Below are 72,089 nucleotides of genomic sequence, written 5' to 3'. Positions count from 1 at the left end.
GTTTCATTCTCTAATTTTGCCAATTGCATGAGAAATTATTAAATAGGGATCAATATGAGACATAGTGAAATATGATAGGCTAATTTTAAATGGCTTATTAGTGCATGTTAACACAAAGGTGGACTTTCATGTCAAGTTGCCCAATTTCTTTATAGTGGCGGCCAAGATGGAATGTTGATGGGCAATACATATGTTTAATTAGATATTATAATAAGAAATTGGGTTATTGGAAATAAAATAATGTTAGTAAAGAAGGAAAAGAAAAAAATGCTCATCTCTCTTCTCCATTGCCGTGACTTGAGAAGAAGAAGGAGTGTTCATGTTTTCTTTCTTTTGCAATTGCCGTAACTAGAGGAAGGGAAGAAGGAAGATTCACCAAGGTGGTCCTCTAGATTAAGGTATGTTCAAGGGTATCTTTGGAAGTATATACAACCTTTGGGTGATGAGTCTAAATTCTATCTATCTCATGGTTGGATTTGGGGTTGATGGAGAGTTAGAATTTGGCTAAGGAGCCTAAAATTTTGGTTGATACCTTGATGCTATTAGCATGCTAGTTATATGGATGTGTTAAGTTGCTTGGGATGTTAGCATGAAAGTTCGAATTGTTAAGCTAATTTGTTGGAAGTGCGAATTTAGGACTAAGAAGAGAATGAGTATTCGCTAACATAGTGAAAAGGTAGGTGTTGCCGATTGTTAGATTTAGAACATGGGAGTGGCTATAATGGGCATTAAGATGTAGAACTTAAGAAATGTAGTTATATGTGAATTTACATGATGTTACAAATAGATGTGAAAATATATGCTAGATTAGGAAAATTTGATTAAGTGTTCATGAGATGAAATTAGGTGTTTAAAAGATGTTATAGTTGACATTGTATATATATACATACATTCGGCCATCTAATTGAGTATGAAGGTGGTGTTAAATCTAATTGTGATGCCCATTTGGAAGTGTATATATATATATAATATACATAAGTATGCCCGTTCGTGATGTTACCTTTAATTATGTGTATAATTGACTAAATGGGTAATTAGTGAGGATGGTTGCCGAATATACAAACATACATATGCATGTGTAATTGAATTATGAATGTTTAGCAAGATGGTTAAACTAGTTGATTTATTGATTAAGCTTAAGGAGTTAAAGGAGGAGAATCAAGCAAGGGAAAGACGAAGGTCATCGAGTAGCCGACTTGGAACTATTTTACCCAACACAAGGTAAGTCACTAAGCATATATTTTGTATTGATTTAAATAGACATAATGTCTATGTAATTATGCCGAAAGGAATGATAAATTTATATACATGTATGTATGTGGTGATGAAAGTATTGAATGAAAAGAAAAGAGGTGAGATGTATTGAGTTGTTGATTTCGGCACTAAGTGTGTGGGTATAAACATTTATGATCATGAGATTGGCACTAAGTGTGCGGGTTTAAAATTTGTACACACTAAGTGTGCGAGTTTGATTATATAGCACTAAGTGTGCGAGTTGATTATATAGCACTAAGTATGCGGACTCACTATATGTTTTTGAATCACTATTGACACTGAGTGTACGACATTATTGAGTTGATCACGGACAGCGGATCGGGTAAGTACCTTGAGTTCATGGCTAATAGGCGCTATGTTTATATTTGGAGTTGAGCTTGGTAAGTTTTGAACCTATGTGACAATTTTAATTGAAGTCACGTACATAAGAATTATCGTGGAATAAGTGAAAGGTCATTTAGTTGTATGATTGTAACGAAAACAAAATGATGTATAAAAATGCCTCAAATATCCTATTGATTAGTATATGGAATGTGAATGTGTAACTTGGTATGAGATTGAACCGAAAGGTCTAAGGAACTATGGTATAGTTCGGTTTGGATGGAGTAATTAGCCTCGCTCCATTTTGTTTCCTCTTGTGATAATGTTATTAATGGATGGTAGTGCATTGCTTATGACTTCTTGAGTTATATACTCATTCGGTGTTTGCTTGCCACCTATTTTAGGTTCCTTGACTCGTCTTTTTGCGTGCTCGGACCGTCATCTAAGTCATCACACCGGATTGCAACTTTTGGGGTATCTTCTCCTTAGTTGGTCTAGGAGAACATTTCGCATGTATAGGCTATTATGTTTTGTTGAACTTTGGTATGTAAACTTTAGCCATGCGAAAATGGCATAAATATTAAGTTGAATTTTGGTCCTATGATACTTCGTCATAAGTCTTAGTAAAAATTGGTTTGATAATGTTGTCATGGCTGATTATTCTCGGTGTTAAATTCATGATATGTATGATGAATTATTAGTTAGATTAAGGAAAAATCACAAAATAGGCATGGTTTGCTTTAGTAACAGATGCTGGTAGTAGCAGTGATGTGAGATTGAAAATCACTAAAATAGTAGGAATGGAATTAAATAAGGAATAAATTATGTAATCGAAGCTTGATGAGTCTATTTTCATATGGAAGAAACGAAACGACCATATGAGTTGTATGTTAGGAGATAATTAAACTCTTGTGAAACAGGGCCAGAGCGAATTCTGGATCCCCTGTTCCGACTTTAGAAATTCACCATAAATTAATTAGAGACAATTAGAAGTCATGCCTTATATGTATAGATTCCCTTTTGAGTCTAGTTTCATTAGAAACAATCGGCATAAGCATTGAAGCTCTGTAAAGGGAAATATCTAAGTCGTAATGCATGAAGGTCAGAGTAGTCGAACCCTGAAACAGGGGTGACTTTAACTAATAAACTGTACCAATTGGCACAACCAAAAATTCTACAAAAATTCTACCATATAGATATAGGAGTCTAGTTCCGAGGAAAGTTTACGGAACTGGATTTTGAGTTTCAGAACTCAAGATATGATTTTTGAAACGACTAGTACGCAGATTGGCAGCTTGTCTGGGAAATTTTTAATAAGTGGTTTGAAGTCTGTTAACACCTCGTGTTCCATTCCGGCGACAGTCTCGGGTTCAGGGTGTTACAGATTCATCATATTCGTGAAGCTCAGAAAGTCGATGATGAATTGGTTGCCAAACGGGCTGAATGTGTTCCGAATATGGAATCAGAGTTTCAAATTGATGACGACGATTGTTTGAGGTTCAGAAGTCGTTTGTGTGTTCCAAGAAATTCAGAACTCATTTCGATGATTCTGAACGAAGCTCATTGTAGCCGAATGTCAATTCACCCGGGGAGTACGAAAATGTACAACGATCTGAGACGCCAGTTTTGGTGGCATGGTATGAAACGAGACATTTTCGATTTTGTTTCGAAGTGTTTAATATGTCAGCAAGTAAAGGCGGAACATCAAGTGCCTACGGGTTTACTTCAGCCGATCATGATACCTGAATGGAAATGGGAACGAGTCACGATGGATTTTGTATCTGGGTTGCCAGTGTCGGCAAGTAAGAAAGATGCGATTTGGGTCGTTGTTGATAGACTGACTAAGTCGGCTCACTTTATCCCCGTACGTACGGATTTTTCATTGGATAAACTAGCTGAATTGTATGTTTCTCAGATTGTGAGATTACACGGGGTACCTATTTCTATCGTGTCGGATAGAGATCCGAGATTCACCTCGCGATTTTGGAAGAAATTGTAAGAAGCTTTGGGTACCAAGTTGCATTTTAGCACCGCTTTTCATCCACAAACCGATGGTCAATCCGAGTGGATAATTCAAATACTCGAGGATATGCTGAGATGCTGCATCCTTGAGTTTAGTGGTTCTTGGGAACAGTATTTACCTTTGATTGAATTCGCTTACAACAATAGCTTTCAATCAAGTATTAAGATGGCACCTTACGAGGCTTTGTACGGGCGTAAATGTCGTACACCATTGTTTTGGACCGAGCTCGGTGAAAGTAAAATCTTCGGAGTTGATTTGATTAAAGATGCTGAACGGAAGGTGAAAGTAATCCGTGAAAGTTTGAAGGCAGCCACAGATCGCCAGAAATCATATGCGGATTTGAAACGAAAAGACATTGAATATCAGGTGGGAGATAAAGTGTTTCTTAAAGTTTCGCCTTGGAAAAAGATACTCAGATTTGGCCGTAAGGGCAAGTTGAGCCCAAGATTCATTGGGCCATACGAAATCTCCGAACGAGTTGGTCCAGTTGCGTATAGATTGATTTTGCCCCCTGAACTTGAAACGATTCACGACGTCTTTCATGTTTCGATGCTTCGACGCTATAGATCTGATCCATCGCACATAATTAGTCCATCAGAGGTCGAAATTCAAGCCGATATGAGTTATGAAGAAGAACCGATTCGTATCCTAGCTCGTGAAGTGAAGGAGTTGCGAAACAAAAGGGTTCCGTTAGTAAAAGTGTTATGGCTCAAACACGGGATGGAAGAAGCTACTTGGGAACCCGAGAACTCTATGAAAGAGCGATACCCAAACCTATTTACCGGTAAGATTTTCGGGACGAAAATTTCTTAAGTGGGGGAGAGTTGTGACAGCCCTAAAGTGACCCTAGCCGGAAAGCGGTTTCGGGACCGCTAAACCGAGTCACCAAATTATTTGAATATGATATCTATTGTCTAAAATATGTGATTATGAATGTGTGAAAGTTTTAAGCTTCGATTTAGTAAATTGCATGTGAAATTAGTCGATAGGACTTATGTGTGACACTTTTGAAATGTAATAGGTAAATCTATAAGGATCTATTAGTGCATGTAATCAAAGGGGTGGACTTGCATGTCAATTTCCCCCTTTTTATTTGCTAGTGGCCGGCCATGACAAAGGGTGATGGGGAAAACATGTCATAAAACATGTTGTGACAATGGTGTATGTTAGAAAAAAATAAAATAAGGAGTATGGGTAATAAAGAAATGGAAAAAAAAAAAAGAATGGTGTGAGTGTCCCCCCCCATTGCCGTGAGTGGAGGGAAAGAAGAAAAAAAAAAGGTGTCCATCATTTTTCACTTCTTTTGGCTGAAAATTCTAAGGAAGAAAGAAAACAAGTTGTGTTCTTTGGTTCTTCTTGGCCGATTTGAGAGGAGGAAGAAAGGAGTGAAGCAATCGGTCATCTTAGGTCGATATTAAGGTAAGGAAGTTGATACTAGTTCTTGAAATCCTAGTTGATTTTGAGTGAGATATCAAGTTATTGTTGGTAACCCATGTTGAAATTGTGATTTTGGAATAAGTAAGGTTTTCGGCTATGGAGATTAATAAGGGTGATGGTTGTGTTTCATGCTAAATCTAGATGAACAATGGTAGTTTGTTTACATCTTGATGATTATGAGTTCCTTTCTTGGGTCTACCCTAGATCCATGAAGTATATTTTATTTGGTGTTGTTGGAAGTATCGGCCATGGTATATCCATAAGCATGATTTATGCTTATTGCATGATAGGTAAGATTTGTGTTTTGGATATATGTTTATATTTGGTTATGATCAACTTGTGATTTGGCTCTTGCACACACATATATATATATATATATATATATATATATATATGTTTGCACATGATGTATTGGTATGACATATATACTATCTCAAGGTATATATTTACATATGATGATGTTTCGGTTATGAAGTAAATGATTGATGCGTATTGAGTTACAATATGTAATGCATTAGTTAGTAAAATGTATGCCATTTATGTGTGGTATTAAGTATATAATTGGCCTCAACATAGACATGCATATTCGGCCACATGAGGTGGATTGGTGTGCATGTATTCGGTTAGAGGCAAGCATATTGATGCCTTATCTTGGCTTAGATAATCGGCTAAAAGAGAGTGTGGACTATTGTGTTGAGTTAGATTCATGATTTCGTACTTATGTGACTTTAATGTCTAATGAATATATATGGGCTAAGCACCTTGAGTTCCTCTTTTTGATACTCAAATGATTAAATCAATTTATTTGTCAATTTAAGCTCAAGAGCAAAGAGGAACTAAATCCGATAAAGGGAAGGAAAAAGTGGTCGAATAGCCATCGAAATCGTTCGACAACATCCGAGGTAAGTTTTCGAGTAATGGAACTGAGGTTATGATTCGATTAGATTATGTCTTAAGTAAATCAAAATCATGCTCTTTGTATGTGGCTATTGAGCCGAAATTTGTAAATGTGATAGGTGTCTTGTGTTTGAGCTTTGGTAATGAAAATGAAATACGGATGTGTCATGATTTATTGATATATGTGCTTGGTTATTCGAATGATATCCGAGCTAAGTGCCGAAGGCTTTTGTGCTAAGTGACTATATCCGGACTAAGATCCGAAGGCCTTTGTGCGAGTTATTAATCCCGGGCTAAGCCCGAAGGCATGGGTGCGAGTTACTAAATCCGGGTTAGGTCCCGAAGGCATTTGTGCTAGTTGCTATAACCGGGCTATGTCCCGAAGGCATTTGAACGAGTAGCTATATCCGGTTAAACTCCAAAGGTACGTGATTCGGAAATGAATGATCTTGCTGTAAAAATTTCAGTTAATACGCTTGTGAAATCCCAACAATGAGGTATGTTTCATATGTGCTTTGAATTAGTTGAGCCCTTACAAATAAGTATTCGCCGGTTGATAAATGAGCTACTGGCCTTTAGCTAAGTTGATCTTTGTGTATGAATATAAGGGTTGGTAATGTGAAGTAAGTATGATATTGAGAATTTGTGCATATGAAATTATCTGTTTAGCTACATGAATGCTATACTTTGGTTGTGTCTAAATTCATAACTCAACTTACTAAGCATTAAATGCTTACTCCGTTTCTTTGATTCTCTGTTTTATAGATTTTGGTTCTTCAGCTATCGGACTCGGGATTTTGAAGTCGAAGTCGCCCACACTATCAAAGCTCCTTTCAGTATATTTTTGGTTGGACTTTGAAATGGCATGTATAGGACTACCATTTTATTGTAGGTCATGTACCTTTCGATTTTGTGTAAATTTGGATAGCCATGCAAAAATGGCTTAAGTATACTTTGGCCATGGTATTATAATCATTGTATGTTGTTCATTAAGAGGTATGGAAATGTTTGGAAACGATTAGCCATTGGGATGGTTAATCATGATCATATTTTGTGCTATTTATGTTAAAGGGCTAGTTGAATCATGGAAACTATGAAATAGGTAAAGCCTACCTTAAAGACAGATGCTGACAGCTGCAGTGATGTGGATGTGAAAAATCACTAAAAATAGTAGGAATAGAATTAAATAGTGAATAAATTATGTAAACGAACCTTGACAAGTCTATTTTCATAGTAAAGTAACGAAACGATCATATGAACAGTATGTTAAGAGATATTTAAGTTTTCGTGAGACAGGGCCAGAACGGCTTCTGGAGTCCCTGTTCCGACTTTGTAAATTCATTATAAATTTACCAGAGATAATTAGAAGTCATTCCATATATGTACAGATTTCTTTTTGAGTCTAGTTTCTGTAGAAACAAACAGCATCAGTATTGAAGACCTGTACAGGGAGGTATCCAAGTCGTAATGCGCAAAGGTCAGTGTAGTCGATCCCTGTAACATGGGGGACTTTAACTAATAAACTGTACTAATTGGCCAGACCAAAAATTCTAGAAAAAAATTTGTAGATTCATATATGAGTCTAGTTTCAGGGAAAAATCACGAAACTGATTTTCGAGTTGTGGAACTCAAGATATGATTTTTAAGGTGACAGTGACACAGTTAGCCGGCTGTCTGGAAATTTTTAAAATGAACTGTGCAAGTAAGTGGATTAAGCCCGTTAACCCCTCGTGTCCGACTCCGGCGACGGTCTTGGGTACGGGGTGTTACAAACCAAGTCCCTATACATGCCATAAACTCAAAGGGGTTTGCATTCACTTATACCCAACATGATAGTTTCATAATGTGATAGTATCTCCGGCGACCTCCAACTCGAGCTAGCATACACCCCTATAAAATATGGGAAAGGAAGGCGAGTAAGCTACAAAGCTTAGTAAGTTGGCATGTAAATAATAAGCAACGTTAATCATACAATATCATACACATAACATAATGTAAAATTTATCGTAATATCATCAAGTATAACAAAGATTTTGGAATAATTACTGATAATTGTGATATTTACTGTTCATAACAAAACAGTCCACTTGGGTCATGGTTACTAAATTATTTATATCTTGAGCTACAGATTTCTAAATTAAGATCTGCTTTATTTTTTCAAAACTAAACTCAAATATCTTTCTACCATAAAATTTCCAGATTTTTTGGATTAGCCAATAAGTACAGATAATTCTTGAAATTCATCCTTATTTTGATGTTTGACAGTTTCGACCTTTCTTCACTAAAAATTTATTATCTCTTAGTACGAGATTCGGATGATGTTCCCATTTGTGTCTCTTGAAAATAGACTCTTAAGGAATTTAAACATATAAATTTAAACTCTCAAGTATTTTTAAACAATTTGTAATGGTTTTCCAAAGTTAGAATAGGGGAACACGAAATCCTTCTGACCTTGTCTCACAAAATTTACTATATCTCATAATTTACAATTCCATTGTTTACATCATTTCTTCTATGAAAAACTAGACTCAATTAAATTTAATCAATTCAACCTCTAATTCGATTTCCATGTTTTTTGGTGATTTTTCAAAGTTATACTACTGCTGCTATCCAAAACTGTTTTAATGATAATTTTACTCTTTCATAATCATTTTTAAATAGGCATTTATGCCAATCCATTTCTCCTTTCATATTCATTAGGCCCCAAGGTGAAGGGATAAACATATCATGTCTCAATTTAATTTGGCCTAAACGCTTCACAGATGATCATCAATCAAATTTACCACATATTTATACATCATAAGTATAGACCTATAATCACAAGGTTGTCACAAAATCATTCTCATAGGTACGACTTACTCATTTACATTCTTACCAAATTTCGAATATACATCGAGTTCATTCCTCATGAATTTTTCATACATAATTGTACCCTTTCAACGTGATCATACATTTTCACATCTTTGACATAATATTTGAATTACCCGTTAAACCACTTGGAATACTAAAGGATACTCGGGGAAACTCGTACACATAGTAAGATGCCAATGCCATATCCCAGATATGGTCTTATATGGGATCACACATATCGATGCCAATAGCCCAGCTATGGTCTTACACGATATCTCATATCAATGCCATGTCCCAGACACGGTATTACATGAAATCACATATCGATGCCAATGCCATATCCCAGGTTTGGCCTTACATGGGATCTTATATCGATGCCAATGCCATGTCCCAGACATGGTCTTACATGGAATCTCATATCGATGCCAATGCCATGTCCCAGACATGGTCTTACATGGGATCTCATATAACCCTTATGTCATGACATTTGTATCCTAGCTATTCCTAAGGTTCAACTAGGATTTCAAAGTATCAATTCTTCGTCGAATCGTCATCGAGTCATCATTAGTCAAATCCATAGAAACAAATATACATTTCATACAATATTACAGCATTAGATACATAACAACATAATGTTGAATTATTTACACACGAACTTACCTCGATACCAAAAATGGTGAAAAAGACCTAACCATCTATTACTCGTTTTTCCCTTGTTCTAGGCCCGAATCTTGCTTTTCTTGATCTATAACAACACATTTAGCTCACTTATTAGTCATATTATTCTTTGTGACACAAAAATCATATTATGGGAAAATCACATTTTTGCCCTTAAACTTTGTCATATTTACACTTTTACCCCTAGGCTCGTAAAATGAAATGTGTTCAATTTATTCACTACCCATGCATAGTCAAACCTCTTTTATACTTATAGCATCTCCCATTTTCATTAAATCACACTTTTATGACATATTTTATAACTTTTACAAATTAGTCCTTTTAAGCATTTTTATCGAAAATCACTTAGTAAAAGTCGTTTCTCTAATGATAAACATGCATTTTCTACCGTTAAACACGAAAATACACACATATTCATCATGGTTCAAAACCCTAGACTTTAACCATATTCAAATTAGTGGTAGAAATAGATAGATCTTGTTACGAGGATTTCAAAAACATGAAAATCATTAAAAACGGGGTTAGAACAAACTTACAATCAAGCTTGGAAGCTTGAAAAACCCTAGACATGGTTTCCCTTTGTGAAATTCAGCCATGGGATTGATGATGGACAAAAATTGGCTTTTAATTTTGTTTTTAATTCATTTTAATTACTAAATGACCAAAATGCCCCTAACTTAAAAATATTTTATTTCACCTATTTCATGTTCATTTTTGTCCAAAAAATTATCCAATAGTCTAATTACCATTTAAGGACCTTCAATTTAAAAATTCAGAACAATTGGGAAGCTCTAGCATATAGAACTCAACTTTTGCACTTTTTATAATTTATCTTTTTAACTAAATTGAGTGCCCAAACGTCAAAATTTTCGAACAAAATTTTTAAAAAATAATTCCATAAAAATATAATAAAAACACATTTTTCTATGTCAGATTTATGGTCCTGAAATAACTATTCCGACTAGACCCAAAATCGGGCTGTTACAATTCTCCCCCTTCAGGGATTTTCGTCCACGAATATCTTACCATAAAAGAGGTTTGGCATCTTTTCTCAAAATTTCCTGAACCTCATTGAATAATCCTCTTCGAGGCGATTCTTTCAGAAACACCCTATCATCGATCGAAAATCCAATATCTTTAAGTTTCAAATCTGTATAACTCTTATGTAGATTTGAAACTATTTTCAACTTTCACGAATTGCTTTCACCTATTTATCAAAATCACAATCAACTTAGCCTTGTTTTTCGAGTTTTCTGTAGCTTTTTCCATAGCCATGATATAATCCTCAGACTTTTATCCGAAAATAATAGACACTGACACTTTATTGAAGCTAACTGCCCCGAAAACATATAACTTGGCCAACACTGATAGGTAAGAAATTCGTATGTACTGAAATAATTATGTGAATTCCGTCAAATGCTCGACAACAACCCAGCTAGCAGCTATCTTATTCTAGAGATGAGGGAATCCCAATACGAAATTCATAATAACCCTATCTCATTATCATTTCAATATCATCACTAATAGTATAAATCCTGAATACACTTAACATTCGACTTTACCCTGTTGACAAATCAACATCTGAATACAAAATCAGAAATATCGAGTTTCATATCTATGTACCAGAACATTTACTTCAAATCACTGTACTTTTTATTACTTTTTGGATGAACAGGCAAGATACTACTATAAGCTCTGTACAAAATTCTCTGCAAAAGTCATGAGTTCCCCGGTACGTAAATTCTATCTCAAAATAATAATAACAGTAATCAGATTTGACCTAAAATTCAGAATCAAAAGCCAACTCATACTGTACTCATTTAGTTTGTAATTTACTAACAAATTTCTGAGCTTCTCAAACTCACAAAGAAAACAACACTTTAGTTTTTAATTTAGCTAGAATCAGACCAACATCAGATAAGGTTAATCATGTAACCAACACTCACAAAATAAACAAGGATTTTCTGTTCAATAGTACATCACTGAAAAATCAGGAATTCTTTACTCAATTCAGACCGAACCCATAACTAGTGCTTCGATTAACAATACCTTCAACTATTTAGAACTTTAATAACACGAATCAGACCATTCAACTTTCACAATTGTGATAATCTTATCATTGAAAACAACTTTAACTCATATTAGCATCATTCGATTTAGAACAATCCAATAGGTATATCTCTGTATCATACTTTCTAGAACATGAATTCTCTATATCAGACTATCTGTCTATATACTCGTAAATATACAAAATTTTCTTCCATACATAAGGATAAACTTAAATGGATGCTACTCAAATTACTATCCAACTTACCAGCTCATTTAGATGCAAACAACTGGGTAACTATTCAATAATAACATTCCACAGTAATCACTTCTTCATGTCGTTAGGATAGCTCAAACATACAATTTGTAACACCCCAAACCCGGCCTGGACGTTATGACCGGATCTGATGCGCCACATCAAAGCGTTCAAAACATTCCGTATTACTTAGTTTGGAAAAACTTAGTTGGTGTTGTAAAAGACACTTTTAAAAGTAGGTTAAAGTGAATGGAAGCTGTGCACTAGGTAGGAAACCAGGAAGGAGAGGAGGTGATTCCATTGGACTGCTTAAGTACCAAGCTCCCTTCGGATCCAATCCTAGACATGCACACCGCCATTGCCACACTCTAACATCTCGTATAATTTGGAGAAAACAGTTTGGTTATGTCCATCTTAAGAAAATGATTAAAGTTGAAAAACGTTTGCTTAAAATATTAATTTTCTTGGAAAAACATTTACTTTGCGGAAACTTTGCGCGTCATCGCGATCTTTTAAAAACGAGTAGTTTTTATAAAACGAACCCTAATGCTAACCAGTTTAATAATCCCCAAAATAAAATTAATTAAAAAGAGCGGCCTTATTACAACTTTAAGCATAATAAAAATAATCCAAATTAAATGCTAAACTTATTTAAAATCGGCAATCCATCTTCATGGCCACTCGAATCCCGCCCACTCCAAGTCCACCAACTAGGGCTCACCGCAAGGATGGAAGGAAAAGGGGTGAGTTTGGGAAACTCGGTATATCTGAAACCCATCCAAAGCCCAAATCAGCTCAAGCCCATTGGGCCTAAGCCCTATTCAGATAACGATTACAAGTGGACCAAGCCCTTTTCGAATACAAGAGCAAGGCCTTAGCCCTTTTTACATAACAAGTGGCCCATAGGCCCAAAGACAAGAACATAAGTAACAATAGTAGTAATGCATGCAAACCCATCTAGGAGACTACTCAACCCACCAACCGCTACACCGCCTGCATGCCATTTCTACACTCCATGTGGGGAATATCTCAACCCACCCAAATTTCTACACTCCACAGTTTGACCCACACGCTCAAATATTAGTAAGTTGAGGCAAAGCCTCCAAGACGTGGATGAACCACTTTCAATACTTCCTCCATCAATTACCCCAATCCTATGCAACAGATATTAATAAAGCATATCATGTACAATACAGTATTAATCAATCATGCAGTTTAGCCAATTTAAACCCTAGGGGTATTTCGGTAATTATACTCTTTAGGGGTAATTTCGTACTTACGCAACTACACACGTTATTTCAGTAATTTTTTAGCCATTTTATGCAATTTTGGTCCCACCATCTAACTAACATGCTACTTTGCCCATCTCTTACCCATATTGGTTCGTAAGCCCATTGGGCCCAGTTTTGGCCCATTGAGGCCCTCTTTTTCTGAAGTACGTTAAAACGTCACACGAACTTACTTACCACTTTGCGGTGCTAAATCTAACAATTACTCTATGTCTTGAGAGCATTCGCATACTCACAAGCCTATGAAATGCCGGAATTTTGGCATTTCGGCTTTTGCCAAATTGAACTAAGGAAGGGTGTTCGGTACACACCTGATTCGCGACGACTGCTACTGAGATCTCTTCCGATGTCCTACAATTGATTAGCACAGTTCTTATTTACAAACCGTAATCACTAAACCCCAAAACTTACTTATCCATGATCGAACCATGTCCCTAAAAGCCTTTGAAACCTTACCTTTTTGCCAAAATCAATAGCTAGCTCCGAATCCGATTGTTCCAATGATTCACGCTTTTGATCCAACGCTTAAGAAGACTCTAATCATCGAAAGAAAACATCAGTTACAAACCCTTAAAGCCTTATGCTCAAATCGACAGCCTCCCTAATTTTTAGGGATTTCGGCTTTTCCTAACATCGTAAAATAAGAACAGATCTGAGATGATAAGTACTTACCCCTTTTTGATCTCCACGCAATCTGGTGTAGATTTATCTATCAAACGATGGTAGAACCCGACTCCCAAAGTCTTGAAGTTTCGGCTATAAGCCCCAAATCTATGGTTTTTCGACTTTTGGGTGATGAAGGAGATGACAATATGGAACTATAACCTTGAAGTAAAATTGCCGTCAGGTATCTAGGATTAAGAAAAGATAATCGTAGATTTAATAAAAACAAAAGAACATAGAAGAACCTAGCTTTGAAGAAATCGGCACAAACAGTGATCACAGGATTTCGGCTTTTGCGACTTTGGCAAAGGTGCTGATGAATAGCAGGTTTGATGAATGGTTTTGAAGAAGAAAAAATAGAAAAAAGAAGAATAGGGGAGGTGGTAGTTTCGGCTAGAGAGGAAAAAGAGAGAAAAGAAAACCTTGTGATGTCTGAGCAGAAGAGGACGGCACCACTCAATACCCTAGGTGCCGAAATACTAACCTAATCCCTCTGCCGAATTTTCCCTCTTGAATTCCCTAAATTCGGCCAACTCTCAGTCTCTCACCCAATCCCTTAAATCTCTCCCCTTATCACTCCTTAATTCAAGCATTTAGACTGATTCAAACTTTCCTTTAGCAGAATCCACTTGACTCCAACACTTACCCTCCAAAGACTTAAAAATAAATGCATCTATTTGTCAACACTGGGAATCGATCCCATGCCTCCCTCAAAGCTCCACACGCCACCTTTTTAGGAGCCTAGTGGCGTCACCCTGGCCACTTTACCAAGGCTCTTTTTGTGATGCAATTTACCCATCACTCCACTTAAGGCCACTTAGCCAGAACCCCTAACCTTTTAAGTCCAAAATTCAAAAAATTCAACCGAGTTTTGGCCAACACATGGGCCTTTCCATAAGCCCATTTACCTACTCAAAATATTAATTCCACATCCAAATACAAAATTTTAAAATCTTCACAAAATATTGAAAACCTCGAATAAATCCGAAAATTAGGATGTTACACAATTTTCCACAATTCTTTCAATATGCTAGTCACAAATATTTGCTACTGCATTAGCTCAAATGAAACATAACATCTTATTTGAATTCACTGGTAATAATCAAGATTACTTGCGGAAAGAAAACCAATATATAATTTGAGCTTGAGTTTTCACTATCCATACTTTTACCGATGTCAGATTCTTTCACGAAAACTAGAGAAATCCGAATATCCATATCATCACGTTCCTATGATCAAATCAGAAATATAACCATAATAGTCATAGTTATCACCGGCCAATAAATATACTTTAAAGATAAGCCATGTTTGATGAATTAAACAATAAGGATGATAAGAAAACTAAAATAATGAAATTTGAGATATAAGACCATACTGGAAGTCCGAGAACACAACCCATAAGAAACAATAGAATTCTTGATGATTCCTCCGAGAAAACTAGAAGAAAAGAAAACACTGCTTATACGCTCTAAAATCAGTTATAATCGAGAGAATATAATTTCCAATATATACGTAACGGAATAGAATACCAAAGAAAGATAAAGAAATGCCAATCATAAATCAATCAGACCAACGATGCTTTCATCAAACATTTTAGTTAACTAATATTCTCATACAATAAGAATTTCATCAGGAAACGAGCAATTTCATATGCCTCTAAGAATGTATGAACACATAGAATGTCCAGAAGAGATAGTCATAAATTACTCAACTGTAACTGTCTTACTCAAACATCTTTACAATTCAAACAATATTCCTCTAACTAATTTTGTCATCACTAATCCCATGATATTCCATTCATTAACAAAAATAAATTCAGAAGAATTCCCGATAAGTATAGTCTTTAGACATCATACCTGAATAAGTCAATTAGCCAAGATTAACTCATTCTTTAACTCTGACATTGCGTAGTCCAAATAATCTTTAGAACAATCTGATATCTCTCTCATAACCGTCTTTACTCGCTAAGCCATTTTCATCTCTAATCACATTAATAATTATTCCACCACTGAACTCTTTAGTTTCCTCACTTATGAGCTTATTCAATATAAATCTCGTGAACTTCGTCATATAACACTATATTGGTAAGGGGGTGAAGATTGTAAAGCCTTTAAATTTTTGACTCTCACACATACACGCATACCGCGTAGCATTTAATAACAACATAATGTCATGAACTTCTGTTCATACATCTCTAAGTTTCAATTCGTCATGAACACATTTTTAAATATCTTAGTAACACATTCAGCATTATCTCATATGAATATCAATCAATCATAATAAGCTCATCACAAAATAAATTTTCATTTTATTCATTTTAAAAAGTCACCCTGATCCATCGAAATACAAACGTTCAATCAGAACGATGACATTTTATCCATATTTCCCAACTTATGGTTAATTCATTATGTCCATTAACACATACATATCATTGCAAATCATAGGGATCGATTCAAGAAAATCAATATATTTACTTAAGTTATACAACTTAATTAACCCCTTTCAGCATTATCGAAGGTAGCTCGGCTGAAAGCGTATCTGCTTTAACATAACCAATTTCATCAAAGTCGGGAGATATCACACTATCACAGGTCATTTATGGCATGTATAGATAGACTCTCACATATGCTACGTTAGTTTGAGAATTGACTAAACCGTAGCTCTGATACCACTAAATGTAACACTCCTTACCTGTGTCTGACACTAGAATAGGGTACGAGGCATTATCGGACTTAAACATAAACATTCATACAAAACTGGGTCATAAAATTTCATCCAATTTAAAATCATTCACTCATATACATATTGTCCTTTATACAAGTATACGAGGCCCAAAACATACATTAGGGGTGGTTCGGGACTAAACCGAGAACTTTCAGAACTTTCACAACACTTAGAAAAATTTTCATACTTTGAAGAGTCACACGCCCGTGTGGGTAGGCCGTGTGATCACACACGCCCGTGTGGCTTGGGACATGCCCGTGCCCTCAGCCTATGTAACTCTCTGTTTATGACGTCATGTGCAAAATGAGGTCACACGGCCAAGGCACACGAACCATGTGTCACACACGGCCTAGACACAAGCTCGTGTGTCTACCCGTGTGGACATATACAAGGCTGTTTTCCTAGCCATTTTGCCACCCTCATTTGCACACTTTCACACAACATTACATGACACAATTCATGACATATAAATGCCTTCAAAACAACTACCATCAAGCAATAACATATCATTTTCACACCATCATCTAACATGCATTATAACATCATGCCTTACCAAATCACTTCATGCTAAATTCACATTCAAACGGCATTAACATATGAATAAATTCATGTCCATTATATATCAAGAAAATATAAACCACATCACAAAACATGGACATATGCACATGCATAATTATATGGGCTTACAACCAATTAGCCAATATAAGCCAATTTGCATGGCTACAAATTACATCCAACCTTTAGCCATCACAAGCTAATACATTTAGCCAAATCATAATGACTTATACACCAAATAACCAAGTCCCTATACATGCCGTAAACTCAAAAGGGTTTGCATTCACTTATACCCAACATGATAGTTTCATAATGTGAAAGTATCTCCGGCGATCTCCAACTCGAGCTAGCATACACCACTATAAAATATAGGAAAGGAAGAGGAGTAAGCTACAAAGCTTAGTAAGTTGGCATATAAATAATAAGTAATGTTAATCATACAATATCATACACATAACATAATGTAAAATTTATCACAATATCATCAAGTATCATATAGATTTCGGAACAATTATGGATAATTGTGATATTTACTGTTCATAACAAAACTATCCACTTGAGTCATGATCACTAAATTATTTATATCTTGATTTTTCTGAAACTAGACTCAAATATCTTTCTACCATAAAATTTTCATAATTTATGGATTATCCAATAAGTACAGTTAATTCTTCAAATTCATCCCTATTTTGCTGTTTGACAGTTTCGACCTTTCTTCACTAAAAATTAATTATCTTTTAGTAAGGGATTCAGATGATGTTTCTGTTTGTTTCTCTTGAAAATAGACTCACTAAGAATTTAAACATATAAATTTAAAACCCCCAAGTATTTTTATACAATTTTTAATGGTTTTCCAAAGTTAGAATAAGGGAACCCAAAATCCTTCAGACCTTGTCTCACAAAATTTACTATATCTCATAATTTACAATTCCATTGCTTATAGCATTTCTTCTGTGAAAAACTAGACTCAATTAAATTTAATTTCATATTTTATTCAACCTCTAATTCAATTTCCACAACTTTTGGTGATTTTTCAAAGTTATACTACTGCTGCTGTCCAAAACTGTTTTAATGCTAATTTTACTCTTTCATAATCATTTTTAAATAGGCATTTATGCCAATCCATTTGTCCTTTCATATTCATTAGGCCACAAGGTAAAGGGATAAACATTTCATGTCTCAATTTAATTTGGCCTAAACACTTCACACATGATCATCAATCAAATTTACCACATATTTATACATTATAAGTATAGACCTATAATCACAAGGTCGTCACAAAATCATTCTCATAGGTACGACTTACTCATTTACATTCTTACCAAATGTCGAATATACATCGAGTTCATTACTCATGAATTTTTCATACATACCTAATCGTTCAATAACCGTTTTTCCCTCGCTCTAAGCCGAATCTTGCTTTTCTTAATCTATAACACCACATTTAGGTCACTTATTAGTCAAATTATTCTTTGTGACTCAAAAATCATATTATGGAAAAATTATGTTTTTTCCCCTAAACTTTGTCATATTTACACTTTTGCCCCTAGGCTCGTAAAATGAAATGTGTTCAATTTCTTTACTACCCATGCATAGCCGAACTTCTTTTATACGTATAGAAGCCCACATTTTCATTAAATCACACTTTTATGACATATTTTATAACTTTTCCAAATCAGTCCTTTTAGGCATTTTTATCGAAAATCACTTAGTAAAAGTTGTTTCTCTAACCGTAAACATGTATTTTCTATCATTAAACACAAAAATACACACATATTCATCATGGGTAAAAACCCTAGACTTTAACCATATCTCAAATTAGTGGCAGAAATAGATAAATCTTATTACGAAGATTTCAAAAACATGAAAATTATTAAAAATAGGGCTAGAACGAACTTACAATCGAGCTTAGAAGCTTGAAAAACCCTAGCCATGGTTTCCCCTTGTGAAATTCGGCCATGGGGCTGAAGATGGACAAAAATTGGCTTTTAATTTTGTTTTTAATTCATTTTAATTACTAAATGATCAAAATGCCCCTAACTTAAAAATATCCTCTTTCACCTATTTCACTTATTTCATGTCCATTTTTGCCCAAAAAATTATCCAATGGTCTAATTACCATTTAAGGACCTTCAATTTAAAAATTCATAACAATTGGGCACCTCTAGCATATAGAACTCAACTTTTTCACTTTTTATAATTTAGTCGTTTTAACTAAATTGAGTGCCCAAACGTTAAAATTTTCGAACAAAATTTTTACAAAATAATTCCATAAAAATTCAGACATAAAAATATAATAAAAGCACATTTTTATATGTCGGGTTTGTGGTCCCGAAACCACTGTTCCGACTAGACCCAAAATTGGGTTTTTACAAGTTGATAGTTAAAAAGGACCTTGACCCACTATCTATAAGGAGATAGGAACCAAAGGTGTCGGGGTTGAACGCCACACTCAAAGAGTGATAAGTTCACAAAGAAAACAAGTTGGACTCCACTAGTAATGCTAGATAAGTCAGCTTGAGTCTTAGAAGAACAATGAGAATTGAGTTAAACTCACAAAGATGTAAAAATTCATAAAAGTATCAAAAGTTTTCTTAACCAAAATAATGTCTTTTTACAATATATTTATAGGCACTATTATGACTATTCGAATGCCTATTTGTGATCTTTCACCTTCAGCAATTAACTAAGGTTATTACGAGCTTTAATTTCGTTTTTAACTCATGTAGGAAATCCAATGGTTATGTCTCTTCACTTGATTCTAGTGTAGATGAAAAAGCATGTCTCTTCACTTTATTGATGACTTAATGAACCCTTAATGTGCTGTTTGGTGTCCCTCCATCTCTCTTAAACCAAATGTCAAAAAACTTGTGCATTCATCTCTCTTTAATTGACATCATAACTAGCTTTGAGTGCATGAAACCAATCAGCCTTGAAGAGTCACTCTTGGTCCATTTGAACAACCACCATAATGAGCTTTGAGTGCTTCAATATCAACGAAAAATGTTCCCTTTATGAACCAACAATTAAGTGACCAAATGCACACTCTTTTATGCCAAAACTGAACAGCCATTTAAATGTGACAATATTTGATTCTTCTTGGCAAACGAACAGCCTATTGTAGCTTTAAAATATGTGACTAGCCTTTTGGACTTTCCTACAACAAATTATTGAACACACAATTAGTTTATTTAAGAAAAATTAAACACACTATAACTTATGCATTAAAAAGTAACAGCCAAATTAAATAACATACTTATATAAACAAACCCAAACATAATTAACAACTAAGATGCTTAAATGCATGGTTTAAAATGTAAACTAAATGAACAAATGAGTTACTTAATGCATGACTTAATTTAATGGTGCAAACTTTAACTAACATGGGAGTTACATAAAGCATGTCATAATTTATGATGCAAACTTAACTAACATGAGAGTTACATAATGCATAACTTTATTAAATACAGAACACATAATGCATGTCACAATTAAAAGATGTAGATTAATAATGCAAGACATTAATTAAAAATGCATATAATAAATAAGACATAAGTAAAAACTGTAGAATTAATTAAACTAAAATAACTAAAATAGATTGAAATCCTTATTTTCATCAACAAAATATTGCTAAGTTAATAACGAGCTGGAGTTGAGCTCAATAGGCTATAAATGAACAAGATGGGCTTGTAGAAGGTTGCAAGGCTTGCTTAGGTGACTTGTCCGCATTCGTTGAATGAGCCCAGCAACATTCTCTCCCTATACTTGATCAGTTAGAGCCGAAACAGCCTCTTTAAATCTTTTGGCTCGAGCTCGAGTTACTAGTCCTAAGGGCAACTCCAAAGGTTCCTTGTCAGTCCTTGATGAGTCTCAGGGCTTGGTCTTATCACCGAATCTATTGTCACAACTTCAATGTTCAGAACCCAATCGCCTTATCCAGATATTTGAGATGAGCTATCAAAATTGATGGACTTAATGCAACATCTGCAGTGGCAGCAACAAGCTTATTGGGGATATTCAAAAATAAGGGATGACTCCATGAGAAGCGCTTTTACAAAAATATACAATGACCCGTTTATTTTTGTGCCTAAGTTTCTAGATTTCATATTTGAAAAATGGAGTCCACTACCGAAGAGGGAACAAAGCGATTCATGTAAAAACAAAGATGATGGAGCAAAAGACGATTCGAATTCGAAAGAATCTGCAAATAAATAAAAAGGGGGGATCTTGACTTTATTTTTTTTCCGTTTTTAAGTTATCTTAGGATTAAGTTTAATTAGGAATTATTATTTTTGCATCATAAAACAAGAGGTGGAAAATCATTAATGAACAAGTCGCAAAATATAAAGTGTGGCAATAGATATATACATGTTTAGGATTGGATTTAGAGAGAGCTTGGTACTTAAACAGTCAAATTTACTCACCTCCTCTTTTCTAGAATCCTACCCGGTGTATAGTATCTATTCACTTTTAACAATGAGGACATTATTCATCTTAAGTAGGGGGACCGAAAAATTGAAATTGTTTCCACTCAGAATAATTTTTTTTTCTTTTAATTATGATTAGGATATATTCTATTCAATAAATTTGAAATTTTGTTAAGTATGCTAAACTTCAGTATAAATAAAGTTTGATTATTTCAATAAATTGTTATGTTAGCTTAATAATGACATAAATGTATTAAAAAAAGCATGCAAATCATACCATAAAATTTTTAGTTCCTTACAAAAGTTAGGCATGCATGAAAGTTTAACTCTCTAGAATTGACTTAGCAGCTACTTGAGGTGAAATCCTAGGAAGTGTGGAATTTTGAAAATGATTTAGGCAACTTTTGTTTGGACCGTTTGAGCCTTTCAAGCTGACCTTAATGAAATTTTACGTTTTGAAACCCAAATTTGAGACTATATGACCTAATTTTATTTGAACCTTTGCAATATTTAGCCATCATGTTTCTCTTAATTATCTTTAAATTGTTCCAAACACTAGACTCAGTATTATGCAGAATATTCTTTGAAAACAAGTTTGGGGGGTTGAAAAGAAGTATCAAATGCTCAAAAAAAAAGAGAGCATATGTACTTGAAAGAAAATAGATGTACAAAAGAGCATGTGAAAGCAAAGTAAGTTAGTGTATTGAAGGTAAACATTCAGAAGGTCCGATTGAAGCTGAGTCTAGGGTTTTCAGCCTAAATTTATCTATCTTTTACCTACCCCTAGCCGAGCCACGTTACAGCCTTTTGTAAAGACCTATTGATTCAAGTTTATATGCTACCTACATTAGTGGAGAGAAATTGTTATGTTCAACATATGAAGGCATAAGTTAAACTTAATGATTGCAATTTAATCTTGAATAAGGGAATAAAATCAAATTGGTAGGGATTTACATGTTTTAATTAATAAAACATTTAGTCTATTTTTGCTATCATAGTAGTTATTGATATTAATTTGAATGATATGTATACATAAGTAGCATAAATATCAAAATTCTTGTTCTTGAGCATAAGTATACCTAATTCATAATTTTGGGAAGAATTTTGTTTTGAATGAATTTTTCAAAGGTGTTCCTGAGAAATTCTTTTCAATTTGTGCATTACTTGAAACGAGCAATGAATTAAGTTTTGGGGTGTGGAAACACAAAAATATACACACTTTTTCATGCCCTTTTTAACTCAAATTCATACAGTTTCAGTAAAATTATTATCGAAAAATATATAAATATTATAAAATAATTATTTTGTACTTAAACTATTAACATAATGAATTTTAATTAATTTTATAATAAATTTTGATTAATTTTGATCATTTTCGACAGATTTGCATAAAGGGTGAAAATTGGCTCGACAGACACTGTTAGAAGCGCAAAACTGAGAAGTGATTTTTGAAGCATTGAGACGAATCAATTTTTTCAGCTAAAGACAGTCCAAATTGTGTATTAATTAATGATATAATTAATTTTAATTTATATCCAATTTAATTTGGATTAAATAAATTATTATTAATTAATTATGAAAAAGTAGTCCAGTTGAGTCGAACCGAGTGAACCGAACCGACCAAGAAGTGGATAGCCCAAAACTGTCCATATGCTGACCCAAGTCAGCTTATTGGCTAATTATTTAGCTTGCAAAGAGGCCTTTGAAGACTTGTTCAAGTTGCAAACAAACCCCTCCACAATTGGTTGCTTTATAGATTTGCCCCAAGCCTAAATTAGCAAAGTTGAAACTATCAACCTTGCCACATGTGTGGCCAGCCAAGGGAGCAAACTAGTCAAGCCACGGAAAAACATCGGATTTGATTCTTGTTTCGTATCTCTTTAATTTTTGGTATTGTTAAGATGAACATATCTATGAATATTTATGTTGTCAAAATGGTTAATTTAATCAATTTAGCTTGAATTTAATTCGTGTTAGGTTGATTGCATTTCGTTTTCTAAAATTGTTAAAATTGTGTTTTTGTTGTTATAGGCCTCGGTAAGATGCTTGATTAAGTAAAATCATGACTAAGTTATTCTTGCATTACAATTGTGAGGTAGCTAATGAATTAATTATTTAAATGGATTGAAATTGTAATTAATGGACACAGTACTTAATCAATGCATCTTTAATCATCTAATGTAGCTGAGGGTTAAATTAGCTACGGTATCTGACAATACATTTGCCTTGCATAACTTGCAAGATTATTGTGATTAAACTGTTTCAAGGTAGGGATACTTTACTACCTCACGTAGTCTTTTATGTGCTTACTAGATTTAGTTAATCGTTTGAATTGACATAGGGATATGTACAAAAGATTATTTCGATTTAATAAGTATGTATGTGCAATAACATATTTGCCTATTAAAGATTCGCTTAATCAGTTGAATTGACATAGGGATATAGTCAAGAGATGAATGGATTTTGGAAGGTGAGTATGTTCATAAGTTAGCAAATTATTGAGTTTCCGTGAATTTATTCATAACAATATAAACATGAGTTTAATAATTCTAAGTTAAGAAATGTAATTGATCTAACACAATTATGTCATCTTGATTAAAATCGTATTTTGAAATCGTGCATTTGAGATTTATTTATTTAGTTTACTTAGTTTAAAATCTTAAGTTTTTAATCACCCTATTCAAATAAAATATTTTTCTTCACCAAAATGTTTTAAATTGCATTCATAAATAATTCTTTTCACAGTTCCTGTGGGTACAATAACTCAACATTTATTTGTCACTTTATTACTTGTTACGATTGTGTACACTTGTACATTTCTGTAGTTCCAATGCTTAGCCCGTGTGCCCTAAAAATGGCCATACACACCCGTGTACCTGGCCGTGGGCTAGGCCGTGCTAATCCTGTAGGGTATACTGACTTATGCCACATGGCCAAGTCACACGCCCGTGTGTGAGGCCATGTGGAGCATACTGACTTGGTTTCAAATTCAACACCAGGGAGCACACGGCCTTGTAAAATGACCGTGTGTCACACACAGCTGAGACATACGCCCGTGTCTTTGCTCGTATGGACAAAAATAGGCTATTTATCAAGCTAATTTGCCACCTAAATTTTCATGTACCTACATAAATCAAATGGTACCATTTCAAGACACAAATATGCAGCCAAAAGTCATCAACCAATATACAAATCATACTATATCTACATCAACCATTTCAATACTCAAATCAATGCCATTTACCTATTCAAATACCTATCAACTCAACTTGCTTTACTAGACATAACTCACCTAGATATATCATGTACCATAATTCATCTAATTTATCATCCAAAATCAATCCACAACAAACATATCTCAACCAAATAAATACCTCATACCATAATAAACTACCTTTAATGGACAAAATACATTTTCATCAAACATACCAAAATGACTCAAGCCTATACATGTCATATACCATATATATACAACTCCAAAAGTACCAAAATAGATGTCTGATAGTGCGATGAAGTCCTTGATGATCCCCGAATCCAAGCTAGCTTTGGAATACTGCAAAACATGGAAAAATAAACAAAGTAAGCTATAAAGCTTGGTAAGTTCGTAAAAATCTCATCATTCATTAACATTTCTAAATAGATGACATAAATTACGTTAAAGAATCAATCACTAAGTTAACTTTAAGTTCTCAACTTTCGTTAGCTCATTATTTGAATAGTTTCTCGTACATACCTGTACCGAGATGTATCTATTTCTTACCAATTCACTTATCAAATCACTCTGAGTTAATAAATGCTTACGGTACGAGTACATCGATTTTTCGATGCCATAGTCCAAATATGGTCTTACACATACATTGCCATGGCCCTCCACGGTCTTACATTCACGTGCCATAACCCTGTTATGGTCTTTTTATCCTATTGCCATAGCCCAGCTATGGTCTTATTAGGCAACTCGCCTTACTTGAATCGTACATTTAATTCAAAATCTTCAAAACTTTACCAATAAGATAAATACAATCACAATACATCCATTATTTAAATAAATGCACATTTAAGTTCAATTATACGAACTTACCTCGTGTACAAAAATGATGAAATAGACCGACTATTCAATTACTTTGCTTTTTTCCCCGATCTAAGTCAGAATTCCTCTTTTCTTGATCTATAAGTAATCAAAATCAGTTTATTTATTCTTCTAATTATTCAAGTCAATCCAAAATGTGCATTTGAGTTATTTTACACATTAGTCTCTAAACTTTCACATTTTTACAATTTAGTCCTTATTACACAAAATCACAAATTCATGAAATTCAAGACTAACCCATGCTAGCCGGATTACCATTATACCCCTAACAGCCCATATTTTTCATGTATTTCACAATTTATCCACAAAATTTCAACATTTCTCAATGTAATCCCTATTTTGCAATTTCACTAAAAATCACTTAACAAAACTTGTATATTTATCAACAAGCATGCATAATCTATCAAGAAACTTCAAAACACACATGTATTCATCAATGGCATCATTCAAAATCTTTAACATTTTTGCAAGATAGTGTTGGGCTAGCTAGTACTAGTTGCAACGATCACAAAAACATAGAAACCATTACAAACGGAACAAAAATTGGACTTACTTGTACCAAAGATAGTTAGCCGAATCTTCAAACTATTATCATGACTTTCTTTTCCCTAACATTTGACTATGAAGATGATGAATGCCTAAATTTCATGTTTTGTTTTAGTTAATTATTATGTATTTAACAATTACCAAATTAACCTTAACATTAAACAATAAAAAATCACTTAATGGTTGTACATAATTGTCCACTTATTATAATAATGTTATAATTACCACTTAAGGACTTTAACTATTTAATTCCATACTATTAAATACTTTTATCTAATAGAACAACACTTTTGCATTTATGCGATTTAGTCCTTTTTATCGAATTGACCAACCAAATGATAAAATTTCTTAACGAAACTTTCACACAATCATATATTCATGTTGTAAACATATAATACTCAAATTACCAATTCACAAACTACCTTTCATCACAAGCATTTATATAGCATTTACCATATGCATAACAAAGGCCATTTACACATATATATACAACTTTATCAAACAAACCAAAATAAGCCAATTCACATGGCTATACACATTACAAACCATTCATCCATTACAAGCCAACTCAAATGGCTAAAACCATTACTAACATATACCAAAATGACCATAACTACTATACATGCCATATATCCCAAAAGCATAGATTCAAAAGTACCAAAGTAGATGCTCGATAGTGTGATACGATCTCTGACGACTCCAAATTTGAGCTAGCTTTGATATTCACTATAAAACACAGGAAAATAAATAGAGTAAGCTATAAAGCTTAGTAAGTTCATATGCTAAGTAAGTAAAACTTACCAACCAACAATTCAATAACATAAACATCATATAATGCAATTCAAATTTGAATTATAACTTAACACATGAATTCAATCTAAAGATCAACACAATTTCCATCAACTTCTTCGATTCGATGATTGTATAGTTCACGTACATACCTGTACAAACTCGTATCAATCTCATACTCATTCATATCTTACGTATACCCATTGAACCATTTGGAATACTATTGGATACTTGGGAAACTCGCACCCTAAGTGCCACATATATAGTCGAAGCTATCTTAATCTCATATCACATATAATGCTCACTCTCGAGCTATCAACGGGGCTGCTCATACAAGCTGATGGTCATGAAGAAGCTACACGGTACTGCTCACACAAGCTGACGAGAATCCACAACATATGCCAGATAACTCAGCCACCGGTAGGACATACAGACCAGCACCCAATCACATAACCCCTAATGACATGTGATTCGTATCCTAATCTATTCCTAAGGTTCAACCAAGATTTCTCGTAGTCGAATCATCGTCGAACATATCCGCAAGGTCATATTCACAAATTATGCAATATCAAAGCATTTAAAACATAAATATAACAATGCTTATTAATATACGAACTTACCTCGATCGCTAAAACGACGGAACGGATCGACTAGTCCAAAACCTTATTTTTTCCTCGATCTAAATCCGAACTTCACTTTTCTTAATCTATATGTAATCCAAATTAACTTATTTAATTATCATTCTATTCAATTTAGCTCAAAATGCACGTTAAGGCATCTTTACACTTTTTCCCCTAATATTTTAACGTTTTTATAATTTAGTCCTTATCTCTTAAAAATACAAATTCATGCAATTCAACCTATACCCATGCTACCCAAATTTTAATTAAGTGCCTAGCAGCCCATATTTTTCATTTATTTCACAATTTAACCATAAAATTTCAATATTTTTCAATTAAAACCCTAAATGATAATTTGTCAAAAATCACTTTACAAAAGTTGTTTATCTAACAACAAGCATACATTTTCTATCATCAAACATCAAAATACACATAGATTCATCAATCGAAAAACCCTAAACCTTTAATAATTTTGCAAATTAGTCCCTGGGCCTAGCTAGATTAAGCTGCAACGATCTCAAAAACATAGAAATCATTAAAAACGGGACAAAAATCGTACCTAAATGGGCAATAGAAGCTTGACCAAACTTAGCATGCATCCATGGTGGTTTTTATTAGCTTAAAATCGGTTAGGTGAAGAAGATGGACTAAAAAAAAGGTTTTATTATACTTATTTAGTCTTTACTTATCAATTTACAATAAAAACCTTTAATTAAAACATTAAAATCACCTAATTAATGCCCATATTTTTCCACTCATATTAACAATGGGCTAATTACCATATAAGTACCTCTAATTTAAGACTACATAGTTATTAGATACCTTTAGCTAATAAAACTCCACTTTTACACTTTACGCGATTTAGTCCTTTTTATCAAATTAAGCATTCAAGCAATAAAATTTCTTAACGAAATTTTCACACATTCATAATATCATGCTATAGACCTTAAAGTAATAATAAAATAATTACTTCAACCTCAAATTTATGATCCCGAAACCACTGTTTCGATTTGACTAAAAACTGGTTATTACAGACCAAGTTTATTGTATCACAATCTTATGGCAAGAGAGGAGGTTTTGGCAAGGGAGTGAAACAAGGAGTGAAAAAGGGGATATGTCTCACAACATAAAGTAAGTTTGACTTGCTAAAGGAAGAAAGGAATCCTCTACATATGGCAATAAGGAGGTGGACGACAAGCACTTAAATTACATGGAAAATTTGTAAAAAAATTAAACAGAAAAGTATGAACATTATGACTTGAACCTTGAACCACTAGGATAGCTAAAGGGTTAATAAACCACTAAACTACTCACTTCCTTGTTCTCAAACTTGCGTAAATAAAAATGAAAATATGGGGATGACATTTGCTAAGGGTTTGAAACAAATTTGCACCAATTAGAAATTAATGAAAGCGAAGGGTTTCGAACTCAAATCATCAAAGACAACTCCACCATTACTCAATCACTATAATTTATATTTATTTATTATTAAATGAGCGAAAATTATCTAAATAAAAATTCGGTCGTGACCACTCTCGATTCACTAACCTAATTTCTACTAACCCAATTTTTGGGATGTGACACCATTAACCGTGGATTTCTTAATATCGTTTTTTAAGAATTACAAATATTCAACGCTATCAACTTTAGCATATCCTTCCTCTTGGCCTGGATTCCCTTTCCCCAACAGCATTTGTTTCCAGGAAACTTTTGGTTGCAGATCTAGATCCACGACCATATCAATAAGAACATCTCCATCATCACCTTTACCCTATTTAAACCAAACTTTTTTCATTTCCCGATCAACAGTCGATAAGGAATCAGAGATCTTATCATTTTCCAAAGAAACTCTATTTTTTTAGAATCTAAGTTAAATAAATCTATTTTTAATGTCAATGTAAAAAGTAATAGAAAAATCCTTAATAATGATTATGAAAATTAAAGTAAAAATTATGTGAAATAAAACCACAACAATTAAGACAAAAAATTAGTATTCAAAATCTAAATTCCTTCCTTCCATTTTATGCCTGTATGAAGGCTTATAAATAGGATTGTTACATAGATGATTAAATACAATAAAGAATTATAAATCAAATCACTTACAATTTAAGATTTTTAACATTATTTTCTTATTTTAATTTTTTTCTTATTTTTACTTTAATCTTTTAATTCTATCTTTCATCATTTGTTTTAAAATAATTTATTCTCTAATTTTTTACATTGAAATCATGGTAGGAAATAATCCACTAAGGATTAGAAAAAAAAATTCGATGAGAGAATGATCAAACAGTTGCAATGTGTGGATGAGATATACATGACACTACACAACAAGCAACTTAAATTTAATAAAAGAAAATGTTGAAGAGCTTAAAATGAACAAGAATATTATGAAGATTTATTAAAAAATTATTGATTCAACTAATCGATAAGTTGAACAATGTACAATATTTATACCATATTTAAACTATTATTTTATATTATTTGTGGAAATGTAGAATTTGAAAAATTAAAAAGATGTGCAAAAATTCTAGTGACTTTCGATTATTAAAATAGAAAGAAAAAGTTTTAAAGTAGAACGTGATTGCAATTTCATCATTTTCCAAGTTGCTTTGAAATCACTAAGTTTTTCCACATCTTACTTTGTGGACAAGTTGACCAATGGCAATTGATATATCATAAAATAAGATTTCTTTTTCTTTTCATAAAGATGTTTCATGTATCCCTGTCAAATTCGGTTAGATGTCAAATTCATAAAAGAGACTCAAGTCCTAAAGATTGCATACACGTTCATGAGTAACACACAATCAGAGATAAGCTACTGCCACCATTTATGCAATCCTGGATGAATCTCAATTACAACTTTCCTTAAGTCATATTCCCAAGCACACAGAAGACCGTCGATCACAGCCCGTAATTCAGCATGGATTACCGAACAATACTTTAAGCTTTAACTGTAACCCATCAGCCATGTGCCATTGTTATCCTTTAAAACTCCACCACCTGACGCTCTTCTCGATCACTCTTGGACTGCACCGTCAGTGTTGAGCTTGATCCATCCTCGTTGGGTTAGGCACCATGCCACTATTTTAGTCACTCTGGTTGGCCTATAACGATCCCTGATACAATAGTCCCTGCCAACATCAAACATTTAGATAAAATCTCAAGAACACTATAATTTGCATTTTTAAACAAGGCATTATTTCTTCGCGTCCATAAGCTCCAGCAAATAAGGCCAAAGGGTGTGTGCCACTCGACCCCACCAATATTACCATTTGCGAGATTTTCACACACCCAATCCTTGACTGAAGTTATGAAGAATGTCGCTTGGTCATCCAGTGGAACTATCCTTGCCCATACTGACCAAGCCGTGGGACAATCCTGGACAACATGCGAATTAGTCTCTAACCCCTTTTCTCATATTTCGCTATTAGAAAGTAACCTCTCGTTTAGTAAGATCCAGAGGAAGTGTCTTACTACCGCCGACCTACCATTATCCTTTGGCATCCATTTCGCTATTGGTAATGGTCTATGAGCAGCAGCTACTGAAAAGCGTCCATCAGTAAACCACCGCCAACCACATTTATCGTGGCCCTCCGGATACACCATCCCACGCCACATTTCGTCCTTTTTTATTGTCACTAAAACGTCTAACCTAACTAAAGTAATGAAATAGGCAACCAGTGTATAAAGTAAGCAATAATATTTAAGTGCAATTTTTAGATTCAACAAGTAATGTCAAAGGATTAACAAGTGTTATAGAGATATAATAAAATATTAACAAAATAAATATTTAAAAAAGATATTACAAATTTTAAGACTGTTTGTGAAATAAAAAATACACTTTCAGTATATCAAATGTTAACCCATAAAATAAATTATTACTTTTTTATTTGATACACACTCATTTAATTAATAAGTTGCGTTTCGAAAATAAATTTTTGTTTCATTAAAAAAATTAACATGAACAATTCATGTGATTTTACTTATTTTATTGATAACAATGTTAAAAATTTTATCACAATAATTAGAGTGGCTTAAAATAAATAAGAATTTTTAGATTTTAAAAATGAGACATATTGTGATGATCCAAAAGTGCACAAATCAAAGTAATATATGAGTATTGAACTCAAAAGGAATAAAAAGTCGTATAAATCAATCGAAATAATAGATGTTAGGGTAATAGAGTTTAGATACCAACTTAAACAACTAATTGAATGAGTGCTGATTTTAATAGATACTATAAAAAGCAGAAAAATAAATGCATAAAAGTGAATAACTTGAAGGGAACTTTTTGAATAAATACTGGATCTATAGCTCAAACCCAAACAATCAAACAAACCAAGTCCAAAACAATAAAACCCTTTCAGAAAATAAACAAAGAAACAGAAAAATAAACCGAAAGCAGAAAAACAATAAAACACAGCCCAAGAAAGCAGCCCACACAAATAAAGACCCAACAAAATCAAAGGCAGTGGAAAACTCTAGAGACCATTACGTCTCAGCTGGCATCAACAACACCCCTCTTGAAGATAACGCCATCGCCTGGGAAAAGCAAACTTCATTCATATCAATCGTTTCTTCCATCAGTCAACAGCAATTAATATTCACCGACTTCCTTCCCACTTTTCTTCTTGAGAAATCCAAAAAGTAAAGCTTACTGCAAAACTCCTCCCACTTCAAACGTCCGTCCCCTCAACTCCCTCTGGCGCTCCGTCCATCTCCTCTCCTCATCCGCCACAGCCTCAGCCCCAGGAGGAACTCGGTTCAACAGATAAGTAAAAACTCTATTTTTAAGACCTTCAGTAGCTATTAGATGGGCAACTCTGTTAACTTGAAGGGAACTTAAATGTGAAAAAGTTAGTGGTTAGGGAAATGCTTTGGTTAACAGGATGAGGCAACAAAAATATTTAAGCCGTTGTCTACTTATTATCACTGGTAATCCGAGTTAGCACCTAGTGCTCTCGAGTCTTGTTAGGCTCTAAATTTACGGATTTGAGCTAATCTATGGATTCATCTTCTAATTTTCACTTAGGAATAACACAACCTGGGCGTCAATCCGATCAATGGAGCTAAGCTCACTCCGGTAATTAACCCCCCAAAAAAAAAAATACACAAATCTACGTGAATGTTGTATATTGAGAACTGAACTCATTTAGGCAAATCCCATCGATAATAAGTTTTGGCCCATAATAGAATTGAAGAGTTGAATATAAAATACAAAAAGAATTAACATGAGATAACAAGAAATGGAAATGGAATTTGTAAGCTACATAATCAAATCACAAAGATTTTTTAAATCTTGAATGTCAGAATATAATTCCTTAATACTTCAGAATTTAATATATTTACATGTTATTTAAAAGGAAAAGAACAAAACCTAAACCATTTATAAGAGAAGGCAAAATAAAGAAAAAGAAAATAAAAGGGAATTTAAATCTAAATTCAACCCTTATGACTGGCATCCTCTTATCTTTTTCTAATGACTAAGGTTTCTATTTGTAGAAAAACAAATTGTCCTTGGGTAATATGACCAAAATGCTCTTGGAAGAATTTAGAATTGCTGTTTCACTACTTTTAAATAAAATTAGCATAATTTTTAAAAAATAAATAATTATAATAATTTCAAAATTAATTTATAATTATTTGTAACAAATAATTAAAAATTATAATGGTAGTTATAATTATCGCAACTTTTTATTATATTTTATCCGTAAATTTTATTTAATTAATAATTTTATTTTAAAATTAGTAATAACTTGTTTATAACAAAAAAATTTAAAATAATAATTTTAAATTGAATTATACTTATTTTTAATGTGTAATTATAGTATTTTATTAAATTAAAATTATTTTTAAATGTATAATTATCATAATTTTTATTTTAAATCAACTAATAATTTTAATTAAATATTATAATTATTTTAAATATTAATTCAATAATATGATAAAAATAAAGAATATTATTATCCGTTCAAAAATATCTTAAAACTCATATTTATATATATATATATATTATATATTATTTAACAATAAAATACAAATAATTAAATAAAAATTCTCTTTATATTAATTTTATAATAATAAATATGTAATATTAAAATAACTAACACAAAGATATCTTTTCCATCTTTTCTCTCGCAATTTTCATTTTTTTTCTCATTCAATGGCTTTCTTTCCCTCTTTCCTTTCCTCGGATAAATAAGAACTCATAAATAATAGGTGCAACATGTAAAGAATTAAAAGTAATTTTTCTTTTGTAATATACTAGAAATTCTATACCACGTATGTGTGTGTAGAAACTAATTATTTAAAACACAGTTGTATGTTCGAAAAAAATATAAAATAAATAATGAAATATAAGGTTGGAAGGTTTGTAACAACTCGTTTTTCAATAGTGTCGGAAGGTTTGTAACAACTTGTTTTTCAATAGTGTCGGAAATTGATTTTGGGGCAACAAATTCAACAAGTAAATTCGTAAATATTATTATTTAATATTTACGAGTCAAATATGGTATTAAATTAATTTTTAAATTGACAATTTATGCTATTTGAATTAATAATTAAGTTCAAGTGGTATAACTTTAAAGTCAAGTGGTTTTAGAAAATAATGTATTAAGATCTCGTTTCTATAAATCGAGTTTTATTAAAATTTTGTTAAGAAATTTTAATATTTAGATAGTTAATTAAATAAAAAGATTAAATTGTAAAATTTGTAAAATTTAGTCATTATTAAATTACAATAATTAAATGGTTTAATCATTAAAAGGAGGAGGACTCATAGAAGTTGGACCATATTAATTGTAAATGTACAGTTAAAGGTCTTTTAATTTGTTAAATTATTAGATATAAGGTTAATGTTGTAAATTAATAAAGATAAGTTAAAAATATTAATTAAAACATAGCATCATCTTCCAAATGGGATCATCATCGAATGACCATTGGAGAAGCTTGTAAGGTTCGGTCAATGTACCTTTTGTATGTAAGTTCAATTTGAGCTTATTTTTTTGTAATTTTTATTCGTTACAATTAGGTTCAGTTAACTCGTACTTTCGTTTTTGGAACTTATAAAAATTTTAAATGATACTGTAGAGGCTCAATTTAGCCCGGGATTATAAACCCAAAATAAAATAAATAAAAAGTAAAAATCTAAATATTATTAACAGTCTATCAATCCAAATATCAAAAATCAGCCCAAAACATTTACATTAACCTAAGTAGCCCAAAATGCCCCTGGCGCAAATGGGCCAAAACTTAAACAAACTTTAGCCTATTAGGAACTTTAGCAGCAAGGAGCGCTACAGCCCTAGCCTTCAGTGTGCCTACGTATGACCCCTGCACGCCTCCGTACGCCACCCTTGCGCCTCTACGTCGCCTTTCGTACTTGTAAGAAAATAAAAGGGACAACAGCAGAACAGATACAAAAAAAAGGAACAGATTTTTGTATTCTTTTTCTTTTTTCTTTATTTTTGCTTTCGGCTACAAAAGCCAAAGAGAGGGAATGTAATGAACACACACGCACATAACACAACAAAAAAATCAATCAATACAAAAAAAGCTTGAAAAGAAAAAAGTCTCCACAAGGTGATTTTAATCTCGTTTTTCTTTTGATTTAGTTTTTGTTTTCTTTGATTTATCTACCGCATAAAAAAAGCGAATAAAGGGGAGGGCAAATCAAATACAAAGAAATCAATTTTGTTTAAAGAAAAAGAGAGAGGAGAGCCTTATCTTGTAGATATGTCGAAGGTTTTTCTCACTTTGTTGCAATCGAAGTTGAAAAGAGATCTCAAGGCTGAAAGTTCTCCATCGTTGGCAGGTTTAGGCCATCGTCTGCGCTGTCTGCCCTCGAATCTGGTTGGGGTTCGGCTACTGCAAGTTTATTGACTGAAATCCTAGTTGAAAGGGCTAAGAATTTCGGGGGTTTTTGCTTAGAAAAATGGTTTTGTAAGCTTTTAAAATATAAATGTATGATAAAAGTTATATTAAATTTAAAGTGGTGCAATTAAGAAGGTGGAAACTCGCGTGTTGACTTGCTCATTAGGTTGGAATTGCGCATTTCCACCTTAAAGGGGTAATTTGCGCGAACAGTCCCTCCCATTTGCATCACTTTTAATTTAATCCTATTCTATTTCTTTCATTTTTGCCTTGAACTTTGCGCGCCCCTCCAATTTAGTCCGCGCTTGAGTGCTTCTTTTTGGGTTGAGAACATTGGCACTTTTAGCCCTTGTGCATTCATACGCATTGCATTTTGGTCCTTACGTCAGTTTCATTGTTTTATTTTTATTTATTAATTATCTTTGTTAGTTTAATACTATTTCAATTAAGTTTTCTTTTCATTTCAATATGTGTAGTTTTTATTTTTCTAGAAAATTTCATTTAATATTCATCTTTAAATGCTATAATAATTTCACTTTGTTTATTTCTTTTATTTATCGGTTTAAATCTTAAAATTATTGTTTCAAAATTCTCTTTTATATTATATTGTCTTGAAATATTGTATAATATTTATTTTAAATTACCTTTATATTATATATATATGGTTTATATTAAAATTAGCTTTATTTTACATACGTTATCAATCTTATATTATTTTATGTATATAATCTCTTTTAAATCTATATTTTCTTTCAAGTCTATGGTGTATATAGTTTATATTTTAAAAATATATTTTGTTGTATTTCCATTATTCAAAATTCTTTCATGTACTATTATCTAATTAGCATTGTTTATGATTATTTTTAATTATATGTGTACTGTTAATTCTAAATGGACATGTTTTGTTTTTTTTAAATGCTTTGTACTTATTTGCTTCAATTTTTTTTCATTTATAATATTTATTCTAATACTCATTTATAGTTTATTTTAAAAAAAATTATTTCAAACCTTAGTATGTATGGTTCATTTTAAATTTTTCATATATTTAATGTTTTTTTTATTCGTTTTAAATTATATTGACTCCTAATTTTTATATTGTTTTGTATATTGATTGTTTTATATTATTCCATATATTATTGTTGCATATTGTTTATCCCTTTTTTGTTTTATTAAATCAATTGTTGTTCACCCATATTTGCAAATTGGGTTATACTTTTTAGGCTAGTTATATTTAATTGTTTATTTTGTTAATCGATTAAATAAGATATATATTATCTTCATTCATCCATTATTGTATTTTACATATGCATGTTATCCTACGTTTTACTTTTTGTAGATTTACAAATATCGCTTTGTAATTTTTAACTCTTAAAATCAATTATTTCAAACCTTAGTATGTATGGTTCATTTTAAATTTTTCATATATTTAATGTTTTTTATTCGTTTTTACATTATATTGACTCTTAATTTTATATTGTTTTGTATATTGATTGTTTTATATTATTTCATATATTATTGTTGCATATTATTTATCCCTTTTTTGTTTTATTAAATTAATTGTTGTTCACCCATATTTGTAAATTGGGTTATATTTTTTAGGCTAGTTATATTTAATTGTTTATTTTGTTAATCGATTAAATAAGATATATATTATCTTCATTCATCCATTATTGCGTTTTAAGTATGCATGTTATCCTATGTTTTTATTTTTTGTTGATTTACAAATATCGCTTTGTAATTTCTAACTCTTAAAAATCAATTATTTCATTTTATTTCAAGTAGCATTAACGAGTTTTAAGCTTTTTATAATTATTTATTTAAAATTTTTTAAAACAAAGGTAATACTCGATGTTCGGCAATTTGAGAATCGTGCCCTATAGTGTTAGGTTGCGATTTTCTCGCTTGTTCAAAACAATCGAACATTCCTTTAGAATTTTACTCATGTCTTTAAAAACTCTTTAAAATGAAAGTAATATTTAATGTTTGGCAATTTGGAGAATCGTGTCTTATCGTGTTGGGTTGTAATTTTTTGTTTGTTCAAAATAATCGAATGTTCTTTTAAAATTTTACTCATGTTTTCTAAATTCAGAAATAAGGCAATGTCCGATATTTAAAAATTTGAAGAATCGTGTCTTACTGTGTTGGGTTTTAATTTTTTTATTGGACTAAATAATTGGGCATCCTTTTGTGGTTTTCAACATATAAACTTTTAGAAGTTGAAATTTATCGTGTTTTTGAGGGTATAAAGGATCGTGTCTTATCGTGTTAGATGTGATGTTGTATTCTTTGGAAATAAGAGAATTTTGACGACCAACTTGGGTTATTCAAATGTTTATAAAAGGAATCACATTTCAAGAAAACAAATTTAAATCTTAGACATAATGATAATATTTAATCAATTTGGTACCAATTTTGGGCATAGTGAGGGTGGTAATCTTTCTTCATGCGTAACTGACTTCCGAACTCGTGTTCTCATATCTTCGTAAGACCAAAATTGTTGTTTTAATAAATATTTTATTAAAATAACTAAATTTTTAGGTAATTTGATTACACCTAAGCAAAAAGATCAGTGACGACTTCATATTTTATTTTTAAAAAGTTGATTTCCCGTTTTTCTTTAAAATTGAAAAAAAATATGGTTTCGACAATACCATTGAAGAGTTCTTGATGTTCATGATGTTAAATAATAAATTTAAGTTGTTAGTTGTTGATTATGAGTATTTTATTAAGTAATTTTGATGATTTTAAGTATAAGAACTTATTTACGAAAATAGAAAAATTAAAAGAAAATATTGCAAATGGATGATAAATATGGGCTTTTATAAAAATTGATAAAAATCGGTTTGCATGAGTTTTATTTAGAAATGATGAAATTATAAGTTTCGGGTTTAGGGATTAAATTGTAAAAAAGATAAACTTTAGGGATAATTTTGTAAAAATTTTAAAAGGGCTTAACTGCATAAAATGAGTTGATATTTCAGTTAGAAATAGTGTATTGAATAGAATTATTATTTAGATCGAGAGCGAGTGGAAAATCGAGGAGAAGAAAAAATTATCAAATAGCCACTATATTGTCATTTCTGCGATATAGTTAGGTAAGTTTCGTATATAGATAGAAATTATTGTTTTCCATTTTAGATGAATGTAAATGGTTTTTTATGTTATGGTTAAATTATTTCATAAAGATGTGATAAATTATTATTATGGATCAATTAGAAGAATTAATCAAATAAAAGTGATTAAGGGATGGTTACAATCTTTGTGATGGCAGATTGACAGTATATTTATATGTTGATATCATATATTGTGTATGGAAACGATGAAGTGCTCTTGATTGATAAATATGTATAAAGGTATTGGATTACATAAAAATTTCCGGCTGAACGTAGTAATCACTAGGATATGATTGGTATGCCAATCGTGTTAGTATGTGTGCTTGTACGGGGTTTGCACTTCGGTGCCTTTTTATGCACTTTGGTGTCCCTGTTCACACTATGATGCCCCTATTTGCACATTTGTGCCCTATCTGCACTTCGATGTTCTTGTTATGCATCTACGATGCCTCTGGTGTGGTGTAGTTACCCGAGTATCTGAGTCAAGTTACTAGTTTTCGAGCTAAATGTTAATGGAATATATAAATTATTTATGTTCTTAAAGGCTAATGTATAGTCAAGATACTAGTATATGTTAAATGTTTAATGAACTACTTGATCATCTGTGAGTATAATTATATTGATGATTATACAATTTGAAGATAGATATTTATATATTTATGAATGAATTTGGATTGAATTATTATAGTATAGGAAGCATACAATGAACCATTTTCAAGATTAATTTTATAAGCTGCTTCGTAAATGAATAACAAGTATGATTAATCTATTTATTTAGTTTTGACATTGTTTAGTGAAAGTAAGTGATTCTAGGATAATATATTTACATGAAAGTTTGAAATGAAAGATGAATTACGAACTATTATATGTTAAATGTGTAAGTTTTATGGTAAGAAAAAACTTTTAAGTGAAATGGTTTTATGAATTGCTTACAAGGAAAAATATATATGTATATGCAAGGCTACATCAATTACATCAATTATTCATGAGAGGTGTAGTGAATACAAAAAGAAAATTAGCTTAAGATATAATGAAAATTATGCTTAACTGTTTATTCTAATATGTTCAGTAGTTAAGTTTCCTTTATACTAGCTTACTAAGCATTATTGCTTACGTTAGTTATTTTCTTTTCCTGTAGATCATCGAAAAGCTCGATTTGGTTGGAAGCTTGTCGGAGACTTATCACATTATCCAACAGTTAATTTGGTATTTTTGAGTATTTTTTATCAAGGTTAATAAAGGCGTGTATAGGATGTTTCGTTATGGTATAAGATGACTTGTAATGTTATTTTGGTAAATGGTTTGATGGTATTTTGGCATGTAATAATTTTGAAACTTATCTCAGTTTGGTACCATTTGATGCTCTAACAAATTAGGTCAATTTGGTTATGCTACTACGCATATTTGAATGGCTATTATGGTATGTTTGAAATGTTGTATTAATGGTTAAGTTTGTGGTATGTTTTGGTAAAGTTTGAACTAGAATTTGATGATTGAAATATGGTATAATTGACATGTTTAGATAGGTAATGTTTAGTTGTTGATTGACGTGCCTTTAAATGTCATATTAGTTAGTTGTGTTAAGACTTTGAAATGATGTTTTGATGTGTGTTTAGGTGGAGTTTAGGTTCCTTAAATGTGTGCATGAATTGTAACATTTCGAATTAAGGCCTAGTCGGAACAGTAGTTTTGGGATCATAAATCTGACACAATAAAATTTGTTTTTATTATATTTTTATGGTCTATTGTTTCACGAGATGATTTCGTTAAAATTTCGTTCGAAAATTTTGACATTTGGGCACTTAATTTGGTCAAAAGGATTAAATTGTAAAAAGTGTAAAAGTTGAGTTTTACATGTTAGAGGTGTTTAATTGTTATGAAATTTTAAATTGGGGGCTCTTAAATGATAATTGGACCATTGGATAATTTGTTGGACAAAAATGGACATGAAATTGGTGAAATAGAATATTTTTAAGTTAGGGGCATTTTGGTAATCTAGTAATTAAAATGAATTAAAAATAAAATTAAAAGTCAATTTTTGTCCATCTTTCTCATGGCCGAAACTTGCATGGAGAAGACATAACTAGGGTATTTCAAGTCCGAGCTCGATTGTAAGTCTATTCTAGCCCCGTTTTTAATGATTTTTACGTTTTTGAAATCCTCGTAACAAGATCCTTATTTCTACCCATATTTTGAGTTAGGGTTTGTGTTTAAAAATTTACTCATGGATGACATGCACGTGTTTTGATTTCTAATGGTAGAATATGAATGCTCGGTGTGTAATAAATGACTTTTACTAAGTGATCGGTGAAATTGTGAAAAAAGACCGTTTTGTAAAAGTTACAAAATTTGTCATAAAAATGTGATTTAGTGGAAATTAGAAGCTGCTACAGTTATGAAAATAATTCAGCTAGGCTTAAAATGTAATTAAATTGAATAAAAATTATTTTACGAGCCTAGGGGCCAAAGTGCAAATATGTGAAAGTTTAGGGGTCAAAATATAAATTTGTAAAAGTATGATTTTTGGATCCATATGAATAATGTGACTAATTAGTAAGCTAAATGTGGTATTATAGATCAAGGAAAATGATATTCGGGTCTAGATTGGAAATGAATGAGATTATGGACTAAATTAGAATATATAGTCGTACTCGAACCCGAGGTAAGTTCATGTGATTTTAATAATGCAATATTGTATTTGAATGCTAATGCTTTGATATTACACGATTTGTAAGTATATATATGTGAATAATTTGATATTATGTGATTATTTTGATGATATAACATGTTCTTGATGTTTTGCTATTATGATGAAAATGTTGCAATGCCATGTGATTATGAGATATTGCTATGTGAATGTAGCCACAATTCGAGTATGTCCAGTAAAGGTTTGGAAGTTTGATGGAATATGATGTTTCTTTGAAACGAGTAAGTTTGTATGTAAATAATATTTTGATTCTTTTTATGTTATTATCTTTTGTTATTATATGAGATGTGACTGCCTATAGAATGATCAATTGATGTAAACTACGAATCGAAATTAACTAAGAATGAGTTAGTAAAATGTTGAAAAGTGAAGAATTTCCCGATTGAACCGTCGGAATAGAAGAGATACAAATGATTGTTGTGAGTCACATGTGTAGTACTAAGTGTAGGCTACTACGTGTACCAGATTGATAGGTCACATGTGTAGTACTAAGTGCAGGCTATTATGCGTACCAGAGAGCTTCGATTACAAGAGTGGTATATGCACAGGCCACCGAGTATCTGTTATTATTCCGATGAGTTCAATGAGAAATTTACTAAGTGAAAATACATATGTACATGACTATGTGATGAATAAGTGCAAGTATATCTATGTGAAAAGTTGTGAGCAATGTGCTCGATAGTTGAGCGAATCTTTTGGTAAGATAAAATGGAGTAAATGAAATTTTGTAATAAAACAATTTTGGACAACAGCAGTTGTGTGACTTTGAAAAATCACCAAAAATGGTATAAATTGAATTAGAGGTTGAATAAGATATGAAATTAAAGTTTAATGAGTCTATTTTCTCATAAAAGAAACGGTGCAGGAAAAAGAATTTCATATTCTATGATAATTGGATTTTTGCAAGATAGGGTTAGGATGATTTTGAAATCCTCTGTTCTGATTTGGGAAAATCATTAAAATTGTACAAAAATAATTATAGGTCATAATTTGCATTCTTAAAATCCTTAATGAGTTTATTTTCAAGAGGAATTGATGGGGACAACATCCGAGAGCTGTACCATGAGATAAATAATTTTTAGTGAAGAGAGGTCGGAACTGTTGGACAATGAAACAGGGGTATATTTAATGAATAAACTGTACTAATTGGCTAGACCAAAAATTCTGAAAATTTATGGTAAGAATATATGTGAGTCTAGCTTCTGGGAAAATTAGTGGTTCTCAATTTGGAGTCCAGTACCATGAGATAAATAATTTTTAGTGAAGAGAGGTTGGAACTGTCCGACAATGAAATAGGGGTATCTTTAATGAATCAATTGTACTTATTAGCTAGACAAAAAATTCTGAATATTTTATGGTAAGAAGATATATGAGTCTAGTTTTAGAGAAAATTAACGAATCTTAATTTTGAGTTTCGTAACTCGGGATATAAATAAATTAGTAACTATGACTCGAGAAAACATCATGACCAGAAAATAAGCAAAAGTGTAACTATGATTACATTTTCATGGAATCATGTTGATAATTTGCTTATTATTTTCATATGGACTGTAACACCCCGTACCCGAGACCGTTGCCGGAGTCAAACATGAGGTGCTAACGGACTTAATTCCTTACTTAAACAGCTCATACAATTCATTTTTAAAATTTCCAGACGAGCTGGCTAACTGCATCACAGTCACTCTAAAAATCATATCTCGAGTTCCAAAACTCGAATCCAATTCCGTAAATTTTTCATGAAACTAGACTCATATATATATTTACTAATTTTTTTCTAGAATTTTTGGTCGGGCCAATTAGTACAGTTTATTAGTTAAAGTCTCCCCTGTTTCAGGGTTCGACTACTTTGACCTTCATGCATTACGACTTAGATATCTCCCTGTACAACGCTTCAATACTTATGCCATTTGTTTCTAATGAAACTAGACTCAAAAAGGAATCTGTAAATATAAAGAATGACTTCTAATTATCTCTTATTAATTTATGGAGAATTTCCAAAGTCAGAACAGGGGATCCAGAAATCACTCTGGCAATGTTTCACGAAAACTTAAACATCTCATAAAATACGGATCATATGGTTGTTTCGTTTCTTTCATATGAAAATAGACTCATCAATATTCGATTACATAATTTATTCATTATTTAATTCCATTTATACTATTTTTAGTGATTTTTCAAATTCACATCACTGCTGCTGTCAGCATCTATTTTAAGGTAAATTTTACCTATTTCATAGTTTTCCATGAATCAACTAGTAATTTGACATACATTATTTCCAAGTATAATCACGATTAGCCATGACATACGTCGCACCAATAGGACCATGATTGGCCATTCCAATGGCTAATAATTACCAAACATTTCCACACCACTTAATAACCATATCATAAGACCATATATACAAAATGATCATAATGTTATACTCAAAATATACAAGCCATTTTCGCATGGCTATATGAATATACATTACCAAAAGATACTTAATTAACAACAAGGGTCAGCCCTATACATGCCATTATCAAGTTCAACTGAAGAGTACCAAAAAGTGGCTTAGATAGTGTGGATGACTTCGACTTTGACACTTCCGAGTCCGATAGCTGACGAACAAAATCTATAAAACAGAGAATTAAAGCAAAAGAATAAGCATTTCGATGCTTAGTAAGTTTTAAATAATGAAATCATTTAAAAGAATGGCATAATAATATTTAAGTTTGTTTGTTTCATCCTTTGGCCGAATAGAAAATAACTAAGGTACTACTTTTATCATTCATATCACAAAGGTGAAAGCAATATATATATCCAACTAAATTCATTCTATAGTCGAATACGTTCATCTCACATTTCCGTGTCAATCTCATGCATATACACCTACATCTCACATTTGTGAAGTTGAACTCTCTAATTCGGAACTCATACATCATAATCGGATCATAAACGTTGAATGATTTTAAACAATGGCCTAAGCATCCCCACCAATTTCAAAGTCATAATTTAACATAATCATATTCTCAACGAGTAAATTACTTACCTAGTTATCTTCTGTAAGTAGCACATTTGTTTAAAATTGTTTCAACATGTATTATATGATTTCTCGTACGAATATTTACGAGTTTTCAGCTCAATATTATGCCATCACAGACGCCCTTCGGAACCAAGCCCGATTCTTAGCGCTGACTCAAAAAGCCCTTCGAGACCAAGCTCGGATTATGACATTGGCCCGAAGGCCCTTCGAAACTAGGTTCGGTTATGACACTGGCTCAAAAGCCCTTCGAGACCAAGCTCAGATTATGACACTGGCTCAAAAGCCCTTCGAGATCAAGCTCGGATTTAAACCCCGATTAACATTCACACATATATGCATATATATATATAATTGCTTTATCAAATCATAAGCTAAGTTCCATTACTTAAAGACTTACCTCGGATGTTGTCGAACGATTTCAACGGCTATTCGATTTCTTTTTCCTTTCACTTATCCAACTTTGATCCTCCAAGCTCTTGAGCTAAATCAAACAATTTACTTCCCAATCAAACACAATCATACGGCATCCATATACAGTTTAGAACCAATTCATTTGAATCAATTTACCACTTAAGTCTATCACCATTTCGCTTTCAAATTTGTGTACTTGGTAAGTCACATTAAACAACTACAAATATAACTTTAATACATATTTATTTTCGAATGTCCCCATGACACAAGATGTATACATAAGGCACTAACATACATATAAGTATATATATACTTATGAAATTTTCATATTTTAGTCGATTACTTAAGTTATGCACAATCACGTATTTATATACACTCTCACATTCATTATTATAATTATTGCGAATACTTAACACAACTAAGCTAAGAATTTACCCAATATCATCTTAATTAATTTCTACTTATACATCAAAATTTCTAATACAAAGTATTTAGCACCTATGCACTTAAACCGGATTAACAAACACCGTAGACCATGACCGAATGTCATCTAAACACAAGTCAACAAAATCTCATGATTTCAAATCAAACTCTTAACAAGAATGCACAATGCGAACCCTTAGATGATTGAACATCTAATTTAGACAATCTAGAGCACCTAAACGGCACTTGTTCAAAACCTTAAACAACTACATGTTCGGCTATTACCATAAGTACAATAAAATTTATACTATCAATAAGCTCAACTTCTTGCAACAACAATTTCTTCCTCAAAGTTTAAAGGCTAAAATCAAATTATTTCCTCATTAACCATAACCGAATGTGCCATTCATCCATCAAGATTCAAATTTTTTTTTTTTGGCATGGGCTAAGTAAGAAACAAGATGATTAACCTACAACAAGCTTAAATTTCAAAAATCCAATACCTTTCACTAACCTTTCTTCTCCTTCAATGACCGAAAGTCTCCTTTCTCCCCAACTCTTCTTCTCTTTCGGTTTTTGGAAAGAAACAAGGTGAGTACTTTTTTTTTTCACCCACCTACTATTTTATTACATTCATCCATGATAATATGGCATCTAGCTAATTAAAGTTAATAGAAAATTCATATTTGATTATATAATTTGTAGCATGGCCACCACTACCTATAGTTTGGCTAATTTGACATGCAAGTACAAGCACTTTCAACATATATTAATAGGCCACTTTAGCATTTGCCTAGCACATTTCTAAATTTTCTCATACAAGTCCTATTTAATAAATTTCACATACTATATACAAAATTTAAGCATGAATTTTTTCACACATGCATATTCATATATAATAAGCATCAAATATGACTGTTAATTATTTTTATGACTCGGTTTCGTGGTCCTAAAACCACTTTCCGACTAAGGTCAAATTAGGGCTGTCACATGGACTTCCTAAGCTTTAAGATTACTCCCTCCTCTCCATTTTCTTAGTGTCCTCAAGTCAGCTCGGGGTTGGAGACCGTCGGAGGCAGCATCACACTATCAAGCCAACAACTCCGGAGTATTGTCATATGTGTATTAAATACTTTCAAGTGAGTGGCATGTATAAGGACTAGTTTTTATGTTAGATGTTATGATTAGCCAAATGTATCGGCTTATATTGATTTATTGTATATGGCCATAAGATGTGACTTAAATGGTTATGGCTTGTAAGCCTAATTATTCTTGCTATGTGTTAATGTTTGTGATGTGTTTATAATTGGTTGTTATGAATGATTAGTATAACACATGTACATGATGAATGCTCTAAGACCATTCGAGGTGGTCGTGGCCATAGAATGAATGTGTGGCATTGTAGTAAGTTGATAATGATTGAATATGGACAATAGTAGAATGTGAATTTGAATGTCTAACTTGGTGTAACATGAGTATAGGTAATAAACACATGTATGACAACATGTAAATGCTTTAACGAAATTTTACTAGAGGATGATTTACCATTAAATTGATGTTATAATGTGTGACTATAATGTGTATAAGTATGGGAGAGAATTAAGGACAACATAAGGTTTGGAAAATAGCCTAAGTGTTGGCTACACGGGCAGAGACACGGCCATGTGTCTCAGCTGTGTGGAGGACACGGCCTAGCACACGGGCGTGTGGCTTGACCGCGTGGATCAATTTGTTTTGCTGACGTCATAAACAGAGAGTTACACGGCCTGAGGACACAGGCGTGTTGAAGGCACACGAGCTTGTCCCTGTGTCCACACGGGCGTGTGACCCTGTTTCATGAAAATTTCTCTAAGTTTTCCCAGAGCTTTTTAAAGTACTCAATTTAGTCCCGAACCACCCCGATGTATGTTTTAGGCCTCGAAGGCCTGTATAAGGGACGATTTACATGTGTTTGAAAAGTTTTAATTGGATGAAATTTTATGGCCCAGTTTTGCATGTTTGTGAATGTTTAAGTCCGGTAATGCCTCGAACCCTGTCCCAACTTCGGATACGGGTAAGGGATGTTACATGAATGGTTTTGGAATTTGAGCATGATATGGTATTGAAATGACTTGATTTTAGGTAAATTTGGGTCCACACGGCCTGTGACACAGGCATGTAACTCAGTCGTGTGAGACACATGGCCTAGCGACAAAACCGTATGTCATCTGAGAGTTCCATGCAAGGTAGTGAGTTACGTGGCCTAGCACATAGCTTGGTACACGGGTGTTACATGAGTGAGGGCACGGTTTGGGACACGACCGTGTGTCCCCAGCTAGAAGGTTACACAGCCTAAGACATGGGTGTGTATCTTAGCCGTGTGAGGCACACAGTCATGTGACCTTTATTTTGCAACTTTTTCTTAAACTTTCCAAATTGTTTCAAATTAGTCCCAACTTGCTATTAAGCTATTTTTAAGGCCTCGAGGGCTCATTTAGGGACAATATGCATGTGTATGAATGAGTGTGATATAATTTAAATTATTGAATGTTAACATATTTAAATTTTTTCGATTGTACGGTAATGCTCCGTAACCCTACCCCGATGACGGAAACGGGTTAGGGGTGTTACAAGGTTGGAAAGTAACAATAACATATGTAATATATGCAAAATTAAAATAAAAAATAGTTTTGTTAGACAAGGCAGAGGTGGCAATGGTGATTGACAATTCACCTTGCTTTGCATAAGGTGGAAAGCTGTTGTGTATGATGGTTGGGCTATGGTAGTGATAGAGTTGGATGGTGGAAGAAGGAAAATCTGTAAGAGAGAGAAAAAGAGAGGGAGAGAGAGAGAGACCCTTGTTAAGTCAAAGATAAGGGTTTATATACCTTGGTTATGATCTTGATGTGCCATGTGCCATCACTCTATTAGTGAGTCAAGGGCAAGTAAGCCAAGTGGTGTACCATCATAGGTCTAAATAGGTGATGTAACGACTTGATTTCCAGTGGTGGCAAAAAATGCAATTTTGAAACCCCATTTTCATAAACAAAGATTGTAAATATTAAATAGGAATATTTACGGAGTAAGTATAAAAATATATTGAAATTTGGTTAAGTAATTTAGTCGAAAAAATAGTTAATTAAGGCTTAAGGGCTAAATTATAAATATCTAATCACTATAGAGTTTTAATTAAGAAAAAACTTGGGACCTAGATAGCAATTATGCAAAGGACTAAAATAGTAAATAAACCAATTTACAATATGATATAGTGGATTTTTATTATGATTCAAAGGATTTTATTATGATTCCCATTAAAGATTAAATTATTATTAAACTAAGATTAATTAAAGCAAAAACATAATTAATTAAGATAATTAACATTTAATCTAATTATATATAGTAAAACTTAGTGGAAGAGGACATATTGTCGTCATCCTAAAGCTCACCATAACCATTGAAGAATAAATCCAAAGCTTTCAACTTTTTCTTTGGGCCAAAAATTAATTAAGGTAACCAAACCTTTTTCTTGAAATTTTTATAGATTTATGATCATGAGATTTTAATTTAGTTAGCCCATATATCAATTTATTCAATTTTTTTAATTTTTAACACGTTGTCGTTGTTGAGAATTAGTAGAAATTAAGCTTAGATCATGAAAATGACTAAATTGTAAAACTTAATTGTTAAACTTTGTTACATTAGGGACCAAATTGAATAAAATGAAAATATGATATGAAATTATGTTAGGAATAGGAGGAATTGGAAGTATAGGGTCCCTAACGAGTAAATGTGAATAGGTTTTAATCCAAAGCTATATATCGAAAGTTATGCAAATCCCGAGTTTAGAGACTAAATTGAATAAAATGAAAAATATGCTTAACTTTTTAATTTAATGTGAATTCGATGAAATTTGAAATTGTTTATTTGTTGAATTACCATTCGTAGCTAAAGGCGACATCGACTATTGAGAGGAAAAGGAAAAGTTAGAGCCAATGATGAGTGATGCGAGATTTCAGTTAGTATTTCTATGATTCAAGATCAATTTAACTAATGCATTTTCATGATATTTTGCATAATTTGATATTAAGGTGATTTGATAATGGTTGTTTGAATTGAATTGCTATGATTCAAATTGAATATTGAGATAGTGGACTGATGAAATTAGAGGTAAATACTCTAATATATTGATGAAAAACTCACTAAAAAACTATGTATTTCTCATAAATATGTACAAATATATATACACATGAAGCATTAAATCATATAAGAAAAGAATATCTCTAATTAGAATCTCTAAAAATCAGCTATAATTCCTAAAGGTTAGCTATTTAATGTTGTCAAATAAATAAAAGATTCTCAACATGGACTGGAATGAGTAGAATAGAAAGTAGCATGACTTAATAGATTTATGAAATTTTGTATGGAATTGAATTGAACAAGTAATATTATATAATGAGATGATGATGAATTGAGAATGATAAAAAATGAACTGAATTGTATGATGAAATTGAAAAATTGGTGTACAGATGTCTCGCATGCCCAACTTGAAAAGAAGGTTATGATAAGTCTTACAACTAAGCCCATTAATGAAGACATCAGCCAATTTATTTTTGAATGCTAGATAAGATAGACTTAAGAAACCACTAGCTACTTTTTCCTTGATAAAATGGCGATCTATTTCGATGTGCTTGGTCATATTGTGTTGCATTGGATTTTGAGCTATACTAATGGGCGCTTTGTTGTCATAGTACAAGGTTGATCCATTTTTGTTCAACAACTTTAGTTTTTCCAATACCTTTTGCAACTATAAAAGTTCACAAACACCTTGAGCAATCGCCTTATATTCTACCTCTACACTTGATTGAGCAACAACAATTTGTTTCTTACCCCTCCAAGTGACTAAGTTTCCTACCACAAGAGTATAATAATCCATTGTAGATCTTCCCTCATCAAGAAAGCTATCCCAATATGCATCTATAAATACTTTTATCTTGAGATGACTATTTTTGAAGAAGAGAATACCTTTGCCTGGTGCAGACTTCATGTTGGAACATCGGTACACCCTATGGCGCAGCGTAAAAATAAATCTGGTGATCACATTTAGGGATTCATGTGTGAGAAATGAATCAGGGTGAGAAGGGTATGAACGATTACCTTTAATCATTTGGAAAACCAAAGATAACTATTGTGAAACTAATTACGCAATTGTATGTCGATTCCAAGTCACTACGAAAATTTTTGGCCTTTATGTAATCCACCCAATGTGACAACGAATGGCAAGAACTCTCTTAAACTTTTTCAAAGAGAAAAACTCATTAATGGCTACTAGACCTCATACACTATCTTTTAGGTATATAAGGTTTTTATGAAAAACCTATATTTCCTAATTCGAGAATACTTGATATCTTAATATGAATTAAAATTTATTGTAATAATTAACCAAATATAATAATTAAAATTAACATAATTATAATAACGATTGATCGAAAAATTACAATTAAAATAATTATAATAAAATTCGATCATAAATTATAATTACAATAATTATAACAAGGATTTTGATAAAATATGTTTAGTTAATTTTATATGAATCAAATTCATATATATTAATTTAACCATGTCCTCATTATATGTACAACATACTTGTACATATAATTCGTTCGATATTTAATTGCCCAATTAAATTAATTTTCATGTGACAGCCAAAAAATGATACCAACTATGTTTGGATTCCGTTCGTTTCAACTATAGGGTGTGACCCTGTAGATTCTTGTCACTGTTAGTAGTAATACTAGAACGAATCTAATATTACAAACAATGAGTGGCATCTAGCAATGTATCATTGCTACCTAAGTTACAAGAAGTCATGATTCGACATAACCTCTCTGTGATTAACCCTTCATGTATTAAATCCTATTGTCATTTATATCTAGAATGGACACAAGTCATGGAATAGTCACACTTGCATAATCCATCTAATGTTTCTTGATGTCCTGAGTAGACTATGATAAAAAAATAAGTATGATATCTCAAGTCAACTTATTCGAGCATGACCATGCATTTCTAGTCTCACTGAATCAAGTGGCCTAAGATATTGCTCCCATTATGTAGGAGAGACAAATCCTATATTGATCAACCATATCCCACTATATAGATTTTGGTATATCCAACATCAGCCTTTATAGAACAACCAGTTACGACAGACATTTGATTGTATCAAAATATACGACTCACGATGTTGGTAAAATGATGATCTCAAGTCTAAGAATCGTAATAGTAATCACTATGAGTAATGTTGTGACTATTACATAATATTCCAAGAAACATACTCATAGCGGGTCAGTCCAATATGTTGTTCTCTAACACACAAACTCATGTATTGATTTTGACATCCCATGTCAATGACAACACCTTGTCATCAATAAATTACACATTAATCTTAATTCATTATTATTGTCCAAGCACACACTAATACTCGACTAAGAACCTTTTAAAAATAATCATATTATTCTCAGGACATTATTATTATAAAACAGTTTATTTATATACAGAGAAAAGAAACTAGAATAATAATGGCAATGTCTTATATTAATAAACAAGGTAAAACAAGTATGTTATTACAATAATCTCAGTATTGGTCTTTGGGCATACTCTAACACTTCAAATAACACAAAATTCGCAATACTACCTGCATATGGGCTTTGTGAGGATCATGCATAAATTGGCTTACCAAACTAACTGCAAAGGCTATATCAGGTCAAGTATGAGTGAGATAAATCAATCATTTGACGAGTCTTTAATATCTACCTTTATCCAACATTTCACCAGTTCCTCTGTTTGTAACTTATGGTTACAATCAATAGGTGATTCTGCTAGTTTGCAAACCCAACATACCAATCTCTGTCAGAAGATCTAGGACATACATTTTTTGGGAAATAAATATTCCCTCTTTCGATCTAGCCACTTTTAATCCAAGGAAATATTATAACTTTCCTAAGCCTTTGCTTTCGAATTCTTAAGCCAATTGTTTCTTAAGATGGGCCACTTCTTCCTTGTCATCTCCTGTTACAATTATCTTACCTTTGTGATGCTTTATAAAAAGTTTATGATCAACATTACATTTTCGATAGCCAAATGACACCATAACCTTACTAAATTTGTCAAACCAAGCTCTAGGAGATTGCTTTAGTCTATATAGAGCCTTTTTCAATATCCACACCTTCCCTTGAGTATCTTTATCCTCAAATCCTAGACAAAACTTTCATATGCACTTCTTCCAGGTCTCTATGTAAGAAGGCATTCTTTACATCAAATTACTATAAGTTTCAAAGTCAAGATTTGTTACACATGATAAAAGGATCCTAATCATGTTCAATTTAGCAACTAGAGGAAATGTTTCTTGATAATCCACTCCATATGTTTGAGTGAATCCTTGCACTACTAATCTGGCTTTGATTTAATTGAACCATTAACTTTATATTTGATAGTAAACACCCATTTGCAGCCAACCATTTTCTACCCCATAAGATGATTAACTAGTTCCCATATCTTATTTTTTGCTAAAGCCCACATTTTTTCAATCATAGCCTTATTCCATCCTAGATCAGTGATAGCTTCTCCCCAATCCTGTGGAACATATATAGAGAACAAGGAAAAAGCAAAAGCTCTATAGGATAGAGATAAGGAATCATAAGAGACAAATTCAAAAATAAGATGTAAATTGCAAGTTCTAACACTTTATTGTTGGGCTATTGGTAATTCTAAATTAGTAGCAAATTCAGGTAAAGAAGACTCACCCGGAAGTGAAAAGTTAGGGCACGAAGTATATTATATGATGTAATCTTCTTTCTTGTCTTTTCTAGTGTATGTCCTTAAATTGGGCCTATCCAACAACCATCCACTAGTCTTCTCTTGAACCAAAGTCTCTGTTGGAATTAAATTCTCCCTCGAAAGAGTAAGAGAGCAAGGTGTCATCTCTTCCTTTTTAATAATTTCCCCTTGAAGAGATGGTTGTGATGAAGAAAAGTAAGGTTCATCCTCACAAAATGTTACATCCATGCTTACATAATACTTTTTAGATGACAGATGATAACTTTATAACCCTACTATGTGGGAGAATATCCAATGAAAACACATCTGATTTGCTCTAATTTTCTCCTATGTCGAAGATGACCAAAGTAAACACAATCAAATACCTTCTGTGAAATCAGTTAATCAGTCTTGCCCTGTAAGATTTCTATGGGACTTTTAAAATTAAGGAGTCAAAGAGGCATCCGATTAATGAGCTAAGAAGCAACCAAAATCGCATCCCCCCATTAAGGCTTTGGAAGGTTCAAAGTGAACATAATTGATCTAGCAACCTCCAAAAGATGTTGATTTTCCTTCTCGCAACACCATTTTGAGAACTTGTTCCGAGACAACTGGTCTGATTTAGAATCTCATATAATTCTAAATAATCATTAAATTTATTCTCGGTTCTATTATTAGTTCACAAAATTGTAACCTTAGCATCAAACTGAGTAGTAATCAATTCATGGAAATAATGGAAACACGAAAACACATCACGTTTGGATTTCAATAAAAAACCTATGTCATTCGAGTGCAACAGTCAATAAATGTAACAAACCAATGATTATCAGATAAAGAAGTAAGGCAAGTAGAGCCCCAAACATCATAATGAATAATATCAAAAGGAACAATACTTCTATTATTATGTAAAGTATAACCAGTTCTTGTATGCTTAGCAAAATCACATGCATCACAAACTAAAGAATCCAACTGAGTTCTTGACAACAAACTAGAAAACATCTTGGAAAAATTAATAAATGAGGGATGTCTTAACCGTCTATGCCATTGAATTATCTCCCACTTGACATCTTTATTCTCTTCAAATAAGGCTGAGACATACTGTACGATCGATCCAGAAGATATAAGCCATCGCATAATCTACCAATGCTAGTCGTTTTCCCTATCTAGAGATCCTAAAAGATGCAATGGTTGTGAAAGAATCTAAGTTTACAATCTAAGGCTTTAATGATAGTATTAATAGATAAAAGGTTAGGACAAAGGATAAAGTGATATTGGGAGTACAAATAACAAAACATGTTCCAGAGATGGAGGTAAGGAAGCCATCAACTATTCTCACACTGTATTTAGATGGATAATTAGTATAGTTAAATAAGCTTTTGTTTGACCCTATCATATGTCTATTCGCACTAGAATCAATAATCCAAGATTAAGAAGTAGATGGAGTATTTAAAACAGTACTTGATATCGCATGATTAGACTTAGCACTCAAGGTAGAGCCCAATTGAGATAGTAGATGTCGGAGATATTGAATCTTGTCTAAGGTAAAAATCCAGTAAAAGTGGACTTGTCCTCTATTGTCATAAAGTCTGAAAAATTTTCTTGAGACCGAGAATTACCCTTTCGCTTTTCACAATAACCTCAAACAGGGTGACCATGTAACTTCTAGCATGAATCTTTTGTGTGTCTAAGCTTACCACAGTAGTCACATGTCAAGTGATCCTTACCAGACTTACCACCCGATGTACCATCCTGGTTAGCAATGAGGCTAGCTTTCTCAATAGGTGGATTATAGAGCATAACAACACACCGACTCTCCTCTTGTCGTACATAAGAGTATGCCTCATAGAGAGAAGGGAATTTTTTTTCTAAGAACTTGAACCCGAATCTGATCATACTCAATATTCAACCCAGCTAAGAAATAAAAAAACTAGTTCATTCTGCATCATCTTCTGCAATTCCTTGTCATCATTGGTGCAAGTTACCTGAAAATCTTGATAATAATCAATTTTTTGCCACAACTGTAACACCCCGAACTTGGCCTAGATGTTATGGCAGAATCCACGATGTCACATTGGAGTGAGATTTGAAACACATAGCTTTATCAGAAAAAAGTCTTTTTGTGTAAAAACCTTTGTTTGCAGTTATTTTAAAAGAAGTTATCTTGTTCGTTCATTTGTCAATTTACATGTTTGTTTAGCAAAACATGTCCCATCCTAAAGCATTATTATATTTTGAAAACATTGTTCATCGCGGAAGCTTTTAAAACCCGTTAGGTTGCAAGGTAGATGAAAATCATTTTCTTTTTAAAAATCTGCATCCTACGGCTTACATATATAAATCTATTTAATAAAATCCCCAAATGAAAATAAAAACTTAAAACGGCCTTATTACATAAAATACCCTAAATAAATCTACTTTTATTAAAGTCAAGCGAAATTATGGACAGTGGTGTGGTCGTTTCCGAGTTCCTTGCAGCACCGACCTATCTAAGGATTACCTACACAGTTAAGTAAAGAAAGTGAGTTGTGAAATTCAATGTGTAATCCCTAATTAATAAATAGTCAAACATACAGTGTTGAGCAGTCTGGCTTAAGCCCATATCAGTAGCAATTTCAGTATGGGCCTTAGCCCATTACAGTAGTGTTATTTAGCCAACCCAACAAGAGTGTGATTACACACCTATTGCAAAACGTATGACCAACCCAAGCGGTTCCCAAACCTACATTGAATAATGATGTTCCGTTAGTCATTTGATACTAGAGTTAATCACCCTTTTCTATTACCTAACCCGAAATAATACCCAAAACTTGCCTTGATTGCGAAAGTGAGATTAGCCCTATATGAACCGTTTGACGAAGGCTGAATATAACTCCTTGACTAATCTGCACACAACTGAATTCCATTAACCTAATACATATCGATCACATAAAGATTGAACCAATATAATCACTTACCGAGAACGTAAAATCGATAGTGGGGAAAAAGATAGTCAGCCCTATTCCCAAAGTGAGAATCCAAAACAACAAGGGCAAGGTTCGGTACCCACACGACCCTAATCATAAACGACAGTAGGAAAAGGTGTCCAAGAAACTACTACATCGAAAAGAAAAAGGAAGAACAAAGAAGAAAAACAAGCATCCACCGATTATTCCAATAATCAATTGAAAAAGCCGAAAACAGGAGTAGGGAAAAGAGTAATGCCACAACTGTTACAGTACCAAGCGGTGAAAAGATGACAAGAGGAGAGGGGAGAAAGAGTATTCAAAAAAGGATCAAAAGAAGGGAAAGATGATAAGAGAAGCCATTAACAGAAGAAAAAGGTTCAAAAGAAAAGAGAGAATAGTTATTTGGTCACCAACAAACTAGAAGAGGGAGGGAGAAGGTGGAGAAGTCGGCCAAAAGAGAACTTGAGAAACACAATTGTCAAATCCTGAAAGTGTAAAGAGTGAGAAAATTAATTGGTAAAAGTCGAATAAGCAAATGCAAAACCCGAAAGAAAACCTCCAACATTATTCGACAAAAAGAAACGATAGCTTGAGCAAAACACTTTAGCCGAACTTCCTGAATGCCACCAACCCAAATTCGGCACACTAACCCTCTCTCCCTAATTCTCCCGCAACTTCTCATAAAATCTCTCCATGCATCACTCAACCTTATCACTATCGAAATCCTCCCATACTCTCCTAGTTTCTCTCCTCCTAACCACCCATTCAAACTCCATTCAACCACTTCTATTTCAGTCAACCTAGGACACTTCTACGACACTGCAGCAAAAAGAACACCTTGTGTGCAACAGGGCTCGAACTCCAGACCTCCAAAATCACTCCACACGCCTCTTGCCACTAGACTAGCAAGCTTCTTATGCCATACATTACCCAACTTAATTTAAAAGACCAACTAACTAGAGGCAGGTTTAAGTCAAACAAAAACCAAAAATTTAGTACAAACCAAGGCTTGAACACAGGACCTCTCTAGCACCTCTTAGGACACTTAACATTGGAAGAGGCACATGTTTAAGCAACTCAACATACAAAAATAAAGACCTAATATTTATGGAGCGTTACAACTCTACCCCCTAAAAGAAATTTCGGCCTTGAAATTTACCTGATCAAAATAAGTGAGGGTATTGCTGACGCATCGTTTTCTCGGGTTCCCACGTGGCTTCCTCAGAACTGTGATTACGCCATAGCACCTTAACCAGTGGAACTAACTTATTCCTCAGAACTTTCACATTGTAGTCTAAAATCTGAATCGACTCTTCCTCAAAGGTCAGGTCCGACCTAACCTCAACCTCCTCAGTCAAAACAATGTGTGTAGGATCAAAATGATATCGCCTCAACATAGAAACGTGGAACACATCATGAATCCGGTCCAACTCTGGAGGTAACTTAAGTTGATAGGCAATCGGTCCTATGCGTTTCAATATACGGTAAGGCCCAATGAACCTAGGGCTTAACTTGCCTTTTCGACGAAACCTCAATATTTTCTTCCATAGCGAAACTTTAAGAAACACTAAGTCCCCCATAGAAAATTCAATCTCTTTCCACTTCAGATGCGCATATGACTTCTGTCTGTCTGATGCTGTCTGTAGTCGATCCCGAATCAATCTGACTTTATCCTTGATATCAGATACTAGATCTAGACCCAGAACACGCCGCTCATGTAATTCAGTCCAACACGAAGGAGTACGACACCTACAACCATATAATGCCTCGTAAGGTGCCATCTGTATGCTAGACTGATAACTATTATTGTATGCAAAATCTGACAATAGTAAGTAATCTTCCCAACTGCCTCGGAAGACAATTACACAACTCCTTATCATGTCCTCCAGTATCTGAATTACCCTCTTCGACTGATTATCTGTCTGAGGATGGAACACAGTACTGAAGTCTAACCTTGTACCCAATGTCTCATGTAACTTCTTCCAAAACTAAGACGTGAAACGCGAATCTCTATTAGATATTATAGAAACCAATATCCCATGCAGTCGCACTATCTCTGACACATACGGCTTAGCCAGCTTCCGCAGTGAGTAATCAATACGAACAGGTATGAAGTGGGCAGATTTCGTCAGTCGATCAACGATAACCTATACTGAATCCTTCTTAGTAGGAGTTAAGGGCAGCCCACTAACAAAGTCCATAGTCACTCTCTCCCACTTCCACAATGGAATCTTAACTGGCTGAAGTAATCCTAAAGACAACTAATGCTCCGCCTTAACCTGTTGGCAAGTTAGACATTTACTCACAAAATCGGTAACTTCTCGCTTAAGACCTGGCCACCAGTATAACTCCTGAAGGTCTTGGTACATTTTATTACTACCAGGATATATAACGTAAGGACTACTATGCACCTTTTGCAGTATAGACTACCTCAGATCAGTATCCCTCGGTACACAGACTTTCTCACGGAAACAAAGTACCCCTTCGCTATTCAGCCCAAAATCTGAAGTTTCCCCATTCTCAATCTGTCAAAAACGAGAACCTAGTGACTCATCCTCCAACTGCTTACCTTTAATCTGCTCAATCCATCTCGGTTTAACTTGAAGTTCAGCGAGTAGACTACCATCATCAAATAAGCTGAGACGAGCAAACATCGCCCTCTAATCAGTAACAGTTGTATGGCTCAGTGTATCGACTACCACATTAGCCTTTCCAAGATGGTATTCAATTGAACAGTCGTAATCCTTAAGCAGCTCAATCCACCTACGTTACCTAAGACTTAGCTCCTTCTGAGTGAGGAAATACTTGAGGCTCTTGTGATCTGTGTAAATAATACATTTCTCGCCATACAAGTAATGCCTCAAAATCTTCAGTACGAATACCACCGCAGCCAACTCGAAGTCATGTGTCGGGTAGTTCGCTTCATGCGTCTTAAGCTAACAAGACGCATATGCTACTACCTTACCCTTTTGCATCAACACACATCCCAAGCCCACGTGTGATGCATCGCTATAAACAGTTAAGTCCTTTCCAGACTCTGGCTGTATTAAAACAGGGGCCTCAGTCAAAACTTTCCTAAGTTTCTCAAAACTGTCCTGCTGCTTATCGGTCTAGTTAAACGGTACTTTTTTATGCAACAACTTAGTCAGAGGTGTAGCAATCAATGAAAACCTCTCAAAAAACCATCTGTAATACCTTACTAGACCCATAAAACTTTGAATCTCTGACACCGACTTAGGTTGCTTCCAATCTAGAACCACTTCTATTTTTTGAGGATCAACTCTAATCCCCTCAGCAGATACCACATGACCCAGAAAAGTTACCTCATGTAGCTAGAATTCACACTTGCTGAATTTAGCATACAATTGCTTTTCCCTTAAAATCTGTAAAACAACCTAGAGATGTGCATCATGTTCCTCCTCGTCCTCGAATACAACAGAATGTCATCTATAAACACCATCACGAACTGATCTAAATAGGGTTGGAACACTTGGTTCATTAGATCCATAAAAGTCACTGGTGCATTCGTCAGTCTAAACGGCATCACTAGAAACTTGTAATGACCGTAACGAGTCCTAAATGCTTTCTTGTATACATCAGTCTCTTTGACCCTCAGTTGATGGTACCCCGACAGGAGATCAATCTTAGAGAAAATCAAAGCCCTCGAAATTGGTCAAAAAGATCGTCAATCCTCGATAGGGGGTACTTATTCTTAATAGTCAATTTGTTCAGTTACCGATAGTTGATGCACATACGCATGGTTCCATCCTTCTTTTTCACAAATAAAACCGGTGCTCCCCACGGAGACACACTAGGGCAGATGAACCCTCGATCCAATAACTCTGGAATCTGCGCTTTAAGCTCCTTAAGCTCCTTTGGTGCCATTCTATAAAGGGCGATGGACACTAGAGCTGTACCAGGCAAAAGCTCAATCCAAATTCAACTTCTAGACTTAGAGGTAACCTAGGTAACTCATCAAGAAAGACGTCCGAAAAGTCTTTAACTGTTCTGATATCTTTGAAAGATAAAACCTCAGAACACGAAGCATTTACGTAGGCTAGATACGCCTCACAACCTTTACGCACCAGCGTCTCAGCCCTAAGTGCAGAAACCACATTCGATAGATAATTCCGACGCTCTCTTATTACAATTACCTCATTACCTTTTTCAGTTCTCAGTATCATCCACTTTGCAGCACAGTCCAAGTTTTCCTGATGCTTAACCAACCAGTTCATGCCCAATATTATGTCGAATTCCCCATATGGAAGTTCCATTAAGTCCGCTAAAAATATCATTCCTTGAACCTCCAAAGGTACATCCTGAAACAGCTTATTCACTCTCACTGACTGCCCTAATGGACTCAACACGGTAACCTCACTCGTAGTGTTTTCACACATCACACCCTGAGCCTCAGACACAGTGCATGCTATATGAGAGTTCGTAGAGCCAACATCAATCAATGCAATATAAGGTACCTGATGAATAAAAAACATACCCGTAATAACATTTGAGGCATCCCGCCCTCTCAGTGACGTGCAGCATAAACCAATGCAGGTGCTTCGCCTCAGTATGACCCTCACCTTTGCCCAGTACTCCACGACCACAGCCTATACCATTTCCACGTCTGGCCTAACCACGGCCTCTTGGAGGCTACTGAAAACCTCTCTGCAGCTGAACAGCACCCCTACCAGTAGCTTGCATCTAATCGGGCCTCCATGGTAAATTCCTGATACGGTGCTCCATAGATTCGCACCTGAAACATGCCCCCATATGTACCCAGCACTCGCCCTGGTGGCGTTTCCCACAAACTGTACAAGGCTGCGACCCAAAAGTAGCAACAAGGGCCCCAACTTTAGCTGGCCTATCAACCCTGGCCCTTTCTTAGGCCCTATAGCTGAACCTGAGGGCTCCCAAACCCTCTTATTTCTCTCCTTATCCTTCTCACGGTTCTGGTGCTCAGCGTGCTTAACATCCTCAGAGATCTTTTTCTTTTCTACTAACACTACAAAATCTTACTCCCTCTGTGGAGCTATCAAAACTCGTAAATTATCTCTGAAACTGTCCTCGAAATGAACAAGCGTTCGTACTCAGTGCCCACGATATTTCGCGTAGAGCGGCTCAATCACAAAAATTCTACCTCATATTCAGCTATGGTCTTATCCCCCTGGGTCAAATTCAAAAAATCCCTTCTGCGGGCATCCACAAAGCTAGCACCCACATATTTCCCTTAGAAGGCATTCTTGAAAAGCTCCCAAGTTAAACGATCGGGCTGAGTACCCTCTTTCACAGTAAGCCACCACTGATAGGCTTCATATCTCAATAACGGCACTGCACCTTTTAGTTTCTACTCTACAGTGCAGTTGAGGGCATCCATAATGTAATATCCTGATTTTGGGCCTAGTCGGAATAGTAGTTTCGTGACCACAAAATATGAGATAGAAATAATTATTTTATGATTATTTTGAGGTCTATGATCTGAATTCATGATTGTGTGAAAATTTTGTGAAGAAATTTTATGCATAAAGTGCTTAAATTGAAATTAGGGACTAAATCGAATAAATTGCAAAACTTGCGTTCTAGAAGTTTCTAGTATGAAATTGTTTTGAAATATTAATTAGGAGGTCTTAAATAGAATTTTACCAATTTCTAAGTCTATGGACAAAAATTGGACATGGATGGAATTTTTGGAAAGTTTAGTAGTAAGGGCATTTTGGTCATTTAGGGGTAAAATGAATTAAAATACAAAATTAAAAGCCAATTTTGCTCATCTTCAACCCCATGGCCGAATATAGCAAGGAGAAACCATGGCTAGGGTTTTTCAAGCTTCCAAGCTCGATTATAAGTCCGTTCTAGCCTCGTTTTTAATGATTTTTACGTTTTTGGAGTCCTGATAGCTCGATTAAGCTTATGCTAGCAATTATTCAACCTAGGGTTCATATTTGGAAAAATACCCATAGGTGAAATTTGTGTATTTTGGTGTTTTATGATAGAATATGAGGTTTTAAATTATGTTAGACAACTTGTGCTACTCGGTTTTAAGCGAAAACTAGCAAAAGGGCTTAATCGGTAAAAATACCTAATAGTCATAAGTACATGTTAGAGTGAGAATTTGATGTTGCCATAGAAGGGAAAAATGATCAGCATTTCATAAAACACAAGAAAATAGGCTGAATTTTAATTTACGAGCTTTGAGGAAAAAGTGTAAATATGCAAAAGTTTAGGGGAAAAATTGTAATTTTTCCAAAATATGATTTTGGGTCAATTTGAATAATGTGAGTCCTAATTAGACTATATTTTAAATGATAGAGAAAGGAAAACTGAAATTCGGGCTAAAATGGGGAAAATACCAAGTTATGGACGAAATGGTAAAAGTAGCCATTTTCGCATACGAGGTAGGTTCATGTGTAAATGTAGTAACATAATTGTCATTTTAAGCAATTTAATGTTGTTTATATGATATGATGCTGATTATTATCATGAAATATTATGCTTTGTGGTTATTGTTGAATAATATGTAATTATGTGAATTACTTGATGAGTATGAACTATCACCGAAGTATCAATTTCGATATTCCGTGGAAGATGGAAAAGATGTGTGATCGAGGAAAACGCCTGCTTGAACCTTAAGAATAGATTAGGATACAAGTGACATGTCCTTTGGGATATTTGGGCATCCGAACTCGTTGAGTTGAGTCCGAGTTCACTTATGGATGCAAATGTCCGAACTCGTTGAGTTGAGTCCGAGTTCGTGAGATGTAACTAGGCATCCGAACTCGTTGAGTTGAGTCCGAGTTCACTCATGGATGCGATGCCCGAGCTCGTTGAGTTAAGTCCGAGTTCACTTATGGGCGGGTTACATGGTAGCTTGGCTACATATGTGGCACTTATGTGCAAACTTTCCATGTATCCGAATTATATTCCGATGTGTTCAACGGGTAAAGTTCTACTCAAATGGAGGAATACTCAAGATGAAAGGGACGTATTGGTAAGTGTTGTGAATCGGATACTTTGAACAGGTCTGTACTTAACCCTCGGGTTGAAAACTCGATATAACAACAATATGGTAAGATGATAAATGAAAATGTGATATGAATGTCTTGGTGATGATTATGCAAATGATGTTTTATGTTTGCTTATATGGTTATGTTACTTGCTATTTGCATGTGAACTTACTAAGCATTTATGCTTACTCCCTCCTTTTCATTCCTTGTAGTGTTGACAAGCCAGCTCGGAAATCGAAAACGGTCGGAGGCACGCTCACACTATCCGTATACCATCTTGGCATAATGGCTTGTATATTTTGAGTATGGCATGTATAGCATTATAATCATTTTGTGTATATGGTCTTATGATATGGTTATTGAGTGGTATGGAAATGCTTGGTAATGATTAGCCATTGGAATGGCTAATCATGATCATATTTGGTGTTATGTATGCTAAATTGCTAGCTAATCCATGGAAACCATGAAATAGGTAAAATTTACCATAAAATAGATTCAGATAGCAGTAGTGATGTGAATTTGAAAAATCACTAAAAATAGTAGAAATGAAATTAAATAATGAATAAGTTATGGAATCGAATCTTGATGAGTCTATTTTCATATGAAAGAAGCAAAATAGGTATATGAGCTATATTTTATGAGATGTTTAAATTTTTGTGAAACAGGGCCAGAGCAATTTCTGGATCCCCTGTTCTGACTTTGGAAATTCACCATAAATTTTAAAAAGATAATTAGAAGTCATGCTTTATATGTGCAGATTTCTTATTGAGTCTAGTTTTATTAGAGACAAACGGCATAGTCATTGAAGCTCTGTACAGGGAGATATCTGATTCGTAATACACAGAAGTTAGAGTAGTTAAACTCTGAAATAGGGGAGACTTTAACTAATAAACTGTACTAATTGGCCCAACCAAAAATTCTAGAAAAAAATTAGTAGATATGTATATGAGTCTAGTTTCAGGAAAAATTTACGGAATTGGAGTTTGAGTTTCGTAACTCGAGATATGATTTTTAGAGCGATTGTGATGCAGTTAGCCAGCTTGTCTGGAAATTTTAAAATGAATTGTATGAGCTGTTTAATTAATGAATTAAGTCCGTTAACACCTCGTGTTCGACTCCGGGAACAGTCTCGGGTACGGGGCGTTACATTTAGTGGTATCAGAGTAGGTTTAGTCGGTTCTGTGATAGTGTGATGTCTTCCGACGCGTATAAGTACCGTCTTATTTAGACAGGGTACTCTCCAACCGAGCTGTGCCGACCATGTTCAATGTTATGTGAAGGTATTTGAGTAAAATTATGATTATGATAAGTCTCGGTTCAGAAAAGTATGAATAAAAGTTTATGATACATATGTGATAATATGTGAGATGAAAGTTCATGTTGTGATAAATATCCATATTTGCTTAATACTCATACGATGTAGTGTATGTGGCTTACTTGATAAGATGAACGGAATAAATAGAAAGTAGTAGAGGTATGAATAAAGGTCATAATATCATAATACTGAATGAAAATGTCCTTGTCTTGATTGGACGTTGAATGTTGATGAATGTTAATGATATACAATTTTTATGAGATAAAGGATTATAATGAAATGAACTTATCTATGTTAAATTGTTGGACCGAATTATATGATTGTAATGATATGTACATGATGATGCATGAAATGAAAGTTGTGATTGTGATGCAAATATCTATGTTTGTTTGGCCTTATATAATGTCATGAGTATGAATTAATTTAATTAAATGAATGGATAAGTAAAGTCGTCTAGAAAACATAGAATGTATGCATAAGTATATTGTCTAAATGGGACAATAGGAAAATTGGTGTAAGCCAACATGAATGAATGACATGATTTTGATGATGTTACTATGATGATGGAAGTTGTGTCATATGTGTATGTATAAGAAAGTCGAGTCGAGGTCCTACAACCCTCCCCTTACCAAAGTGGTACTTATAATGGAATTTCATGAGATTTGTATTGAATAAGTTTCCGGTTGAGAACCCAAAGAGTTCAATGATAGAATAATTATAAGTATGATCGAGATTGAAAATGAGCTGATAAGTAAAGTCGAGCCAAGAAAGTATCGGATTGATATAAAGATTATTGGAATTATGCACTTGTCCCGAGTTAGAGAAGGAATTCTCTTTGGTAAATCGAATTACTCGGTGCAAGGTCGAGAAAAGTGTAAATCAAAATTTATTCAGAATGACATTCTTTAGTGAATGATTTAATATGAAATTTGTGACGGCGAACTAGTTGGGGAAATGATATTTGAAATGTGAATTATCCGAGTGTGACAGTTATGACCGGACAGATTAGCGTCTCTTTTGAGATGTTCTATGTGTTCACCCGTTCTCAGAAATATTTCTATGGCTATTTATCTTCTGAAGAAATTCTTGTTATATGGGAATGTCTTCTAATTCTGGTGTTGGATGAAAGCATTGGTAGTCTGACTGGTTTATAATTTATATTGCTCTATTTCATCGGGTATTCTATTTCATTTCGTCTGATAAGAATTGATGAGAGAATACATATGATATTATTATTTTGTTTTTCTACTTGATGCTTCATCTGATATATATGTATGGGAAGATATATTGATCCTGTTATATTTGATTTCAGTGGGATTAAATGATGTTTTCTTTTGGACTTTCTTTCTTTGAAGAATTATCAGGGTATTCTGTATTTTCTCTATGAATTTGGTTTTCGATTCTCCCAAGATAGTATCGTATCTTGGGTTTCTTTATCCGGATCTCTTTATTCGGATTTCTTTATTCGGTTTCTCTATCTTGGATTTCTTTATTCGGTTTTCTTGTTATCTTTGTTCCATAATTTGTCAATTCTGACTCGTGTTCGAAGTGCGCTCTTCACTTCGTGATAATCATGTCAAATATGACTATACTTCTAATTTGATCTTGGTAATGTGGTGATTTTAGTATTGGGATTTTTCTAATTTCGTAAGGATTTGACATCGGTAAGGCATAGGTGATAAAAGCGCGAGTTTCATCGTAGGGTGAATTATTTATTTGAAAGATTTCATGTGACAATTATGTCGATTATTTTCTCAAGTCGATAATAGAATTTCATTTTGTACAGATAAAAGAGTAAATAGTCCGAACGAGAAGTGTATATTTATTAGAAAGAGTTGGATATTAGTTAAAGTCACTACTGAATGATAAGGTTTTCGCCTTGTGAAAGCTGAAAAGTTTATTACATGTTGACAGAGTTCGGATAGATGAGAATATTGGTAACCAAAGCGTCTGAACTAGACTAGTCTACATTGAGTAAAGACTTCCTGACTTTCAGTAATGTACTGTTGTATGAATTGTGATGTGTTTCAAGACAGTGAGGTAATGTGATAGTTTAGAGCATTCGATGTTACATAAAATCGGAGTTGTTAAAGGGGTTAAAGCCGAGCATTGGAATCTATCAAAATTATCCTTGTCAGTGTTGACATTGGGATGGAAATGAGAAAGACTATTCTTGAGGCCATATCAGAATTAATTCCATAGCAGAAAGAGGAAAATGTGATGTATCCTATTGTTAAATGTTAGCGAGATCTATAAATCATATCTCATTGAATGAATTCCTACTCATCGATTCATGGAATTTCGTGTCTCTTTGATTGTTGGATTTCTTGGAATTTCGGTCTCCATTAAATCAAGTTGAGATCTGGTTTTATGTCATGATATCATGGGAAGCCGATAAGGGTTGAAAATTTAAGAACGAGTTGAGAGTTGAGACTGTAAGCTTTCAGATCATATGAGAAATTAAAGAGATGTATTGGACGTACAGTCTAAGTGAAAGTTCTTTGGCACCGAATATGAGATTAAAAGTGAAGACCACTTTTCTGGTAAGATTTTCGGGGACGAAAATCCTTAAAGGGGGGGGAGAGTTGTAATATCCTGATTTTGGGCCTAGTCGGAATAGTAGTTTCGTGACCACAAAATCTGAGATAGAAATAATTATTTTAAGATTATTTTGAGGTCTATGATATGATTGCCTGATTGTGTGAAAATTTTGTGAAGAAATTTTATGCATAAAGTGCTTAAATTGAAATTAGGGACTAAATTGAATAAATTGTAAAACTTGCATTCTAGAAGTTTCTAGTATGAAATTGTTTTGAAATATTAATTAGGAGGTCTTAAATAGAATTTTACCAATTTCTAAGTCTATGGACAAAAATTGGACATGGATGGAATTTTTGGAAAGTTTAGTAGTAAGGGCATTTTGGTCATTTAGGGGTAAAATGAATTAAAATACAAAATTAAAATCCAATTTTGCTCATCTTCAACCCCATGGCCGAATATAGCAAGTAGAAACCATGGCTAGGGTTTTTCAAGCTTCCAAGCTCGATTGTAAGTCCGTTCTAGCCTCGTTTTTAATGATTTTTACATTTTTTGAGTCCTGGTAGCTCGATTAAGCTTATGCTAGCAATTATTCAACCTAGGGTTCATATTTGGAAAAATACCCATAGGTGAAATTTGTGTATTTTGGTGTTTTATGTTAGAATATGAGGTTTTAAATTATGTTAGACAACTTGTGCTACTCGGTTTTAAGCGAAAACTAGCAAAAGGGCTTAATCGGTAAAAATACCTAATAGTCATAAGTACATGTTAGAGTGAGAATTTGATGTTGCCATAGAAGGGAAAAATGATCAGCATGTCATAAAACATAAAAAAATAGGCTGAATTTTAATTTACGAGCTTTGGGGCAAAAGTGTAAATATGCAAAAGTTTAGGGGCAAAATTGTAATTTTTCCAAAATATGATTTTGGGTCAATTTGAATAATGTGAGTCCTAATTAGACTATATTTTAAATGATAGAGAAAGGAAAACTGAAATTCGGGCTAAAATGGGGAAAATACCAAGTTATGGACGAAATGGTAAAAGTAGCCATTTTCGCATACGAGGTAAGTTCATGTGTAAATGTAGTAACATAATTGTCATTTTAAGCAATTTAATGTTGTTTATATGATATGATGCTGATTATTATCATGAAATATTATGCTTTGTGGTTATTGTTGAATAATATGTAATTATGTGAATTACTTGATGAGTATGAACTATCACCGAAGTATCAATTTCGATATTCCGTGGAAGATGGAAAAGATGTGTGATCGAGGAAAACGCCCGTTTGAACCTTAAGAATAGATTAGGATACAAGTGACATGTCACTGGGATATTTGGGCATCCGAACTCGTTGAGTTGAGTCCGAGTTCACTTATGGATGCAAATGTCCGAACTCGTTGAGTTGAGTCCGAGTTCGTGAGATGTAACTAGGCATCCGAACTCGTTGAGTTGAGTCCGAGTTCACTCATGGATGCGAATGCCCGAGCTCGTTGAGTTAAGTCCGAGTTCACTTATGGGCGAGTTACATGGTAGCTTGGCTACATATGTGGCACTTATGTGCAAACTTTCCATGTATCCGAATTATATTCCGATGTGTTCAACGGGTAAAGTTCTACTCAAATGGAGGAATACTCAAGATGAAAAGGACGTATTGGTAAGTGTTGTGAAATGGATACTTTGAACAGGTCTGTACTTAACCCTCGGGTTGAAAACTCGATATAACAACAATATGGTAAGATGATAAATGAAAATGTGATATGAATGTCTTGGTGATGATTATGCAAATGATGTTTTATGTTTGCTTATATGGTTATGTTACTTGCTATTTGCATGTGAACTTACTAAGCATTTATGCTTACTCCCTCCTTTTCATTCCTTGTAGTGTTGACAAGCCAGCTCGGAAATCGAAAACGGTCGGAGGCACGCTCACACTATCCATATACCATCTTGGCATAATGGCTTGTATATTTTGAGTATGGCATGTATAGCATTATAATCATTTTGTGTATATGGTTTTATGATATGGTTATTGAGTGGTATGGAAATGCTTGGTAATGATTAGCCATTGGAATGGCTAATCATGATCATATTTGGTGTTATGTATGCTAAATTGCTAGCTAATCCATGGAAACCATGAAATAGGTAAAATTTACCATAAAATAGATTCAGATAGCAGTAGTGATGTGAATTTGAAAAATCACTAAAAATAGTAGAAATGAAATTAAATAATGAATAAGTTATGGAATCGAAGCTTGATGAGTCTATTTTCATATGGAAGAAGCGAAACAGGTATATGAGCTATATTTTATGAGATGTTTAAATTTTTGTGAAACAGGGCCAGAGCGATTTCTGGATCCCCTGTTTTGACTTTGGAAATTCACCATAAATTTTAAAAAGATAATTAGAAGTCATGCTTTATATGTGCAGATTTCTTATTGAGTCTAGTTTTATTAAAGACAAACGACATAGTCATTGAAGCTCTGTACAGGGAGATATTTGATTCGTAATACACAGAAGTCAGAGTAGTTGAACTCTGAAACAGGGGAGACTTTAACTAATAAACTGTACTAATTGGCCCAACCAAAAATTCTAGAAAAAAATTAGTAGATATATATATGAGTCTAGTTTCAGGAAAAATTTACAGAATTGGAGTTTGAGTTTCGTAACTCGAGATATGATTTTTAAAGCGACTGTGATGCGAGTTAGCCACTTGTCCGAAATTTTAAAATGAATTGTATGAGCTGTTTAATTAATGAATTAAGTCCGTTAACACCTCGTGTTCGACTCCGGCAACGGTCTCGGGTACAGGGCGTTACACATAATTCTCTCTATGGCCTCTATCTAATATTCAGCTACATTAGGGGCAACTCCAGCAATACCCCTAAAGATCTCATCCCCATTAGACCTGAGTCGCTCCGTTTCTGACCCACGGCCCACAGTACCAGTATTGGGCCCAGCAACCCTTTCCAAAATTCGCAACATAGTCTCAGTCACAAGTGAAGCCGGTGCCTCCCTTGCTGCAATGTTAGGCATATGGCCCGAAGCCGAAGACCTAGCCCGAGCACCTCCACGGCCTTCGCCACAACCTCTAGTACCCCTTCAACGAGTACCTCTAGTGCTCATAGTCGATTCGTGCATTATCTGTATTAACAATTTTATGCATCAGTTTTATAGTTCTAGTTTTTATTAACGGATATTTTATGAATAATAGCATCAATAATTCAGAGTTGTTTTGTTTTCGCAGATCATAATCTTACTACAATTTTAGGTTACCCTACTAAAGGTTTCAGTACAGTCTATCACCTATGATAATCTCAGTACCTTAGTTTAATCAAACAGTAGTTTTACAGTACTTACAGAATCGGCGCTGGAGACTCAGTAGACCACACTTTTGGAAATCACACTTCAACGCATTTTCTATCATTTGAAACAAGTCTTTTGAATTTCACGTTTTTAGAAAAACCCAAATTCACAGTCGAGTTTTGCAACCTAGCTCTGATACCACTAAATATAACACCTCGAACTCGGCCTAGATGATATGGTTGAATTTGCAATGTCACATTGGAATGAGATTTGAAACACGTAGCTTTATCAAAAAAAGCCTTTTTGTGTAAAAACTTTCGTTTGCAATTATTTTAAAAGAAGTTATCTTGTTCGTTCATTTGTTAATTTACAGGTTTGTTTAGTAAAACATGTCCCATGCTAAAACGTTATTACATTTTGAAAACATTGTTCATCGAGGAAGCTTTTAAAACCTGTTAGGTTGCAAGGTAGTTGAAAATCATTTTCTTTTTGAAAACCCACGTCTTACAGTTAATAGATATAAATCTATTTAATAAAATCCCCAAATAAAAATAAAAAATTAAAACGGCCTTATTACATAAAGTACCCCAAATAAATATACTTTTATTAAAGTCAAGCGAAATTATAGACAGTGGTGTGGCCATCTCCGAGTTCCTCGCAGCACCGACCAATCTAAGGATTATCTACACAATTAAGCAAAGGAAGTGAGTTATGAAACTCAGTGTGTAATCCCTAATTAATAAACAGTCAAACATACAGTGTTGAGCAGTCTGGCTTAAGCCCATATCAGTAGCAATTTCAGTGTGGGCCTTAGCCCATTACAGTAGTATTAACAGTGTGGGCCTTAGCCCAGTTCAGTACAGCCATCAACAAGGCATAATGAGATCCTACCCAACCATCCTCTACACTCCACTCCGTCCAGCCCTACACTATATGTGGGGAATAAATCAACCCACCCATCCCTATACTCCAGAATAAAGTACTAGTTTCGGTACTAACGGTATTTGCAGCAGAGCTGCCAGTAATAGGTTTATAGCCTTTCAGTACACTTCCTCCAACAATATATATATCCCACCCCATGCAATGCAACACAATATAAATGTACATACGATAAGAATGGCATGCTCAAACAATCATACATCACATAGGGGTATTTTCATCATTTACCTCGTAGGGGTATAATAGTCATTTCATAAATTAGGGTTTAGGTATACTTACTGACCCAAAGTAGGTCCACAGTCGTCTCGTGCGACTCGTACAACCTTAACAGTTAAACAGCTAATAATGGGCCTAGGCCCATCGCAAGACCCATGTGGGCCCACACGCTCGTGTGGCGCAATAAGCCTAAAATAATGGCATTGGCCGTGTAAACAACACAGCTGATCTAATAATCTCCACATATCTGTACGATTTACACGTATGGAGCCCATGAGCTCATGGGGCACACACGGTCCATTTCAGCCCATTGTGGCCCAAAGTCGGCCTAAGCCCATGAAATCGTTCATGGTGGCCTCTTCGATCGAATGCCCACGTTTTGAGCACTCGGCTCATGACACGTGCGAGCGTACGCTCGTGTAGTGTCAACAGTAGAACATTATCGGCTTTTTTCGATTTATCGCCAATGACAGTGTGATTACACATCTGTTGCAAAACGTATGACCAACCCAAGCGGTTCCCAAACCTTCATTCAATCATGATGCTCCGTTAGTCATTCGATATTAGAGTTAATCACATTTTTCTATTACCTAACCTAAAATAATACCCAAAACTTGCCTTGATTATGAAAGTGAGATTAGCCCCGTATGAACCGTTTGACGAAGGCTGAATACAACTCCTTGACTAGTCTGCATACAACCGAATTCCATTAACCTATATCGATATCAATCACATAAAGATTGAACCAATATAATCACTTACCGAGAATGTGAAACCGGTTGTGGGAAAAAAGAAAGTCTGCCCTATTCCCGAAGTGAGAATCCAAAACAACAGAGGCAAGGTTCGATACCCACACAACCCTAATCATAAATGGCAGTAGGAAAAGGTGTCAAAGAAACTACTACATCGAAAATAAAAAGGAAGAGCAAAGAGGAAAAATAAGCACCCACCGATTGTTCCAATAATCAATTGAAAAAGCCAAAAACAGGAGTAGGGAAAAGAGTAATGCC

General features: G+C 33.7%; 1 long non-coding RNA gene across 2 annotated transcripts; it reads left to right on the top strand.

The window, feature by feature from the left end:
* Positions 1 to 31,816: 31,816 nt before the first annotated feature.
* LOC128287170 (uncharacterized) lies at positions 31,817 to 39,940 on the top strand. Of its 2 annotated transcripts, none has more exons than XR_008277876.1 (2): positions 31,817 to 32,566; positions 39,607 to 39,940. It is a non-coding gene; the product is annotated as an uncharacterized LOC128287170 (long non-coding RNA). The 2 variants fall into 2 exon arrangements; XR_008277870.1 differs by lacking the exon at positions 39,607 to 39,940 and adding an exon at positions 35,297 to 35,630.
* Positions 39,941 to 72,089: the final 32,149 nt, after the last annotated feature.

This window comes from Gossypium arboreum, chromosome 2, assembly GCF_025698485.1.
Source record: "Gossypium arboreum isolate Shixiya-1 chromosome 2, ASM2569848v2, whole genome shotgun sequence".
Lineage (NCBI taxonomy): Eukaryota > Viridiplantae > Streptophyta > Magnoliopsida > Malvales > Malvaceae > Gossypium > Gossypium arboreum.
This window is presented reverse-complemented; position numbering and strand designations above follow the sequence as displayed.